We start from the raw sequence: 71,080 nt of genomic DNA on the forward strand, positions 1-71,080 counted from the left end.
TGTTGCGTCTCTGTGGGGTGGTGTTGCGTCTCTGTGGGGAGGTGTTGTGTCTCTGTGGGGTGGTGTTGCGTGTCTGTGGGGTGGTGTTGCGTCTCTGTGGGGTGGTGTTGTGTCTCTGTGGGGTGGTGTTGTGTCTCTGTGGGGTGGTGTTGTGTCTGTGGGAGGTGTTGTGTCTCTGTGGGGAGGTGTTGTGTCTCTGTGGGGACATGTTGTGTCTCTGTGGGGACATGTTGTGTCTCTGTGGGGAGGTGTTGTGTCTCTGTGGGGAGGTGTTGTGTCTCTGTGGGGTGGTGTTGTGTCTGTGGGGAGGTGTTGTGTCTCTGTGGGGAGGTGTTGTGTCTCTGTGGGGTGGTGTTGTGTCTCTGTGGAGAGGTGTTGTGTCTGTCTCTGTGGGAGGTGTTGTGTCTCTGTGGGGAGGTGTTGTGTCTCTGTGGGGTGGTGTTGTGTCTCTGTGGGGAGGTGGTGTCTCTGTGGGGAGGTGTTGTCTCTGTGTTGTGTCTCTGTGGGGTGGTGTTGTGTCTCTGTGGGGTGGTGTTGTGTCTCTGTGGGGAGGTGTTGTGTCTCTGTGGGGTGGTGTTGTGTCTCTGTGGGGAGGTGGTGTCTCTGTGGGGAGGTGTTGTCTCTGTGTTGTGTCTCTGTGGGGTGGTGTTGCGTCTCTGTGGGGTGGTGTTGCGTCTCTGTGGGGAGGTGTTGTGTCTCTGTGGGGTGGTGTTGCGTGTCTGTGGGGTGGTGTTGCGTCTCTGTGGGGTGGTGTTGTGTCTCTGTGGGGTGGTGTTGTGTCTCTGTGGGGTGGTGTTGTGTCTGTGGGAGGTGTTGTGTCTCTGTGGGGAGGTGTTGTGTCTCTGTGGGGACATGTTGTGTCTCTGTGGGGACATGTTGTGTCTCTGTGGGGAGGTGTTGTGTCTCTGTGGGGAGGTGTTGTGTCTCTGTGGGGTGGTGTTGTGTCTGTGGGGAGGTGTTGTGTCTCTGTGGGGAGGTGTTGTGTCTCTGTGGGGTGGTGTTGTGTCTCTGTGGAGAGGTGTTGTGTCTGTCTCTGTGGGAGGTGTTGTGTCTCTGTGGGGATGTGTTGTGTCTCTGTGGGGTGGTGTTGTGTCTCTGTGGGGAGGTGCTGTGTCTTTGTGGGGAGGTGTTGCGTCTCTGTCGGGAGGTGTTGTGTCTCTGTGGGGTGGTGTTGTGTCTCTGTAGGGTGGTGTTGTGTCTCTGGGGGGTGGTGTTGTGTCTCTGTGGGGTGGTGTTGTGTCTCTGTGGGGAGGTGTTGTGTCTCTGGGGGGTGGTGTTGTGTCTCTGTGGGGTAGTGTTGTGTCTCTGTGGGGAGGTGTTGTGTCTCTGTGGGGAGGTGTTGTGTCTCTGTGGGGAGGTGTTGTGTCTCTGTGGGGAGGTGTTGTGTCTCTGTGGGGAGGTGTTGTGTCTCTGTGGGGTGGTGTTGTGTCTCTGTGGGGTGGTGTTGTGTCTCTGTGGGGAGGTGTTGTGTCTCTGTGGAGAGGTGTTGTGTCTCTGTGGGGTGGTGTTGTGTCTCTGGGGGGTGGTGTTGTGTCTGTGGGGAGGTGTTGTGTCTCTGTGGGGAGGTGTTGTGTCTCTGTGGAGGTGCTGTCTGTGGGGGTATGCTATGAAAGACTTAGCATAGCATGTTGTTACGAGCGCTATGGCTTGAAATTTCAGAAACGCATTGCTAAATAGGAAATGTGCGTGATCGTATTCTCCGATGCCTGTTACATATTTCGAGTTTGCATGTCTCTCGCTCTCTCTCCCTATGGTCGTGGATTTTTCTCCGGGTCCTCCAGTTTTTCCCTCATTTCGAACCAACGTGCATTCAAGGGTATTTGGCTACTGCTAGAAATTTCCACATGAGGATGAGCCACTTCGTTGAGCTATCACTTATGATGCCAGGTCGCTTCTAAAAAAGAGCAATATAGCAACTCAGTAGGGCCTTACTTTGTAAAATAAGAAATTCTTTAAATAGTTTTTCAATTTCAAGCCAGGCGAATAAATGAAATTGATGCATTGACACTATTTTTCACTGTCTGTTTTAAAACAAAGTCAGGGGAATGTCTTATTACGCGGTAGCTCCATGTTTGAGAGAGGCCAGATGTGTGACTCCACAAGTTTTGGAGTGCATCTCACTTTTTGGGAGTGCCTTCCCATCCAGAGAACGCGGTAATGAGCGTGCACACGACATCACTACAACACTCGCAGAGCATATCCCCAGCAGTAACCAAGTCAAAAGTGCTATAAGCTGAACATATTTTCCCTTTATTTCATCAATAAAAAAAGAGGGCATATTTTACAGTGAACGTTTTTCCCCAATGTTCCCCACATCATGCACAACGTTTGGTCAGGTTCGCAGCGCTGGCGACGGAAAAACGATAATCCCCTACTGCAGAGGCATGCTTGTGTATGAGACACAAAGATCCCCACCCCCCCCCATAGCCTCACTTTTGGTGCAAGTGGTGTTAAACGAGCAACTACAAAGGGTTGGCACTGTGGCACACGAGGGGGATGGGATGCCAGAACCACGCCCCAGCCACCTTTGTCTCCCCCCAGTGGAAATGTTTACTACACACCACCACACCGGGTACTCATTTGAGGCCGAGTCGACCTAGGGGGAAAGTCCCAGGACCGACTTAGATATTCGTCACCAATGTTGTGGCCGAGGGGGGAAAACGAACTCGGATGGCCGGGGTTCGTTAGCACAGCGTGGCGCTGACTGGCTGTGCCCTACTGGCTCCTCACACGCGACACACAAGCACACACGGTCACACATTCGTACGTTGCATTCGTGAACACAATCGATAACATTCCCACGGTAGTCGAGTTTTTTTTTGGGTTAGAGCACGTCCATATAAAATGCGTTGACCTAGGAGAGTCCCAGGTCGACACGATCTAAGACACACAAAAAGTCTTATGAATAATATTGGTCGCAAAAGCCTCCAATGTGTTAAAAACTAGCATTCTCACGAGAACGCAGGGAACGGTACGCGATAATACGGGGAACGACTCACAAAAGTGCTTAGTTCAAAACTCCCACTGCAACACGTGTGCCCCCCCTAACCCCTCTCCGCTGCCAGACGCAGAAGTGCATGCAGACGGCTCGCGCGAATCTGTGGTGCACCGGATGAACGGTTCAACCCAGGAGGCTGCTTTGTACCTAGGTATGCAGGAATGTCTAACTACTTTCGCACTGTACGTAGCCAACAGAGCCGTTATTTTTACGGAACCTTTGATCATGCGCGCAACTCCATTGCGATTAAGACGAGTAAAGGAGCATCAACCATCATCATGGGAGCTCCGCTCATCCTCGCAGCAGCAGCTTTTGGCTGGCGATCAAACACAGACGGTCACCGCATCGTGCACATATCATATGGGCTTCCGCGGCCGATATTAGGAAGCTATTAGAATAGCAAACTTATTTTATTTAGAACTTCTTACCTCCGATTACCATGGTTGGCTAAGTACAGTGTGAAAGTAAAAAATACATACATACGTGTTTGATGAAAACAAAATATGCGTTGTGAATGACATTTTTGACCTAGTTTTTTTTTTGTGAATTGACCAGAATAACCGCTGACAGCGGCGGGAAAATGGAGAAATTTTAATTCTGCAAATCTTAAGGGGTGCAGATGCAAAGCAATCCAAAGCTAATCAACTTTATCCAAGCACTGCTGTTACGAGCTATTGGAAACACTACATTGGGGCAAATATCTATTTTATACATTTGAAAAAATCATCATCATTGTAAGAATATAAATTTACTCCATTTAAGAGTATGATCCTACAATACACCAACTCGTTTAGAAAATGTTATCTTAAAAAAATAACGACCCAATTCCACGCAGTAAATATCCATCAAGTCCTTGAAACAGCACGTCGCATTTGCCGATGGCATATTCTTTGGAGCGCGTGCCGACACGCATTGAACCGCCACACGGGCAGGGCAAAGCGACGAACCCCACACCACAAGCCATAACGAGGATTATTTACACGTGTGGTGCCACGCTCACGGATATTTATATATTTCTTTATAAACGGGTAACAACCGAATCGTATCCAATCACCAATTCCGACAAGTTCTGACCATGTAGCACCGCAGAACAGAGGACGCCCGACGAACTTGCAACAACGGCCCCTCTCGGCGGCTCGATCTAGCGGCTGCGACGACCGCAGCCAGAGCCTCCGCGGGCCGATCGATGCGAGGGCACCCGCGCACGTTGTGTAAATTGCGAGGGCTCACTATCCCTGCTCATTCCAACGAGGATGGAATCATCGCACGGCCGCTCACGCCCACACACACACCTCCACTTCCATGCCGTGCTGCTGATGAGCTCTAAACGCAAGCCGAACGGACACCCAGGACGTGTGGAAAGTCATCGGGAGCATGGGAACATCTCACCTCCGTTACACACCTTGGGAACCCCCCCCTTCCCTTCACCCCTCGTCCTCCCCTGGCCCGAGGGGAAACCGTGGATCAGTACTTGATGGCCTTGGCCAGCCGATCCCAGAACCACTCCTTTGTGCTGATCTTGGTGTAGTCGGACATGGTAATGTGACGCAGGATTCCTGGGTAGGTCTTGGAAATCGCCTTGTACTTGACGGGAATGAGGCGCCGGCTTCGAGCGCCTGCGGAGGGAAAAACAAAAAAAACGGGCGAATTTTGTGAACCGCGGGAAGATGTAAGTCTCCACTCTGGGAGAGTTGTATTTTAATTGTGCAGGAATGTTGCGTGAATCCTCGTCATTCTTCTGCACCCTCCCGGTTCCTCCCCCTCCCCATTTGCTTCTCAGCAGGGCTAGAATATTGCTGCTCGTCACGACACTGGGTTGTGGTTTAGACAAATTTCAGCACCAGCGGCCACCGATAATCGCAATAAGAACCGAACCGACTGCGAAACACCAACAGATGACTTGAGGTATGCCCAGCCTAACATTCAGAAGAGCGTGGGTACACCCGTTTCATTCTGTCCATTACGACCACAGAGCGTGCAAGACCGTATTAAAGAGTCTCGAGGCCTTGACAAAACAAGCGATGGCGGATTAGCGTTCGAAAGCGATGGGAGCCGTCAACTAACCCGTTACCAGTGTTCCATCATCATCGTGCAATGCAATGCAATGTCCACATCACTGAACTCACCTGGAGCGATGCTGAGCGCGAGCTTGGTCTGGAAGTCGCACTCGCTGCTCTCAAGGAAATCATCGGAGATGATCACGACAATTTTGTTGCACCTGCAAGCAAGAGAGAGGAGCAACAGCAGCAGTGGCGCCGATGTTGAACATCACGAGCTTTCGACCCCCTGTGCCACTGGAGGGAACTAATGGGAGGGGGGGCATCGTAAGACCCGATTAAAACTAACTTTTTTACTAAACTATTTTTATTTGACCAGGTAAGGCCTGGCCACAAATGGTAGTTCAAACGAAGCGAGCTTGGATATCATCACATAGAAATTTATAGCGGCCAAATACTCGAAACGCGTGATGTAAAACGTGGAGGGAAAAAAAAACGGAGGACTCTGAGAAAAATCCACGCGACCACAGGGAGAGAGAGAGACACACAAACTACAAATATACAGCAGGCGTCAGGATCGGGTCCGAACCCACAACTTCCTGCATACCGAGTGAAGTGGTTAACATCTCCTAGAAACCGCGGGGGGAAGACGCTGCCTTGCGCTGCCGCTACAAACCACCACTACCCAGCCGTGGCGTTGCCCTTCCATCGCCTCGAATACTCGGAGTAGATTGTGCGCGATCCGAGCTGAACTCTGCCACTGATCATTTTCCTGCCGCGTCATAAAACAAAACCCATGTGGACGCGTGGCTTTGCGCCAGTCAGCGGTGCCGAGATGTTAACTCCCTCGTCTGGTATATAGGAGGTTGTGGGTTCAATCCTGACCCTGACGCCTGCTGTATATTTGGAGTTTGAGGTGTTTCTCTCTTTCCGTGGTCGCGTGGATGTGTCTCCAGGCACCTCCGATTTTTACTTCCACATTTAGAATCAACATGATGCGTTTTAAGAGTATTTTTCCTGTCAAAAATTTCCACACGATAAGCCACTTCGTTGAGCTATCATTTGTGATGGCCAGGTCGCTTCTGAAAAAGAGCTACCTAGCTGCTCAGTGGGCCTTACCTGGCACAAGAAAAAAAATGCATTTCTTTTATATTTTATAGCGTGCGTGGCCGTGGGGGGGACAGCGGAGTGAAACGCATGTCCAGTACGGGAGACACTGGCCGGCACCGTGGGAAAAATTTACCGATCCACCGTCTCATCCTCCCTAATGCCAACATACTGGTGATGTTGGGGGGGGGGGTCACTTGCGAAGTCTTCCCCACACGTCTCCATGTATAGCGCATCGATGACGGGGGAGGGGTGCAGCAGAAGTGTCTACTACTAGCAGTACTATTATTAGTACCGTATTTTCCCGCATATAACCCGCGGGGAATACCACTTTTTACAAACAAAACAAGACCCTGCGGGGTATATGGAGGTGCGGGCTATCCCAAAAATATTTTACACGTGTGACATGTCATAACTAGTTAAATTTTTTCATGGTAGGACTATCCACTAAGCAACACTTACCTTTGACTAAAGCACTGCTGAATAAACCACTCACACTAAAATTGCACATGTTATGACGTTTTAAATGGTTCGAATTGTTTGTACAATGAAACGACAATGTTTGAAGTGGGCGCACTTTGTTTACCGAAATACCTTCAGTGGCTGTAGGGGGGGTGCGAAAGTTTCAGCTGAGGCTATGGATTGCACAGTGGGAAGGGCCTTAACAAGCATCTGCCAGACGCGGAATCATAATTGCTGAGTCCCTTAGCCTGCTGCTATTGGCTGAGCACTATACAGTCGCGACCATGAGCTATGTTTCAAACTTCCAATGGCTTTGTTGCCAGGAGGCAAGTGCGTTACCGTAGTGCTGCTATTGTCTGCGCAGTGCGCAATCTACCAGTGATAAAACTGTACCGGTCCAGTAGCTGTAATATGATGAGGTCGAATGCTGGTAAGCCTAACAGTACGCTTACTTACTTGTCCACCAGTTATGTGTTACTTATGTATTGGATATTTACTTTTGTTACTTATTTACTGTTTTAAGTTCTCTCGGGTTAGTTTGTTTTCTTTGTGCACGTTATGATTTTAATGTTAACAATTGATAGTGGAATGTATTACAAATGTAAACTTTTTATTAATGAGGGAATTAAGCTGCGGTAACGACATTAAAGATATGAATGCATGCGGGGTATATGGAGGTGCGGGCTATCTGAAATTTGTTTTATACAAAACGCTATTTTTGCGGAGTATATGCGTCTGCGGGCTATATGCGGAAAAATATGGTAGTAGGTAAGATTTCTAGTAGTAGGTACTCTACCATGCTATGATTCACCATCCCAGTAGTAGTACTTGTACCTACTAGTAATACTACTATGACTAGTAGGAGGTACTGTGCCACGTCATGATCCACCATCCCATCTTTAGTAGTAGGTACTACGACTACTAGCATCGTCCGTACTACTAGTAGTAGCACCTACCATCTCACCTCTTTTCTTCGATTCAGGTACTTTAGATTTACATTCTGGTTTTCAGGAAGCAAGCCTGGGCGTGAACCAGGCTGTGCCTGCATGAGATGATTGCACTGAAGCTGCAGACGTGTGGGTCTGGCAGCTGTGTGCATGTTGAACTCCTTTTGCACAGTACATAGCCAACCGTGCTAAGAGGAGGTGCGGGGGAAGAACAACAAACTAACCAACAAAAATCAGTTAAAAAAATGAGTTTTCAATCGAGATGATGATTTAAAAGTGCATAGCTCTGGGTAATTCCTAATATCAGAAGGGAGAACATTCCAGATGGCCACAGAAGTGCATCTGAAAGCACGCGATGAAGTGACCACCGTCTTTGTTCGATGGTTAGCCAAAAGCGGCTGCTGCTGCTGCTGCCGCAGCAAGTATGACCGGAGTTCGCGTGATGGTTTATGCTCCTTGACAAGATGAGTAGCAAGGTATCTTGGTTCATTGGTGGCAAGAACTTTGTGTGTACAATGAGCGTGACATTACAACATATTCGTTTGGCAACTGGAAGCCAACGCAGCTCAGCAAGCACGAGGGCGGACACGACGCGTAGCCAGAGAAGTTTGTACACGCTGCCGAGAGAGCAAGCGAGTGAGCAAGCGAGGAGCGAACGGTACCGGTTCTCGATGAGCTCGCTGGAGATGGTGTAGACGCACTGGCCCGGCAGCACGTCGCGGTCCATCACGCACAACTTGAGGGAGTAGGAGCTGCGCTCCAGGTGTTGAATCATCTCCTTGACGAAATCGATGTCGGCGTAGCAGTAGCAGACGAAGGCGTCGAACTTCTCCACGTACACTGAAGGCACAGAGGGCGGCGAGGCGTTGTCTCATTTGTTTTTTCATACCGGCCAGATGCTCAACACCGATGCTCACAGTTGTGTGTGTGTGTATGTATGCTGAACTTTTTTCGCACCGTACGTAGCCAACCGTGCTAATCGGAGGTGCGGTGTATGTATATTGATCTTTTTTCGCACCGTACGTAGCCAACCGTACTAATCGGAGGTGCAGTACTAATCGTAGGTGAATATTTATATAGAAATCGCAACTCCTGAATAAGCCACAGAGAAACTCCACTTATCCGATTCGATGAGAGGGAGCTCAGGAAGGGGGGGATCTATAAGCCGCGTGTATCTAGACAAAAATACTCCTCCTTTTGTCTCTCCCAGTGACAAAAAAAAGGTAAACAGACAAGAGAGGTTGCTCCCCCTGGCTCACTCATCAGCTCCGAGGTGTAAGCGGAACAGAGCGGTGCGCTTCCGTGAGACCACGGGGCCAGGAGACTCGAGCGTGCGCGTGCGCGACGGCTCAAACAGTCCCCGTGAAAATTGCTGCCACGTCCAAGGTCCCTCCTCGTAATCGCACAAATAAAGCAAAAGCTATAATGGTAGGTTTTTACCCTTTTAACTGGTACAAAACTGACACCTTTATTCAAGGCATCATGTTTGCAATGACCACAACACAAGTAGTCAATAAAGCAAACAAAAAGAAGCAACTCTGATAAGGATAATAATATGCACTGTCCTTGAAGTTGATTGGCCCACACCCGAGACGGCTTTCTTTAGAGCCTAGTCCCCCAGTTTTGTACCAGTTAAAAGGGTAAAAACCTACCATTATATTTTGCCACTGGTAAAAGAGATCTCATAGTGTAAAAGCAAAAGCTGTGTGGGAAGTTTGCAACGAATAAATCAGGTGGCGTAGCATGGCGTGGCCTGGTGCCCCACATATAGTTCCAGAACGGGACGTTCCGAACGGGAACAGAGGCGGACGTCGGTGCGAGTTCCGAACAGGAACTACATGTAAAATGTACATGGATCAGAGGAGCTGCACAGTATCGCCGTCTATCTCTTTACGAAAGAGCAACTGGTCGAGGTAAGCAGCGACATGTTAACGCCCTCGCCTGGTACGCAGGAGGTCGTGGGTTTGACCTCAACCCTGACACCTACTGTATATTTGGAGTTTGCGTGTCTCTCCCCGTGGTCGTGTGGCTTTTTCTCCGGGTCCTCCGATTTTTCCCTCCCCATTTTGAATCGACATCAAGCATTATCGAGCATTTGGCTGATATAAATTTCCATACGATAAGCTGCTTTATCGGGATATGTTATGTGCCAGGTCGCTCCTGAAAAAGAGCTAGAGCTCAGTGGGTTTTACCTGGTAAAATAAAATAGTTTAGTTTTAGTTTAGCACACATTGCAGTGATGGCACCATCACAACACTGACCTTCGGGAACGTCGAGCATCGTCACACAGTCAGGAGGCTCAAAGGGCCTCGGTTCAGAGCGGGGAGGAGGACGACCACTCTTCTTCTCCGCAAGGAAACGCACGCAGTCCTGTTCTGTGAATGTGCACACACGTAAAAGATTAGGATCTCCAGTAGGCCCTCTAGTGGCATTGGGACAAAGGCTATTGGCAAGTACTTACAACATCAAGATCCTCGACATAGCCTTAACAGACTGTTGGGGACATTGCTGTTAACGAGTAGCACCTATGAAGGCTGGCACGGTACACGAGGGGGTGGGTGGCCAAAACCACGCCCGGCCACCCTTGTCTCCCTTGTGCCAATATTTACTACACACTGCACCAGGTACTCATTTGAAGAAAGCACCTACATGCACTCACACACACACAACATGCACCTTTCCACATACACGTTTCTGATATTTTGGGGAGAACCAACAATTGATCGTTCTGGCCTTGAGGTGGTGAAAATGAGAAAGGAGCTCATGGAACAATAACTACGCGAGTACACCACTGATCCAACAGGCACCACCGGAAAAGCCTGGGTTAGAATTCTTCGTCTGAGACAACGCCTGGCCGAGCGACAAAAAGCCCACTTGTGTTGACGGGGCTTTGACGTCACTCAGTGCAGCCCCAAACTGTGAGAGCAGAGCGAGAGTCGGGAAGCAAATCGAGCCGCTGCGCGGCATCAGATGGCCGCCATGGTGGCTAGGAGATGTTAACTACCTCGCCTGGTATACAGGAGGCATGGGTTCGATCCCAACCCTGACGCCTGCTGTATATTTGGAATTTGCTTGTTTTTCCCTGTGCCTCTCTGAGTTTGCATGTTCTCTCTCCCTGTGGTTGCATGGATTTTTCTCAGGGGATCCTCCATTTGTTTTCCCTCCACGTTTACAAACATGCCTTTAGGAGTATTTGGCCGCTTCTAAATTTCCACACAACGATAATCCACTTCGATGAGCTGTTATTTGTGATGGCCAGGTTGACTTCTGAAGAGCTACTTAGCAGCTCAGTGGGGCCTTACACTTGATATAATTTTATTTTTATTTTAGTTAACCGAGGAAATCACCGATGGCCGCCTGCAGGTCAGTGATGACGTCATGGCGCTCAAGCTTGAGCAGCGCGTCCAGCAGGGCGCCGACCGTGCTGTTGTCACGGGACGTGCAGTCGTCCAGCAGTTTCCACGTCGGGTCGGGACAGCGGTCCATGTTCCTGATGTGCAGGTAGTCGAAGCCCAACTCCTCGGCCAGGCGCTCCCAGTTAGCGCTGCCCAGCAGCACGGGGTTGAGGAAGAGCGCCAGCTGCTTGCGCACCGTTGTGTTGAGGGCCCGCAGGGGCACCTCGTGAAAGTTAACGGCGCTGGAGCGTGGCTTAGCGCACGCCATGGTGTCCCCGGTACCTCCGCCCTCGTTCAGTTCGACAGGTGTCGGACTGCAGAGTGAGGGGGGAAAGTTGGTGAGCCACTGGGAGCAGACGCACACAGCACACGGTACACCACAAAGACAAAGGTTCCTCCCACCCCCACCCATTAAGAGACTTTAGGGGGCACAAGTGCTGTTGGCGAGTAGCACCTATGAAGGCCAGCAAGGCACACAAAGGGTTGGGTGGCTAGCTACACGCCCAACCGCTTTGTCTCCCCAGTGGCGAGATTTACTACACACCGCACCGGGTACTCATTTGAGGCCGAGTTCGACCTAGGAGAGGCCCAGTACCAGTTCAGATAATCGTCACTGGTGTTGGCCATGAGCGAGAGTTGAAACCGGGTCACCGGCTTCGTAGCACGGCGTGCCGACCGCGACGCCACCGTTCCCCAGCACACGACGCACACACATAGCCATGCACATATAGTTACACACGTGTACGTACAACACACACACAACTTAAAAACTGGGATTATAAATCTATTATTGGTTGGGCACACCGAATGCACAAAACGCTGATTAGTGCCACAAGCTGCAAGTGGCCGACACCTCAGCTAACCAATCACAGGGAAACTACTTCCTAAAATATTTTGAGGCTTCAAAGTGCGATCAAAACTATTTTAAAACTAAACAAATGTTTTATCTTACCAGATAAGGCCCACTGAGCTATGTAGCCATTTTTCAGAAACGATCTGGCCATCACAAATGATAGCTCAACGAAGTGGCGACTTATCCCGTGGAAATTTATAGCAGCCAAATACTGTAAACGCACATTGATCCCGAATGCGGAAGGGAAAAACCAGAGGACCCGGAGAAATATCCACGTGACCACAAGGAGAAAGAACATGCAAACTCCAAATATATAGCAGGCATTGTCAGGGTCAGGATCGAACCCACGACCTCCTGTATACCAAGCAAGGTAATTAACATCTTCTAGCTAACATGGCAACCTAATTAGGAGTCAACCTCACCACCTTGTCCCATGAGGCCATACTGGGGCTGAGGGGTTTCTCCATACCCGTAGAACTCATAGCAATGCTCAGCAAGTCAGTACGATCCCAACTTGGGGGGTAGAGTTCAGATTGGCACCAGTAAAATTCCTGCCTCTTTCGATTGCTGTTCGCAGCAACCCCAAAAATGCCGTTGCTGGCATCATCGTCCTCTATTACCTCTATCTCAAGAACGTAGACCGTCTCCATCTGGTCCGACATCAATTATCGCAATTTACAATGGAGGCCACAGGCTGCGCCATGGAGCTTTTATCGGTAAACAAGCTACTGTATTTACCGGGTAATTATTCGCGCTACCTTTACCCTACCGGGTAATTCTTCTGAGCCACCTTTACTCTACCCTTTACCTTACCCCTTGGCATGTCGAAACCTTTACCCTTTACCTTTACCCTTTTACCCGGTAAAAAAGGTAATTTACCTTACCTTGCCGAGGCATATCTGGAGGCTGTCAAGATGGCCTTTAATAAACTGTTGGGCAAGTTCTGTTGGCAAGTAGCACCTATGAAGGCCGGCACGGCACACGAAGGGGGTGGCCAACACCACGCCCGGCCGCCTTTGTCTCCCCAAGTGGCGATGTTTACTACACACTGCACCGGGTACCCGTTTGGGGCTGAATTCGACCTAGGGGAGGCCTTGTACCAATTCGCACCGTACGTAGCCAACCGTGCTGACAAAGGCACATATAGTAAAACCTTGGATTGCGAGCATAATTCGTTCCGGAAACGTGTTTGTAATCCAAAACACTCGTATATCAGTTGTGATCACATGATGCTCGGCAGACAAAGCGTATACGTACTACTCGTATTGCAAGACCTCGCTCGTTTATCAAATTAATCTATATTTTAAAAATGTGCTCGTCTTGCAAAACACTCGAAGATCAAGTTACTCGCAATCCAAGGTTTTATACACATTCAGTAACAAACGTATAAATATACACGCATCCACCTATTACAGTACAGTATATACGCAGGAAATCCATCATAATAAAAATGTTGAAATGTTTGGTCAATTAATGTAATGTTTTTCGTGCACAAACGCCGACTCTATTACACTGCGATTAGCACTGTGGGCTACGTACGGTGCGAAAGAAGTTCAACATACATACACTGTAACTAACTTACAAAGAATAAGTCACGCAGAATTACACACCCGAAGGCGAACACAGATTAACATGACAGACAAGTAGCACTCGGAAAAGGACAAAGATCCCCCGTACAGCCTTAGCTGTTAGCGAGTAGCACCTATGAAGGACGGTACGACACGGGGTGCGTGGCCAACACCACGCCCGGCCGCCTTTGTCTCCCCAGTGGCGATGGTCACACCGCACCAGGTACTCATTTAAGACCGAGTCGACCTGGAGGAGGCCCAGACCCGGTTAATTTACTCAAATACAAAGATACCCCGCTGATTATCCTTAATAGACTGTTGTGGAAAGTTGCTATTAGCGAGGAGCAAGTAGCAGCACCTCCCGCAGGCCAGAACGGCACGCGACAGCGCGGGCGCGTGGCCAGCACCACGCACGGCCGCCTTTCGTCTCCCCGAGTGGCAACGTTTCGCACACCGCACCAGTGACTCATTTGAGGCCGAGCCGACCTTGGAGAGGCCCCGGGCACCCGTCCGTCCACGCGCGCACCGCCAGCCGCCAACACGGGCGGATCAGCGCGGTAATGGCGCCTTGGGCCCTGCCGTTTGGACTCTCACCGGCCTAGTGGGTGGGCCCCATCACACCGTACCTGGGAGATAAATTACCTTAGTAAGGTGGGGAGGGGGGCAAGGGAGTGTTATCCCAGTAGAGCAGAGCCAGTGGGAGCCCAGTGGGAGCTCGGTGGGAGCCGCAATGAGCCGCAGCTTCCAACGCCGTCTGGTCGCGATCGCTGCCTGGACCCACGACTCTTCCGGGGAGCTCCTGGCTCTGACGTCATATGCAAATGAGAATGGGGAGGTTCCCCCCTCCCCCGCCCCCCTACCCCTCCCCCGGCCCCCCCGCCTCCGACCCCCGCGTGGTGAAGTATGGACACAAGTCCATAATAAAGTATTCTTTGGTTCTTTCGGTAAAGTCACGTAGATAGATATTTTCTATTTTATTTTCTATCTACGTGACTTTACCGAAAGAGCCAAATAATATTAATTCCTGCAGTCACGACAGTTTTAAGTCAAAATCCATTATTCTGGCCAATTTAATAAGGTTTTGTCACTTAAATGAAACGTGCACAATTTGTGACTACCTCAGCAAACACACACACACTGTTTGTGCGTGTGTGTGTGTGTTGGAGAGTAAAACCCACGCAGACGTTTACAATTCGAGTACCGGAGCGTGACGTTTCGCCGCTGGTGATTACAAGAGGCTCCCACGAGCCTCGCGCCTTCAAATGGACGCAGACGACGAGGGCTTTAAAACGCGTGGGGATCCCTACAGGCAACGTTGTCGCAGGGTGGATGGGACTGCTGCATGAGTCACAAGCAGGCTGAGTCACTCGTCAAAGTACTCAAATGGTTCAATGATGTGTGAGTTTACTTTCCAACACGCCGGTGTGCTCAAGTAGTAACTAAATGGCACGTTTAGTTTACGTGACAAACCTTTACTAACTCGACTTTTGCTCATCCAAGGACGGGTGTATTGCAGTAAATCTGAAACTTGCAAGCGAAAAGCAGACCGCAACGTGATATGCATTGCATCAATTCGTGTGCAGTTTGTAAGGCCGCGGTGACACAGACCTATTGCATGTGAAGGTGATACTGGTAGGAACGAAGTGAACCAGCCTACAATAGAATATATCGTCCGTCCGTCCGATGTCCGATTAGGTGTAGCAACATCGCCCCCTACTGCAAACACTTGGCAGGACCCTACAAAAACCTTTAGACTCAGTGAGGCTTTCCTGGCTAAACAAGTGTAACATTCCCTTATAATTCCCTGAGATAGTTTTTAATTAAAACATTTAAACTAAAAATTAACTCACAGCGGCCTAAAGCCTACAGCTAGGCCTAAAGCCTAGAACTAGGCCTCAAACTCTCCCTTCGTATCGTACCCCCGCCATTTCATTTTATTATAGCCATTCATTTGTTCGTTCATACCAGCCCACCCCGCAGGGACCTGTTAATCCCTTGTTCATCCCGACGTCCTTTTTACTTCGATTTCTCAACAGCAGCGTGACGGAGACCACGTGACGTGAGGGTTCTGCCTTTGTAGTGAGGGCTGTGAGTTGACGCTGAGGAGGGGGGAGGAGTTGCCTCGCCCCCCCATGTGGAGTGACGTCACCCGCTAATTAGGAAGTCACCTATTAATGATTATTAATGTGGGGGGCTGTTCGATGTGGAGTGACGTCACCTGCTCATGATATTAAATGAGTGGTGGGGGGGTGTCCATTTGGAGGACGTCACCTGCTCATGATTATTAATGAAGGGGGTCTGGTCTATGTGGAGGGACGTCACGAGCGTTAAGGACAGATTGGGTGGTTATAGTATGTATTGGGCTGTGTCGGGTGGTGGTGAGTTAACGACACATTTATATTTACGCGATCTAACCCAAAAACAAACCTTTATTAAATCTTGACTTAAAGCTTTCGTGACTGCAGGAATTCATATTCTTTGGGTCTTTCGGTAAAGTCACGTAGATATGTTCAAAGAAAATAACAAAAAACGACGTTTCGATCGCAACACAAGCGCTTACATTTGTAGCGATGCTCTACTATTCTATTCTTGCTAAGGAGATACACGCGAATGTCGAGGTCTGCTGAGAGAGTCCGTGTGGCTTGCTATATGCATGTATATGTATGCTGAACTTCTTTCGCACCCTACGTATATTATCGTGCTAATTGGAGGTGCGGGTGAAGGACAACAAACTAAACACAATAAGCAGTTCTAAAGAAATTATTTCATCTTGATTATTTAAGTGCATAGCTCCAGTGGCTTCCTAATATCAGAAGGAAGAGCGTTCCAGACGGCCGTGGAAGCGCATCTGATGGTGCTGGTTGTAATTACCGGCGAAAACGTCACGGTACTGGAATTGTAAATGTTTTGCGTTTACTGTCCAACACACCGGTTAGTACTGAGCCAGTAACTTATAGACACGTTCTGTTAACGTGACAACACTTGCTAATTGGGCTGTGTCAGGGTAGTGGTGGCGGGTTTTAACGTCACGTTTACATCCACACGATGTACGGTACTCCAAAAACACTCTGAGATGGAGATTTCTCGCGGACGCCCTCCCACGACTGCGTGTTCACGCGGGGGACGTTGTAGAGGCCTCGGTTGAATGGCGGATTGTCGTGGGCAAGACAACTCTGAATGTTATACTGGTAGGCAGAGGCGTAGCTAGGATATTTTGCGCCCGGGGACGAACTATAAAATTGGCGCCCCCCCCCCCCCCCCCCGTTTATTCACATTTTCCTATTACATCGAATAAGGAATAACAATTTAAATTGTAATTAAACTATTCTTTGGTTCTTTTCGGTTAAGTCACGTCTAAAAATAAAATAATAAATTAAAATAACATATTACGACGTTTCGATTGCAACACAAGCAATCATCATCAGGTATAAAAGAAATAGCAACAAAAATCTAACTAGAAAACTATAGACAGTCATACAAGCAGACAGACATCACAACGGTACACAGAGAGAGGACACAAATCGGCACAAAGAGAGGGGTCGTTTCTGTGACGGTCCCTTAAATATAGAGAGGGGGGGCGGGGACGGAGAGAGGGAGGGGGCAGAGAGAATTAGCATATCAATGAGTGTATGGCAACGTACTGCTGTTGCAAGTAAGATGACAATGTGGAACGGGCACGCAAAATTGAAAACGGGCACGCAAAATTGAAAATTAGGAGACAGGCACACGAAAATTAAATAACCTAGCAAAATATCGAAATGTGATGTAATACAACACAGAGAGTCGGTTAACGAAAGCTCCTAAATTAAGATTGTAATGAAACATTGTATTTAAAGAAGCAAATTTATAGAAATTATATTACATGGCTCACTCAGTCACTGTCGTAGACTGGTTGACATAGTCTTCAAAAGATACATTTTTATTGATTTCACTGTCGCGAACTGGTCAATCACGTAATCAAAATCAGTTTTTTCTAATGTTTCTCTTTCAACGCTAAGAAGAGCAAGATCACTGAGACGATCTTGTCCCATTGAAGCACGCAAATACGACAAAATAAGTTTCAATTTGCTGAACGACCGCTCACAACTTGCAATTGAAACTGCTATTGTTAATACAATTTGCAGTGAAATTCGCAAATTCGGAAATACGTCGTCTCCGTAAAACACAATAAAACCAAGAAGATCCAAAGGAGTTTCTTGTAGAACTTCATTCCGGTTACTGAGCAGCATTTTGGAATCTCCAATTTCTGTGAAAAGTTCGTGGCCATTGATGTCGGTGTCATAGAAATTTCCAAAATCTGTGCAATTTCGACGAATTGCATCGACATCTGTGTCGGATAGAAGAGTTTTGACGTCCAGCAGAAATCCAAATTTTGTGTTCAGGTCTTTTAGTCGTAAAAACCGTGTTGATATCTCCTGTTGAACTCGATAAAATACGCTCATCATAACGCGCACAATTTCTTCTTCTGCTGAAAGTCCTGCATCTCTTGCCAGTTCTCCTGGCATCTTCCGACGTCGCCTAATTCTTCTGTCCACATCGATCCCCCAGGCTGTGCATCTTGTTTTGGCGTTTTCTACAGCAACTTGGCTCAAATCATCACGAAGCTTGACAAATTCATGCTCCAAAGATTCAAGATCAGTTGCTGCTTCCTTGAAATTCATAGTAGGATCCTGTAAGCGCTTTTGAACACGATCAATTTTTCCAAGAATGACATTCCAGAAATGTAATAAAACTATGAAGTTAAAATGTAATACGCATAGCTGTGTAGTGAGTTACACCTGTAACTGTTCTGCATCACTTCTGGTTTCAGGCATCATAGTTACGTCCTCCGATAATTTGTCTAGCAGCCCTACTAGTTCATCCAGTCCTTCATAGATAGCTTTAACAGCTTCTGATCGTGCACTCCAGCGTGTTTCACCCTCCCGCTTTACTGTGATGGGCACAGCTTTTTTTAACTCTTCCCAACGAATTGTTGAACGAGAGAGAAACAAATATATACTTTCAACTGTTCCAAAAAATGTGACGACAAGTGGATCCTGTTTAGCTGAGTGTACTCCTGCTAAGTTTAAGCTGTGGTTGTCACAGTTGACAAACAATGCTCTGTGATTTTTGTCACACATTCGTTGTTGAAGGCCGGATATATGCCCAGTCATCACAGCAGCATTGTCATAACATTGTGCCCGACAGTCGGCTAGAGGTATGTTGTCAGATTTCAGTCTCTCGACGATGACTCTTTCTAGGCTTGCTGCATCTTTTGCATGTATCTCGATATAACCTAAAAATGATTCTTTGATAGTTACTTTTTTAGTTTGAAAATCCACATCCACAAATCTTATGACCTGAGAAAGCTGTTCCCGATGTCCTTGATTAGGAGTTGAGTCAAGTAAGATACCGTAGTACTTGTTTTTCCTGATATCACTCAACAATTGGTTCTTTACAGTCGACGCAAGTATGTGGATAAATTCATTCTGGATTTCCGGTGACAAATAAGAAACTGATCCCGGATTTTCTCCTGCGTGCTGTACGTGTTTTGCTAACAATGGGTCATACTGAGCAACGAGTTTGATCAGCGCGAGAAAGTTTCCAACATTTTTATCCTCATCCGCATTCAAATTTTCCGCGTACCAAAATGTAATTACATGACATGTAGGCTGTGTGTGGCGGGATATATACACTTTTAGGTTGAGGTGTAGATTTGTGCACTAGTTTCAGGCTGCCGCGCCCGCCGCAATAAGTTATAATGTAACGTTGTAAGCCTCATTTTGGCGCCCCTTTACCTTGGCGCCCGGGGACATATGTACCCCCCTGCCCCCCCTAGCTACGCCTCTGCTGGTAGGAACTTCCTGATTACACCAGCCCACAGGGGATTATTGTGTCCGTCCGTCCGTCGTGCATCCAAAAATGGCAGGGGTGGGGCTGGGTGGGGAGGGGCTGGGTGGGGAGGGTGGGGAGGGGCTGGGTGGGGAGGGTGGGGAGGGACTGGGTGGGGAGGGTGGGGCTGGTTGGGGGGTGGGAGGGGTGAGGAGGGTGGGGAGGGGCTGGGTGGGGAGGGTGGGGAGGGGCTGGGTGGGGTTTTTGGGGATGGGCTGGGTGGGGAGGGTGGGGAGGGGCTGGGTGGGGAGGGTGGGCTGGGTGGGGGGTGGGAGGGGTGGGGCTGGGTGGGGAGGGGCTGGTCACCCCGTGGTGCCCTTATAAAACTCAACGTTTAACCTACTCACGCCGGCTTTTGCCCGCCCTCACAGTCGGCCATATTTGCGGAATACACCACGCCGCCGTTGACCCTGGCCATTGACCGAGCAACCCAACGTTCCTACCAGCTCCCTCAGCAGGAATGTGTTCCCGTTGATTACAGATGTTGATTCCATTGGTTTCCATGCAACAGGTCCACCCATACTCTGCGATGTACCAATGTACTATAAATTTGCTTGTAGCACAAACGAGTTAATCGAATTACAATGTTTGTTTATGTTATCGAAGGGGTGTGTATTCCTTAACAGCTGCTCGTTTAAAAATTGTTAATCGGAATAAAAAAAATCTTGCATTTGTATTATCATCAGGGTCGGTGGTGTAACGTGCGTCTCTAACTCACATCCACTGTCGTCTCTCTGACCTCTCCATCGTTTACGTAAGAAAGAAGAGTCGTTGCCCGAAACGTCGGGTGTAATATATTTGTACCTGTTAAAGGCACACTGCTCTTGACACGGAACGTGCTCGCTGCTTTTGCGTCACTGCAAATGCATCACTAGCAGCATTGAGTCACTGCCAATGCATCAGCAGCTGCATGGGCCAATGCAGCAGCATGGGTCACTGCGTGGTGTATGTCGAGAGAGTTGGTTGCAAACCTTAAGCCACGGAACATTCGTGCTGGGTACAACCACATTGGCAAATCAGATTTGTAACTTTGATCCTCGCCCATGTATCATCGATGGTTCACTTTTAATGTTCCATTGTATTGTGTTGTTGTCTTGGTGTGGTCTGGAACTGTTGTAGTTTTTTTCTGCCTTGCCCCAAGCTTGCATTTAGTGTTGGAAAAATCTGCAGAAATGTATGTACTTTAATATGCAATGTGTACTTCCAGTATTTACTTAATTTATGTTGATTTCGAGTGATGTAGGATTTCGCGACCAATATCATCCATAATATAGGTTTTTTTGGGGTTAGATCGCGTAAATATAAATGTGTCGTTAAACCCGCCACCATCCGATACAGCGAAACGTCGTACTCGGATTGTAAATGTTGTGGATTTGCGCTCCAACATAAGTAACGAATTGGCACGTTCTGTTTACGTGACAAACCTTACTAATTGGCTGTGTCAGGTGGGGCGAGTTTAACGACACGTTCATATTCACGCGATCTTACCCCCAAAAATTATGGATTATAGCGGCTTGCTCACCTTTTTGCACTCTGATCGTTATTTTCGTGTGTAATTATTTGTTGCTGTAACGCGCCGACCCCCGTGAACGAGTACTTCGCAGCTCATCGGATTTCTCCCTCCTACTGCCGCAGACTAAATTACAAAAAATGTTAAGACCTTACCGATTCTGATTGATTACACGGTACGCAGTTTAATCGCGTAGTGCCACAATCGTAAGCCGGCTTCCGCGCGCCGCTATTACGAATCGCGCTTTGACGGCGGCCCTTGCGCGGTCCGTAGCGCGGCGCGCACGTGGTTGTGTGGCGCTGCCGTGGTGGTTCGTGGTGTTTGGTGGTGGTTCGTAGTAGTTCGTGGTGGTGGTGGTTCGTGGGAATTTTTTGAGTTGCATCTTAGACAGTTAAATTGTTGAGCTTCGCATCCGCGGTCCCGATGGCGGTGTCCGCGCCGCAGAAACGCTTCTACAGGCAGCGCGCTCACTCCAACCCGATGGCCGATCACACATTTGAGTAGTAAGTGCCCGGCGTCGCCGGAGGCTTTCTTCGTTTTTCCTGGTTCCTAGCCGCGGCGCTACAACCCACCCTCGCTTTATCCAGCCCCTAGTTTGCGGCCTTTATTTTGTCGTAAATAATACGATTGAGTTTGAATAACTGCTGGATGGAAAATAATGTCTACGTACAAAATATATAAGGCGAATGTGAAATGTACGCGTGTGTGTTTAGAAGCACGTGGACTGGTGGTGTGATGGGCGACGAAATGTTAACTACGTCGCCTGGTATACAGGAGGTCGTGGGTTCGATCCCTACTTTGACACCTGTAAACAATATTTGGAGTTTGCGTTTCTCTCTCCCCGTGGTCGCGTGGATTTTTCTCCAAGTGTTTTGCTGCGATACATGTCATCATGATAAGCCACTTCGTTAGAGCTGTCATTTGTTGCCAGGTTGCTTCTGAAAAAGAGCTACATAGCTCAGTGGGGCCTTTGCTGTTAAAATAAAAAAAGTTTAGTTTACGTGAGAAGTGGGGCGGTGGTGTAGCGATCCGAGTTCGATTGCCTCTTACGACCAACGACCAGTGACGATTATCTGAACCAGTCCTCTGGGTCTTCTCCCCTAGATCGACTCGGCCTGTAATGAGTACCTCTGGCAATGTGTAAACATCGCCACTAGGGGGAGAAAGGCAGTTGGTCGTGGAGCTGGCCACCAAACCCCCTGAATAGGTTCTCGCTTACAGGTCTTGCCCCAACAGCTTGGTCAAGGCTACAGGGGAGGGGGTCTTTGTCTTGTTTTAAGGGTCCACTGCGTGGACTGAGCCAATGCCATACAGTATTCTGTCACCAAACTTCTGAGCCCCATTATTACATGATCTCGGCTGCATAAGACTATTTAGTGTCGGGTTATTGACACTAAACCTGCAGGTTATGACACTGCAGTTTCTCCAGGCTGATAGAAATGGAACATCCCAACCCAAAAGGACAAGTTTTAAACAGCGGGGACCCACTACCAAATTGGGACCTTTGGCTTAGAAACTCATTCGTGTGGTTGGGTGATAGAGGATGGCACTTGAACTCATTGGCAGTACTACACCGGTGGTACACGGTATATAAATACAACAAATAATTTTCGCAAGAAATATTAATTTTCCAGCGATTCACAACCCCGGTCATAAATATTGCGGGGTGGTGGTGGTGACGTGTCAAATCAGTTATGATGTCAAAGTAATCGGAAGACGAATGTTATAACGAGCGGGTGAACACGAAGCTTCACGGTCTGTTGCTGTATAGCAGCACCCAGCCCTAATGATAATTGACTGCACCTTGTTCAAAAGACAGATTTGACTCATGCCCTAGACTTGGTCAGACGGTTCCTCGATTCATTTCCAGAATAATTTCTTAGCGGACGATGGCATCAAAGGATTATGAATCGTGGTGTCACCACACGTTCCAATTGGACAGTAGCTGCTGAATCTAAGACAACTTCTGATGGAGAGTCTGCAGCTCACTCAAGGGCAACAGTGACATCGTCAGACTGTTTTATGAGGACCGGTGTGTGTTGTTATGCTGCACTAGTGTACTGCCAATACGTCCATTTGTTCAACCCACACAGTGTACCCCTCATACACATCCTCACTCTTGCAAAAGAGACAGTCCAGATCTCTTGACTTCTCACCTGGTTAAACTAAACAAACTGACTCTGCTTCCCTTTACATCGCCAGTCCACGTACGTTTCATATATAGCTGTCATACTCTTCTCTCCATGGTTCGAATAAAGTTTAATGGAGTGCACCTATTCGCAGTAAACACCATGTTTAATGCTATCCAACTCAGGTAAAACTCTTTGGTTCTATCAGTAAAGTCAAGTAGAAAGAAAATAAATTAAATAATAGAATACGATGTTTCGATTGCAACACAAGCAATCGTCATCAGGTTGAACTAAATTTGAGAGAGAGACAAAACACAGACACGGAGACACATAGACAGACATACAAGCAAAGAGAGACAACACAGAGACACAGAGAGAGACACAACATAGATGCACAGAGACCCAATGCCTCTGTGTCGAGGCCTTAAATAGAGAGAGAGGGGGCACGGGGCAGAGAGAGAGGTGGGTCTGCTGAAGCAGAGAAATTAGCATGTGAATGAGAGAGCTGTGTGGAAATCCACCCCGCGGCGGCCGGAGGAGAGAAAGACCCAACAAGCCTGGTAAATTTTAGAGATAGTTGTGTGGAAACCACCCCGAAGCGGCCGTGGGAGAGAAAGAGCGAATGGACCTATGAGAGCCTGGTAAATTTTAGAGAGAGAGAAATAGGCAGTTTGAGAAAACAAACTTAGCAGACATTTTTTTTTGGGCAATGTAATGCAATGCAACACAGAGAGTCGGCTAACACACAGTTAACACATAGCCTGGTTGATTACATTCTCCAAAGATTGCTAATTTAGAGAGAGGGGGGGGGGCAGAGAGAGAGGTGGGTCTGCTGGAGCAGATAAATTAGCATGTTAATGAGAGAGCTGTGTGGAAATCCACCCTGCGGCGGATGGGGAGCGAAAGACCCAACGAGCCTTGTAAATTTTAGAGAGAGTTGTGTGGAAATCAGGTAAAACTATTTAATGCCGTAGAAAGCTCAGCCTGTCTATAACCGGGGGTGGGCACCATGATAACCAGCAACAGCGATCCGATATGAGCACAGCTTCAGTATTGGGTTGTGTTGCGGTCAGGGATTTTAGCTGAGGGGAAAGCCAGCCAAATTGCCGTCTCCCGCCCTGACGCATCTATTAATCCCATAAGTGATAACTTAATTCCGTTAATTACAAATTTAGTGAAAAAAATATAATTTAATGTATCATCGCAGCATAAGTATGACATATAGCATCCTGCATGCCTGGTTCGAGCGCTACTGCTATTATTAAATTATGTTACATCATGATCAATCCCGACCCTGACGCCTGTATATTTGGGGCTTGAACTCAATGGACAATGAACTTAATGGATCTGAAGTCTTGATTTTCTTCCCCAGCCCCGTGAACCCTGAGGCGATGGACTGGTCAGTTCATTACCCAGAATTCTTCACATTGCCAAAGGTAGCAGCCAAGGAAGAGCACGGAGGCATGCCAGCTGCCGTAGTGGAGGCAGAGAAGCAGCCACAGCCCCAGGTGGAATTTGCAGACATTGGATGTGGCTACGGTGGACTGCTGGGTAAGATGCTATTTCTCACCATACCTCGCCTCACTACTCACGCCTTGCACCGAAGCTCACGGTAGAATCATACGCAGCAGCGTAACTCAAAATCTGCTTCGGACACCGAGGTCTCGAACTGTTACAGCCTCACGTCAATATACACTACACTATACACAACACGATACACTACACTACTATACACGACACTATACTGTTACAGCCTCACGTCGGTTCGCTGTTGTCACCCGTTCGGTGTGGAACTCTCTATATCCCTTTGCACATCCGCAACATCAAACGTACACTGACTTTCAAGAAACATCGAAAGGCCTCTATCTGTTTGGTCAGACTTTCGAGCAGCTTTGAGCTTAGCTCTGCCCCTCTTGAGTTGTTTACTTGTTTGCAAAATATTGCACGTTATTCATGTCAATATTATTTGATTAAGCGTAGACTTCAGAAAACACAGGACCTGTTTAGCTGTGCAAGTTTAATTGGGGCGCTATGGTGGCAAGATGTTAACGCCTCGCCTGGTATGCAGGAGGCCATGGGTTCGATCCTGACCCTGATGCCTGTATCTTTGGAGTTTTGCAAGGTCTCCCCGTGGTTGGTGTTTCCCTCCACAGTTAGAATCAACGTGCATTTAGAGTATTTGGCTGCTGTACATTTCCACATTCTAAGCCACTTGGTTGAGCTATCATTTGTGATAACTAGGTCACTTCTGAAAAATAACTATATAGCTGTGGGCCTTACTGGGTAAATTAAAGTATATAGTTTAGTATATAATTAAAAGTGTATAGTTTAATACTTTTGTAGTGACATCGCTGGATGTCATCATGTTGTGGGTGCAGTACCGGCCCGAGAGGGGCACGGTGTGCGTGGAGTGACATTGCTGGATGGCACCATACTGTAAGTGCAGTGCCGGCCCTAGAGGGCACGGTGTGTGTGTGTGCCGACCTAAGGGGAAGGTCGGGTAAGGCCATGACACTGGTTGACCCGGGAGGACACGTGACCGGTTTGAATGACAGGGGGGCCCCCAAGAGGGGGTTAGGACGGTCACGTGATTCGAACCCAGGTTCTTCCTGACGGTTCTGGAAGGGGGGACGTGGCCAACGGCGGAGCCGGCCACGCCAAAGAGAATATAAGCCGAGTCCCGAGAGGGATCTTGGTTGTCCGTCCCAAGGAACAAACCCTTCGTTTACGATCTCCATTCTGCGAGTCTTCCAGCACGTGGACCCAGGCAGTATGTTGTTGGTTCCGGGTCTGGAGTTAATAGTTACTCGGTAACCAGTGTAGTTCGTCAGGGTGGTTACCACCCTAGGTCGTTGTCTTGTTAAAGGTGAAGTCACCCCGTTGTGTTGGAACTAAATAAATGCGCTGCCTCCAAGTCTAAGAGTGCGACTCGGTTGAACCCACTACACTTTTAACTATGTTGCTAACCTGTCTTAACCTGTCTTGACCTTCGATTTATGCTCATTGATATGATTGTACAGGTCAGGTTTTATTCATTGGGCCGTGTTTGGTGGAGCAGTTAATCGAAGCTTTCTTGTTGGCTTATGGCCAGAGTTTTGCTGATCTGGACGTATATATATTTATCTTTCGCACCATACGTAGTCAATCATGCTAATTGGAAGTTGCGGGGGAGGAACAACAAACACAAAAAGCAGTTCTAAAGAAATTCGTTTTCAAATTATATTTAAAGTGCATCGATATGTCTGTACGTGCACGTGCATTCCCAGTGGAGTTGTCTCAGCTCTTCCCGCGCACGCTCATCCTGGGCATGGAGATCCGTGTGAAGGTGTCGGACTACGTGCGCGACCGCATCACTGCCCTGCGCACCGCCCAGCCCGGCCGCTATGGCAACATCGCCTGCATCCGCACCAACGCGATGAAGTACCTGCCAAACTTCTTCCGCAAGGGACAGGTGATGGAAGTGCCTTACTGCTACTATTGCTTGACTGGCCATCGAACATAGACGGTCACCGCATCGCGCGCTTCCAAATTCGCTTCCGCGGCTGTCTGGACTGCTCTTCCTTCCGATTTTAGGAATCCACTGGAAAACTAATTTCTTTCCAACTGGCAATTTGTGTTTAGTTTGTCCTTCCCCCGCACCTCCAATTAGCAGAGTTGGCTATGTACAGTGCGAAAGAAGTTCAACGTACATACAAACATGAAAAGTTCAACGTACATACATGATAAGTTTAACCTTCATACATATGTAGTGACTAACTCGGAGACACTAAGAGTTGGAGGCACTTCTTTATTAACAAGCACCATCGGGGTTAACACTTTTATGATAAGTCCATCTATGATCAGCGACCGTTACTCAGTCAGGACAGTTGGTAGGCTGCCTGACTGATGACGCCCCGAGATGGTGAAGACGGAGACGACGACAAGAAGGATGGTGATGACGACGAGAAGAATGGTGAAGACTTCAGCAGCACGACGGGGATCCCACTCCATATGACAGCCCTGAGGTCCCCTACAGGGGCCCCTCTTATATTGTCAGCGTGGCCTGGCTCTGCCCCCCACCATGCCCCTTTCTGGAGCCTACCAACAGTTCTTGGTGTACCCCTTCTGTGACCTTTCCCCGTGATCCCCCTCTGGAGTATAACCTGGCCTGCTGATGTCAGGGCTGCTGTAAGCCACAGATCCCCTTCCCTGCCAGCAGGCAGCGCTATGCTGCTACATTACTATTCTATGCCACTACACATACATTAGAAATTCAATATACATACGTGAGAAGTTCAACGTACATACCGAACCGTACCCAACTACGTCACCACATTTCTCTGGTTCTCTTATCATTACACTGGCTACTGGTCTTGAAACGAGTATAGTTTAAGAACCTACTTTTTAAAGCCTTGCATGGGCTGGCACTAACCACCATATATTCATGAGCTAATCCATCCGTGCACCCCCTCATGGTTTTTAAGATCTGCAAACTCTGCCCTTCTGTGCATACCTTGATCCCGGCTGTGTTTCTGGGGTGAGTGGGCATTTGTTGTGTCTGCGCCTCGGTTGTGGAATTCCCTACCGTTGGAAATTCATTTAACCGCGTTTAAAAACACATTTTCTTAAGTTCGTTTATTCTATTTAGCTCTACCTCCCCTCTTGACCTATCCTTAACCTTAATCTTACAAGGCGCCTTGAGACATTAGTGGAAGGCGCCTTACAATTAAATGTAAATTATTATTACATACATGATAAGTTCAACATACATACATGAGAAGTTCAAAGTACATAGATAAAGGCCACGATGTGGTGGGGCAGTTTTATGGCAGTTGTCACCCGACAAAGCATTTACTGTAAGCAATTATGACTCCGGTGCGGGTGTAGTTTCCTCCTTCCTTGTGGTGTGTGGTGCACACACTCAGTCGGAGACGAGGTATTTGCAGGAAGCACCATCTCTATTATCTCGTTCACACCACCAACTCCGGCCTCCTCTCTCACGACCATGCTGCCATACAGCCCGGCCCAGACACGACCCTGTCCGCGTTTCACCGACGGTGTCGACCGAGACAGCCAACTACTCTCCGGCCACGCGATGATCGGGCGAAGGTGGCGGCGACGACGACAGCGACGACGAGACGAGTCCACTCCCAGAACCGGCAGCCCGGAGCTCTCGCTCTCCGCTGCTTTTATTCTCCTCGGCTCGGCTTGGCTCCGCCCTAGCTGCGCCTCCCTTCTCGAACCCATCAGAGGGTTCCAGGGGACTCCCTATGAGGTCTACCGTGACCCTTGATCCAGTTCCTCTGCCCTGCCGGCACGCACAGCCGTGTATATGCTGGACGGCGGGTGCGCTGAGTGTTATCGCGGTTGTTGCTGCTGGACAGCAGTCGGCGCTGTGTCACTATTTTGGCAAATTAAACAGGTTGTGAGCAACATGGGACCTCCTTTGCCAGTACCAAAATATGAGAATAGGTTTTCCGCTTTTTTTCTGGCAATAAAACAGGTGTTAACCACACTACTTGTGACCAGAATGCAGACAAAAAGCATACTCTGATAATATGTGCATTGTCTATGAAACTGATTGGTCCACACCAGAGACACCGGTTTTTCAAAATTTCCAGAAAATCACAAAATCATTATTTAAAATAACCTGTTTTTGCACATTCTTGGATGACATGTTTTTAGGTGTTTGGTTTCTGTTTTTTGTGTTTTAAATTAGTTAACTATGTGAAATTGACATAAATAAACATACAAATAGATGAAAATATTCTACTTTAGAACATTATAGTATTTACTATAGCGTACTTACCACTAGATTCTCGAAGATTCCGCATGGGGTGATGTATATACGTGCAGTTTTTTTCATAGTTTAAGTTGTATGTCGTGTGTAATGTACTGCATATAATAACGACATTGAAATTAAGCAGACCTACTTTTTTTGTCATGCACATAGTGCCGATCGCTGGACTGGTTACAGCCTTTCAGGCGGTTTCGCCGTTTTCGCCGGATCGGCCCAGGACCACCAGATAATATTGGAAGCCTGATAATCCCGTGCCGGATAATCGATGATCAACTGCATTCTAAAAGCTCTTGCAATCAAACATTGGTGGGAGTGATGATTGCCCTAAAATTGTCCTCGTGATTTGACGGCTCGCTGCGGATGACAAAGGATTCCACGTATAATCCCAGCCTGTGAAACATTTGAGACAAGACTTATATTGTTACTTAGCGAAGTGGCACGTTGGTTAGTGTATTAACCTGCGTCTGCTCTCTGCTCTCTGCACCCCTCACCCCCCCTGACAGTTGAGCAAGATGTTCTTCCTGTTCCCGGACCCCCACTTCAAGAAGACCAAGCACAAGTGGCGAATCATCAGCCCGACACTGCTCGCTGAATACGCATACATCTTGCGACCTGGGGTAATACTAAAAAAAAAAAAGTAAATTATTTAACACAATGTCAAAATGTTTATTTATTTTGGAGGAATCCGATGAGCTATAAAGTAATGTTTCCAAAGATGTTCATTTAAGGGTCCACTGATATGTATAGCTGTTTTCTAGAAGCAACCTGGTGACATATGATAGCTGAACTAAGTGGCTTATCATCACGTGGAAATTCATAGCTGCCAAATTACTCTTAAATACCTCCTCCATCATACCATGTCCAAGTGTTTACATGTGTGCGTAAGTATAGTGCAAAATAAGTTCAACATACGTATATACAGTAAAACCTTGGATTGCGAGTAACTTGGTCTGCGAGTGTTTTGCAAGACGAGAATTTTTTTTGGATAAATTTTTACTTGATTAACGAGCGAGGTCTTGCAATACGAGTAGTACGTACAGTATACGCTTTGTCTGCCGAGCGTCACGTGATCACAACTGAGCCGATGGTTCTTCTCTCTCGCTGCGGGATTGTGGGTAATCATCTCCCATGCTCAGTCTCAGTCGGTGTGCCTCACTCGTATAGTCAACATTCGTGCGAGCGTATACTGTTTACTATAGTGTTGTGACCGCGTGTGTGTGTGTGTGCGTGAAGCATTTTTTTATTTTGTGTCCCAAGTGTAGTGACTGTTGTTTAGTAACTGTACTGCAACAATAGCCCCCTCCTCCTCTCCTTTCTCTCGTCTCCCTCACACCTGCCAAGATTAAAATTGAATTAATACATTTGATTACTTTCTATTTTATTTAAATAATAAAAATATAAAAAGGTATTTTGTATTAATCATTTTTATATGAATATTTTTTTTTTGGTTGTGGAACGAATCATCTGAGTTTCCATTATTTCTTATGGGGAAATTCGCATTGATATACGAGTACTTTGGATTACAAGCACGTTTCCGGAACAAAGGTTTTACTGTACATACGTGTTTGTCTCTGTTGCGATGAGAAAGAATATATTTCAGAAGAATAGGCTGTTAGTAGTACACAGCAGCTACAATACAGTTTGGACATATACGTTTATATTGTGCCCCATTGCACACAATGGTGTGTGTGTGTGCGGGTTTTGCCCCCCAGGGTCTGGTCTACACCATCACGGATGTGCACGAGGTCCACCGGTGGATGCTCAAGCATTTTGAGGAACACCCACTCTTCCATCACGTTCCCCTCGATGAGTTGGTGAGCGAGCGCTGTTAGGGTCTCCTCGGGTGTCCGTTCTTTATCCGCACGCGTTTGTGCACTTGTCTGCGTGTTTATGTGTGCATGTTTGTACATTCAATGTTTGGAATACTGTCCACTACAGTAGTACATTATGGTAGTGTAAAGTAGCTTGTGGTTAAATTTTGACTTAAAGCTTTCATGACTGCAGGAATTCATATTCTTTGGGTCTTTCGGTAAAGTCACGTAGATAGGTTCAAAGAAAATAACCAAAAACTACGACGTTTCGATCGCAACACAAGCGGTGGTCATTAGGAAAAGGGGGTTAGCCTCTAAAGGCAAACTGTTTATAAAGGTTTAAAATGGGCATAGCCAGTGTCAGCAGCATGGGCGGGGTAGCTTATGTTAATGTAAGGGATTCAAAATGGTGTGCCCCAGCATGTGGGGCGGTGTAAGAGGTGATGGTAGTAGTGGGCAGTGATGGTCCTGGTGGTGGGCTTCCACCAATTAAAGGGCTGCCAGGTCTAAAATTGAAACATTACAGCCAGTTATGGCTTAAACTGGTTGATAACGTCCTTTCAGTGATCACTGAGTTTGTACCCATCTTCTTGGTTGAGAAGATGGGATGTCTGTATATATGGATGGCTTCATGAACGAATCTTTGTTGATAGCCAGTGGGTTCACAAAGTACCTTTGTCTTCGAGAAATATATTTCGTGTGAGCCCACCGCATTAAAACAATGATCAGCCATGGCTGAGGTATCGGTCCTACCGTGTTTTAGATCTGCCTTATGTTCACGAACACGGTCCGAGACATGTCGCTTAGTTTCCCCAAATCTAACTATTGCCGCAGACACAGCTTAGTTAGTAGACGCCGGGGTATTGCATGTCAGGGATCACATCCATCACAGATGGGATCAGATCACAAATTGTATGTACCGTGTTAAATTGAACCTGGATCTTGTATTTGCTCATGATTTTGGAGATCTTTTTGGTGACCCCCTGCTATGTATGGCACGGTGATGGTTTTGATTGGGTCATTCAATGGTTCTTTCCCAACGGTTGGGGTGATAGCATTACGGATTGTGTAGTCTGAATATCCATTCATCTTGAGAGCTTGGTGTACGTGTTCCAGTTCACTGGCTAGGTGATGACGGTCGGAAATACATTGAGCTCTGTGGTGTAGAGTTTTGATGTGGGAATTCTTCTGGGATGGATGGTGGTGGGAGTCAGGTTTTAAGTAGGCATCCGATGGGTTGCTTTCCTGTAGACAGAGTGCCCCATTGAGCCATCTGGTCTCTTCGAATTAAACATCCAAGAATGGTAGCTTGCCATCCTTTTCCACCTTCATGGTGAATTTGATGGCTGGGTGTATGGAATTGATGTGGTTGAGGAATTAGTTCAGAGCTGGCAGGCCATGTGGCGAGATGACGAACGTGTCATCTACGTACCTTTTCCACAGGAACGGACATAGAGTGGATGCCTGGATGGCGTCTGTCTCAAATTTTTCCAAGAAAACATTGGCTATAACCGGAGATAAGTGAGAACCCATTGGGGTACCTTAAACTTGTTTGTAGAAAGTTCCAATCCATGTAAAGTAAGTATTGGTGAGGCAGTGTCTAACCAGGGCCGGTACATCAGCATTCAGTCCTTGTTGGACCAAATCTTCAATGATTGCAATGGTGTCAGGCACAGGAACTTTGGTAAACAAAGAGACTACATCAAAACTAACGAGCAAATTACCTGGAGATAGTGAGATGTCCTTAATTAACGACACCAAGTGAACCGAGTTAAGTACAGCTGAGGCGGTCTTACCAGTGAATGGTTGTAAGGTCTCAGAAATCGGGCCAGTTTGTAGGTGGGTGAGTCAATGGTGGAGACGATAGGATGGAGTGGTGTACCTTCTTTATGGATTTTTTGTAAGCCATACAATCTGGGTGGTCTAGCAGCAGAGGGTTTTAAGGAAAACCGCTTGGTTGGTTGGTTCGATTTAAAGATGTCGAATCAGTGATGATATTGTTGGTTTTTGTAACGTGGCTGTTAGTGGGATCTCTTTTAATTTTTGTATCGCTATCTTCATTAAATAGATCCTGAATTTTGTTATTGTATGTGGTTTTGCCCATGCTGACCGTGGCGTTGCCCTTGTCGGCTGAGAGGATGATGATGTCATCCCTCTTTTTTTATTGAGAAAGCTCAAAACGCTCATCCTTACTGATGTTGCTGATAGGTGTCTTAGCATTTTTGAGGATTGCAGCGATTTTCGATCTTGCCACGTTTACAATGATATCATCCACTGGGATGTGTTAAGGGGTGACTGCGAAATTCAACTCTTTAGCTAGAACCGATTTTGGGCTGTCGGAAATTAGACTGTTACTTTGATTGATAACAATCTTGTCAATGTCTAACTTTTTAACATGTGGATCTGGCTTCTTCTTGGAATGGAAGTTGAACTCGGAAATCAGGTTATCTTTGCATTTAGCTGACATTGAGGCGGCTGAAGAGGCTGTCATGTTATCTACATGTTCCCAATCAGATGTAGACATTTTTTCCATCAATGTTAAGTGTGATTTAAAGAGAGTCGTCCAAAATGGAGGACGCTGGCTGCACTGTTCACGCAGTGCAACTTATCAGCCGCCCTGGGTCCATTTCCTGCCAGCGGCGTCCTCACAAGGCACCTCTTCCACCTCTATCAGTGAGTGGGAGCTTGGCAAGCTTCAGCATCGCAAGTGGGAGCTCGACGTATTCCATTCACTGCTCAACACCACCAGCGAGTGGGAACGTGATGCAGACTGTCCACTGCTCAACATGGGAGAGTGGGTTTGCCTGCTGCCCAGCACCACCAGTGAATGGGAGCTCGACGAGATTCGTCCACCCTGCTGCTTCACCTGCGAGCTGGAGCATAGCCCGTGGTCAGCTACTCCACTTGACCTCGTGTTCTTCTGCCCGCTCCATTGTACGCGCCACGTACGTGGTCGTGTACGTGCTCAACGAGTGTTCACGTAGGCGTGTACGCACCCGCCACGTGCGTGGAAGCGCGTGCTGACGGCGTGTATCTTGGACACCACTACCTGGACTTGCTTCTCCGGGCAGCACAGCCGCTGATCGGAGTCCACCCGAATCGTGCCCCCCCCCCAACACCACCACCCATACAGCATGGGCTGATATAATAGGGCTTCGACATGCACCATCTCTTCATCACCTGCACCTGGAATCCGCACTTCTGAGAACGCTCTCCGGCCTCGGGCTTCTTCGCAGTCAATGTCAGAGACTGTATCGGCACCATGGTTGCAGAGGTGGTAGGGGCCGCTGTTCACAGGTCAACCTTCAACCAGCTATTTCCTCTGATCTCTCGACGCCGTGCCTCTTCGGATCTTCTTCCAAAGATTGCTAAATTTGAGAGAACGTAATCAACCAGGTAGGGTGTTGAATGTTGTGTTAGCCGACTCTCTGTGTTGTATTGCATTATATTTCTAAGTTTACTAGGTTTGTTTTCTCATTCATTCTTACCTGATGACGGTTGCTTGTGTTGCAATAGAAACGTCGTATTCTATTATTATTTAATTTATTTTCTTTCTACGTGACTTTACCGAAAGAACCAAAGAGAGTTATCCTTGCCTCACGTTCCTCCTACATTGAAGAACGCATCAAAACAGCTACCAGAAAACCACACATCCTTTGGAAAACCCTAAAAGATCTTCTACATCCTGGTAGCAATATGGTCCCTCACCTTAGTGATCCCCTGGCCTCACTGAAACTTGCCACCTCTTTCAAAACTTACTTCACCAACAAGCTGATCACCATCGCAAACTCCTGCATGTCTTCCCTCATATCGCACCATCGTACCCCGCTCCCATTTTCTGAAATTATAAGCACTCACCCAGACACCTTTCTAACCATGTTCAAGCCGGTGTCTTCAACAGACATTTTCCCTTTGATTCAATCACTTCACATGAAGTCATCTCCACTCGACGTCCTCCCAGGTTCCTTGTTCAAGCAATGTGCTCCGGAACTCTCCATCATGATCAGGAACATCACAAATGCTTAATTCGCTATGATGTGTTTTCTATCCAACCTCAAATCTGGCCTGGTTTCCTCCCCGTTAAAGAAATCAAGTCTCGACCCTGATGACCCGTCTACCTATCGTCCCATCACTAATCTCTCGAACCTCTCTAAACTCCTCGAAAGACTCGCCCTCGCCCAGCTAAAACCCCACATCACCTCCTCCCCAAATTTCTGCTCCTTCCAGTCAGCTTACCCTCAAAACTACTCCATAGAAACAGCACTCACCAGAGTGCTCGATGACTTTTTAATGATGATTGACTCCGGCTCCATCGTTGCTCTTGTAAGTTTGGACATTTCATCAGCCTTTGACACCGTCAACCACTCGCTCCTTACTTCCCTCCTGAAATCTGACTTCAGTATATGTGGCTCAGCACTCAAGTGGATACTGTCGTACCTTTCTGATCAGCAATCCTCAGTCAGGGTGGGCTCGTCCACATCTGAAACAAAAGCCTTATGTGGCATCCCCCAGGGCTCCGTCCTCGGTCCCCTGCTGTTCACAGCCTACACTTCCCCGATTGGCTGCCTCGTCACAAGCTTCGGTGTCAAGCACCACTCATATGCGGATGACACTATTCTGTTCACCGCCATCAATTCTACCAATCCGTTTGGATTTGAGAGGCTCTCGGAATGCACCATTGCCCTACAACAGTGGTTCTCCGCACACAACCTTGCCCTTAATCCGTCAAAGTCAGTGGCCATCATGTTAGGTACCAGGCAACGTCTCAACTCATCCGCGCTCCCAACACACATACACATCTTTGGTCACAGCATCAGGTTCACCGATCACTTCAGCTACCTCGGTGTAATTCTAGATTCAACTTTATCCTTCGACCGTCAAACAAATCATATCATCAGTTCATGTAACTTTCACCTGAAGGCTCTCAGACACCTACGTCCTCTCATCTTCACTGAAACTGCCAACACATTGGCATGTTGCATAGTTGGGTCTCGCCTCGACTATTGCAACTCTGTCCTCGTCCGGTCCTCCTCTGGCAACCTCAAAAAACTTCAAAGACTACAAAATAACCTGGCACGCATTGCCATTGGCCGCACTCATCCCCGTCTCGACTCATTCGCTTGTCTCCATGCCCTCCACTGGCTACCCATTGCCAGCAGGGTCACATACTAGACCGCCTGCCTCTGCCACCATGCCTTCACATCTGCCTGCCTCCCGTACCTCTCTTCATTATTGACGACCTGCAGCACAGCACACGGCAGATGCCTTCGCAGTGCGACTCACGACCTCCTCTTGGAACGAAGATCCAGGATGGTCACTTCGATGCACCGCTTATCGGTGGCTGCCCCAACAGTCTGGAACGCAATCCCTCTGCACATTCGCAGCATCACCTCAATCATCTCCTTCAAGAGACACTTAAAAACTCACCTCTACAACCATGCTTTCGAGTGACTGAGCTTGGCTCCGCACCTCTGAGTTGCGGCCGTTACGTCCGCAAATTTGCGTGCGTTATGAATTGCATTATTGTAATAAAACTATCTAGTTCAAATCGGAGCAATCTTATTCTCTCTGGGATCAGGGCCAAGCCTGCCCTGAACAAGATCCGTTTAGCATTAGGAGATGTGACAGCAGTCAGTGTAAAGGAGATGTGACAGCAATCAGTGTAAAGGAGATGTGACAGCAGCAGATGTCAGTGTAAAGGAGATGTGACAGTAGTCAGTGTAAAGGAGATGTGACAGCAGCAGATGTCAATGTAAAGGCGATTGGTATTACCTTAGTGTCGCGGCATCTCTTCAGAAAAGTGAGTGACTCGATCAGATGAGCCTTCTTGTCTCGAAGTTTGTTAAAAGATCTTATAGTTGTGTGGAAACACTCCCCCGTAGAGGCGGTTAAATATTGACTTAAAGCTTTTGTGACTGCAGGAATTCATATTATTTGGGTATTTCGGTAAAGTCTTTCGGTAAAGTCAAGTCTAGTATTGAGTGTCCAGGCAGTCCTCGACTTACAAACACCTCCACTTATGAACACCCGCACTTACTAACACCCCGGCGTACGAACACCTGCACTTAGGAACACCCGTACTTATGAACACCCGCACTTACGAACTGGCTTCCATTAAATATTTTTTTTACATTGACTTAAAACACGAACTGGCACTTGCAAACTGTACCATGGAAATATTTTGTTCGGTGGAGCGATCCTCCGTGAGATGTGGTGAGTCGGCCTCACGCTGGGAGTGAATGTTTGTCTTTGTGCACATATGCACATGTGTGTGTGAAAGTGAATGCGTAGGGAGTGGTAGTGCAGCGGTTAGCGTGCTGTGCTACCAACCTGGCGACCAGAGTTCGATTCTTGCTCACGATCAACACCAGTGATGATTATCTGAACCTGTCATGGGCCTCGTCTAAGTCTAAGTCGACTCAGTCTCTGGTGCTGTGTGTAAACATCACCACTGTGGAGACAAATGTGGCCGGTCGTGGTGCTGGGCACCCACCCCCTCGTGTGCCGTGCCGGCCTTCATAGTCGCTCGCTAATAGCACTTGCCCCAACAGACTGTTAAGGCTATACGGGGGTTCTGTGTGTGTTATGTGTGCGTGTTTTTAATGTGTGGGCAGAAGGCCTCCAGACCCCTTTACTAGGTGCCAATCACAGACACACACACGTGTAGTGTTCAACATCTAGTAGGGGGGGGGGGTGTTTTAAAATCGACTTTGCTGAGAGAGTGCGTTCTCTCCGATTTCTGATTTAAATTGGACCACATTATTTACCATTGATTGGCAGGCTATCCGTGACTGTACGCAATTACGTCCTGTGATTTTTCACTGAATTCAAAACTCTCTGACTCTTTTAAGAGCTCAAACATGTTTGTAGTTAACATAATTTGTCACAGGTCGACTCTCGATTATCTACATGCAGTTTATCCGATTTGCGTATTAACCAGCACCAATTAATAACTCGTGGGTTTTCCCTTGAGCCCAAATTAATATTCTTAAAACAGTTATACATTGTTATTCTTGGAAATGTTTATTACAAGCCACGTGCTTAAACCGAACAAATTTGTGCTCTGGTTAATCGAAAATCCACGCGATCGCCCCTACAGTACAGTAGTTGCATATCTTTACAACAGTGGGTGTAGTTTGATTGATGTTGATTGGCATGGCTCTGCTGCTGTCTACTAAGTAGGCCGAGTCTTCTGCACGGGAACAGGAAAGTGTTATCACTGAGCATGCACATCGATCGGTCGATCGTTAGTATTCGTTTTGTTCATTAACCAACTAAATTTTCTGAACTTAAACATAATTTATACCCATATTCGTGATTTTGGCATAGAGATCAATGTAAAATGTATATTTTTGGATCATCCGCGATTTTGAATTATCTGCGGCTGTCCTCCCCCGTCATTAGCGCAGTATAATCGAGAGTTTTCTGTAGGCACGAATTGCCACGTTTGGTTTACGTGACAAATCCTTAATAATAGGGCTGTGTCGGGCGGTGATGGCGGGTTTAACGACAAGTTCATATTTACGCGACCTCTTATGGCATGGTACAAAGTTGGGTAAAAATGTGCCAGAAGGCCCCGAGATAGGTGATTGATTGCAATGTCTTTATCGTGTTGAGCGCGCGGTTCTTGGGTGACAGTGCACAGAGAGAGTCCAATGTGATGCCGAGGATTTCCGAAGACAGTTATTTGAGAGAGACCGGCGCGGTAGAGATGTTACCTGGCTCAATTTAAGTGATGGGAGACACAAAATCTACCGGCCCGGAAGGAAGACTTAGCAAGGGGAGAAACCATGAGCGCACTTTTCTCAGCGCAGTTCTTGGAAGCACTGGCTGGTCAGAATTCTCTGGGAGAGGAGAGTATAGAATGAGGCGGGGGGGGTAGAAGGAATGACCATGGAGTTAATGTTGACAGGCCTGGGAAGTTCGTTTTCTTCATTTTAAGTTTATTTAATACGTTATTTACTGTATGTACTGTGTGTATTTGTGTGTGTAGACTAGGCTACTCCACCTGTCTTTGTGTGCATGTGTAGTGACTGACTCAGAGACACTAAGAGTAGGAGGCACTCTGTTTATTAACATGGCCTGACAGTAACATTTAGCAACTACGGTTCCCAGTCAGGACAGCTGGTAGACTGCCTGACTGGCGACGCGGAGACGGTGAAGACGGCGACGACGGCGAAGACTCCAGCAGCACGACGGGATCCCACTCCAGACAACAGCCAAGAGGTCCCCTCCCGGGGCCCCTCGTACTGTCAGCGTGGCCTGGCTCCGCCCCTAGCCACGCCCCCTTCTGGAACCTACTAGCGGGTTCTCGATGTGCCCCTTGCGTAACCTTTCCCCTAGATGCCTCTCTGGTCTATCACGTGGCCTGCTGTCAGTCAGGGCTGCTTTAAGCTGCAGATCCCCTTCCCTGCCAGCAGCCAGCGTGATGCTGCTCCGTGACCGATTCTATGTCACTACACATGTATGTGTGAGAGTATGTGAAGTTTAGGGCTAGCCTAATTCACGGTAAACCAACATTCGGAAGGGACTGCTTTCTGTTAACAATATAAAAATGTTTTGTGGTATTCATAAACAATTGGATACAGTATGTGTTCCATTAGTTTCATTATGGGTATTGTTAAGGTAGATATTCGATGAAAGAATGATAGGAAGTGCAGAGCGTATGAACAGTGATACGATGCAGGTAGCGATAAAAAACAGACGACAGCGCGAAACAGCAGAGAGAAAATGGTAAGGGAGGCACAATTATTTCCGGCTATGGGATTCTATCTTGATTTCGGGGGAAAATTTTTCAGTTTCAGATATATGGAAAATTCGGGTTACGGATCCTTCTCGGGAACCTAACCCTTCCGTAACCCGGGAACTGCCTGTACAGGCGACCCCCTACGACCTAATTGGTTCCTAGATGACGGTCGCAAGTCAAGCCGTCATAAGTCGAATCCTTATTTCCCATATGCGCAATGTTATAAATTGATCACGAAAATAAATAAAAAAATAACCCTAACAGACATTTATTGTAACTTAACATAACTTTTACAAACATTTATTAAGTATAAACAAACACATTTGAAAATTCGGAAGTACTTCTCTGCATGTGCATCTCATTTTTTATTCTCAGACAGTGAAAGACGAAAACAATTTGGAGAACATTTACAAAAAAGCGAAGCGCGTTGCGAAAGAGATACTGCGTTCGCTCTAGATGCAGCCGCAAACTGTCGGGTTATACTGTACATACGCAAACGGCAGAAGAGCAAAGCAGCGCCATCAGGCGACGAGTCTGCGCATGCCATGCGTAGACTCGTTGCCAATCAACTCGGCGTCGGTGGCAGTCGTTAGGCGGTCGTAGATACGAGTTTTGGTCGTTACTGTTGGGGGTCTTACGATAAGAAAGGTCGTAAGTCGGGAGTCACCTGTTTTATGATTAGTTGTTAATCATATTTTAAAAAAATTACACTTATGCAAACATAGTCGCCATCAATATGTTGCGTGGGGAATATTAATAGAGTGTGTGGTCACATGGAAGAGACGACAGCAAGTCATGGATGCTAACGCTTGGTCGCCATCTGGCACATTAATGTTTGCCGTGCAGCGCAAAAAAAACTACTGGGTCTTAAAGGTAGTACGTTACGGCGAGGTACCACATTACGTAAAGAGGGACTGGGTATCGGTGAGTTGAGTACGTTGTAGAGAGAGTACGTAAAGTGGGAGGGCATAAACCTGGGGGTTACTGCAGTTATTAAAGAATTCTAGAATCGCTCCGATCAGCACGTTTGGCTACATATGATGAGAAAGAATTTCAACATACACACTGCACATCGACTAACACTTCCCATAGACTAACACTGCCCATAGACTGAGCATTGCCCATAAACTAACACTACTCATACACTCAACACTGCCCATAGATTAACACCGCTCATAGTTTAACACGTAGGCACAACAGAGTAGTTTCACACGGTATAACTTTGCCAAAAAGTCAAAACGACTCCTGCCCAAAAGTGCAGCGTAACATGCCAACCGCCACGCGTTGCGTAATAAATCGTTGTGTCACACCCGACGTGATTATCACGTGTCCCCTCCGTACTGTATTGGCCATTACCTCGTTGATTCGTTTCACCATTGCCTCCCCCGAGTCGTCTGCATTGCTGTACTTAGCTGGCACCACTTAACGCAAGTTTTCAATCGAACCATTGTTGTTGTTGCTGATGCGGTGCGACCGTTAACTTGGCCCCGTTTGGTCTCGCTTGTAATTTTTTTCATTAGCTTTGGAGCGAAACTAAACTCAACTTGTGCTGCGCCATCCTTGTCTGTTCGATTGCGGCCAGGAGGACGACGTCATCGTGAGCCAGCTGGGAGAGTGCACCGAGGAGGGGAAGAAGGTGACACGCAACGGAGGAGAAAAATTCACGGCCGTCTTCCGGCGCATCGCAGAGACTCAGCCTTCGGGCTCCTGACCTTGCTGGGCTCTTGTTGACCTTGCCGGGCTCCTCTTGACCTTGCCGGGCTCCTCTTGACCTTGACAGGCGACCCTTGGCCTTGCCTGGCGTTGCCGTTTAACCCGGTGAACTTATTACACAATCCACAGTCGTTGCCTTGCTGATAAGAGACCGGCAGTGTTGATACTGATTGACATTCAATATTTGGTTCGTTGTCCACGTTAATTCTGAACGAAACGTTCCACACACAATAAGTGCACAGTGCAATGTGGGTAAAACAGCTACAGGGCGACTTTAACTTGTGCAAATCTGCACGGGCATGACTTTTGAACTTGGCTTTTGAACATGGCTGCTGATTTCAGACACGAGTTAGCTGTCGTTAGTCATTGAATCTAGAACACCTCACACCAGGAATGTAATTCTAGTTTTAAGACGGATACCTGGTGCACTGCAAGTATTTGAACGTTTCTTTTGTACCTATACTTAATTTTTCGTACAATTGTCAACGTCTCCGTGTATCATGGTTTACATGGTTGTGTTATGTTGCCTTGGTGCAGGGGACAGGTTGCCAAATGTTTTAATTAATGGGATCGAAGTTCTGTTTGGATCATGTCTCTCTTGGCCTTATTCATATATATTTCGTGTACATTTACAAAGCGTGTCTTAATTTAATAAGGAGTAAAGGCGTTTTTTTTTTTAACTGTGAACGTACATTTATTGTGGCTGCTGTGGGAATCTGTGTGCTCAGCCAGTCCATACCCAAGCAGCTTGTGTTTGGCCGGATAGAGGGGGGCTGAACGGGCACGACGTGGGCTGGAGCAGAGATGGACTGATGCGGTACGGGAGGATGTGGAGCTGAGTGGTGTGAAAATCGACCTTTATGGAGTAGGCTCGTGAAGGATGCTACTGGGCAGTTGGAGGCAGTCGCCCTCCAACAACAATGGAGGGCAGAGGAGCAACGGAGCCAGTAATCTCAATAGGCCAACCCATGGCACCTGGGTCTGTCCCGTGACCTGTCGGGGAGCCTTCCACACTTCACGTGGCCTCAAAGTGCACCTGGCTTGACACAGGCGCCGTGGTGACGTCACTGTCAGTTTGTGGCGAATGGCGGGTATTAGTGTGGTGCGGGATTATTTCATTGGAAAACGTCCTTGACTTTGGCAACGCTTAACTGCTTGATCCCCACTGTGGCACTTTGACAATTTTTTAACATTGCATCTCTTTTTTGTATAAACACTCCCCCCCCCCGTTTATTCCTAGTCGGGACAAACATCGACAATGTAGGGCCACGGGACCTTGGGCAATTCTTGGCTCCGGCTCTGGTTTTCCAATCGCCCTCTGAAATGAATAAAGAAGCGTGGGGGGATACGTTTCGGAGGTACTCGTGAGTAGCACATTTTTTGCGGATAATGATATTACCCCAACGAGTTATCTGCAGCAACGGCTTTTGGCTGCTAACCGTCGAACAAAGACGGTCACCACATCGCGCGCTTTGAGATGTGCTGCTGCGGCCGTCTGGAATGACAAACTCATTTCTTTAGAACTGATTTTTGTTTTAGTTGTCCTTCCCATGCACCTCTGATTAGCATAGTTGGCTAGGTAGGATGCGTTAGAAGTTCAACATACACACATGTTCCTACTCCCATGACAACAGGCTGTCATCAGTTGAACAGGCCATGCCTTGCCGATGTTTCATCAAGTAAAGCCGAGCATTTGTTAAATGTGACGCGTTTATTTCAGCGGCTCCCAATTTGCCGACTGACAAAGAGGTGAATTGACTGCCACTTTGTGGGTCACTCTCGCATCTGCATACTCGCAGATGATCGGTGAGCGTAGAACTGAGCGACCACGTCCGGGTGACTCAGAGTGCGATTGGGGGGAAGAATTTGCCACCACATAGCCATAGGTCTGGAGAGACTGGGGCTTGAAGAATGTAGTGACTCGCACACAACCCACGATCTGGTGGTGGCTAGGAGATGTTAACTACATCGCCTGGTATGTAGGAGCTGCTGGGTTCGATCCCGACCATGACGCCTGCTGTATACAGTATTTGGAGTTTGCATGTCTCTCTCCCCGTGGTCGCGTGGATTTTTCTCCGAGTCCAGTTTTTCCCTCCACATTTAGAATCAACATCACGTGTTTGGAGTATTTGGCTGCTATAAATTTTCACATAAACCACTTCGTTGAGCTATCATTTGTGGCCAGGTCGCTTGAGGGGTGTGTCGATCCTATTATGCGAAAGTATATAATTCTTCTTGGTTCTTTTGGTAAAGTCCCGTAGAAGTGAAATAATAAAATAATAAAAATAAAACATAATAAAATAATTCTCACGACGTATATAATTCATAGAGGCCGCTGGCTACTGGAGTTCCATTGTCCTCGGTAGTTGTATCAGAATGAGAATCTTTATTTTATCTGAATCTTAGCCTGGAGAAATCCGATGAGCTCCGAAGCTCTTTGTTCACATGTCCATTAGTTTTTCACAGATGTCCAGTATCAATATTTGGGTTTGTGCTCGAGGGTCCCTCCACCGTGAATTAAATAAAACAATTCTTTGTTTACAATGCGAATGGTAAGTTATGAAGCATTTATAGGATGAAAAATGCAAAGTTACGAAGGCTGGGAACGCATCCTCGTTGAACTAACGTTATAAGTTATTCGACATACGAAGTTTCGATATACGAAGCTGCAGGGACGACGCAGCTAATGTCGTGTGTCCATGTTACGCGTCTGGTTTGTTGTAAATGTGGAGTTATCTTAACTTGAAATATCTGGTGATGCTGCTACGTTGGCAGTAGTACAACTACAAGCCAACATGTGTCGTGTCAAGAACAGCATGAAAAAATTATAGGTTTTACCCTTTCTGGCAATAAAACAGGTGTTCAGATGTTCATTCACCAAATTGAAACATTTTGCAAGGAATCAGGTTTGCTCTTGATTTGAAGATTTCCTGACTGCAGGAATCCATACTCTTTGGTTCTTTCGGTAAAGTCTCGTAGATATAAAATAAATCCCGACTTTTCGATCGCAACACAAGCGGTCGTCCTCAGGCGGAAAAATATAATCCAGTAATGTAACTGATCTCGCCAACTTTTCCCCACGCACCGCTTCACATTTCCCACCACCTTCTTGGTTCTTTCGGTAAAGTCACGTAGAAGGGAAATAATAAAAGAATAAAAATAAAACATAAAATAATTCTCACGACATTTCGGCCACAACGCAAGCAGCCGTCCTCAGGTGAAGACCAGGTCTGTCGGGGAGACAGCGTCTGAATGAAACACCACCACGCTTGGAGCGTATATTTAAGCTGGGTTGGAAGGGGAAGAGCGCCTTGACAAAGTACTAAACTCTACTGACCTGGTATCGACAATCAAGGGAATTTCCCTGTCCCCAGACGACCTGCTTGTCAGTTTTGATGTGGTTTCCTTATTCACCAAAGTTCCTGTATCTGACACCATCACAATCATTGAAGACTTGGTTCATCAAGAACTGAATACTGGGGTACCCCCCCTGGTGAGACATTGCTTAACCAATACATACTTCACCTGGAATGGAACTTTCTACAAACAAACTGAGGGCACCCCAATGGGCCCCCCCCTATCTTCGGTTGTAGCCAACGTGTTCATGGAGAAATTTTAGACTGACGCCATCCAGACTGCCACTCTACGCCCAACCTTATGGAAGAGGTACGTAGATGACACTTTTGTCATCTGGCCACATGGCCGGCCTGCTCTAGACCAATTCCTCGACCACATCAATTCCATACACCCAGCCATCAGATTCACCATGGAAGTCGAAAAAGATGGCAAGCTACCCTTTTTGGATGTCCTAATTAAAAGGAGACCTGATGGTTCAATGAGCCACTCTGTCTACAGGAAAGCCACCCATATGGATGCTTACCTAAAACCGGATTCCCACCACCATCCAACCCAGAAGAATTCCCTCATCAAGACTATACCATAGAGCCCAATGCATCTCCGACCAGGAACACATTGCCAGTGAACTCAAACACGTACGCCAAGCTCTTAAGGCTAATGGTTACTCCGACTACACAATCCGCAAAGCCATCACTTCAACCATCAAGAAGGATCCTGTTGAGGAGCCTTTCAAAACCATCACCTTACCCTACATTGCTGGGGTCACAAAAAAGATCTCCAAAATCCTGATTAAACACAAGATCCAGGTCCGATTCAACACAGTACATAAAATCCATGATCTGGTCCCGTCTGTAGAAGATGTGGTTCCAGACATACAGTACCCTGGCGTCTACAAACTAAGTTGCCTCTGTGGTAGCAGTTACATTGGAGAAACCAAACGACGTCTCGGACCGCATCCGTGAACATAAAGCAGACCTGAAACACGGTAGGACAAACACCTCAGCCGTGGCAGATCACTGTTACAATTCAGTGGGCTCACATGACATTGACTTCTCCAAGACAGAGGTTCTCTGCAAGCCATCTGGCTACCATGAGAGATTCGTTCATGAGGCGATCCACATACAAACACAGAGACAATTTCAACCGAGAATATGGATTCTGGCTCAGCAATCATTGGAAGGACGTAATAAACCATTTCGGATCTTAACTGATTGTGTTCACGTTTACGGTGACTTTCAGACCGCAGTCCACTCACTGGCATTGACTATATATCTTGTATTCTCCGCAGGGAATGGATTCTTTGCTCCGCTGCAAGTCTCCTATTACCATTCTCCCATTGACATATTTCGTTGCTTCCTCTTAGTATCTTTCACGCGACGGTCAATGGTATAGTGTATAGCAGATTGTATAATAATAAATAGTATAAATTTGTAATGTTTAATACAATGTATAAGGTAATATATAGTATCGTAATTGTACAGTGAATATACAGCAGTGTGATATACAGTAGGGTGGATAGAATAATACATAGTGTAATATTACACTATGTATTATTCTAAGGTATAGGGTGGTGTATAGTAATACAGTATATAATTTAATATTGCGTTTGTCTATGGCAGTATATAGTACGGGGTAGACCCGTGTGATGTAAGGGGAAAAAGTTTAGCTGGAAGCATATTATATTTTTTGCGACATAGAATTGTAATGTATTACTGTTAGTAGCTCAGCTTATTGGAGAGTATATTTAGTATACTGATAATACTATGTAGTTTATACTTTAATTTTTTACGTGGTGGTTTAGTTACTGCAGCTACATACTATTAACATTTCTTCCCTTTATTAATGCTACTCCTATCCCCGCCCTTTGACGCTTCTAATCCTGCATAATGCACGGGCGTAATATGACTTTGAAACCCCCCACCCACCTCCTACGCATTTCACAAGTAGTACTAATCCCATATCTGCATTTCCCATAAATATGCTAAATTCCTCTTGATATGCAAATTATTTTGTCAAGGCGCTCTTCCCCCTCCAACCCAGCTTAAATATACGCTCCAAGCGTTGGTGTGTTTCATTCAAACGCTGTCTCCCCGACAGACCTGGTCTTCACCTGAGGACGGCTGCTTGCGTTGTGGCCGAAACGTCGTGAGAATTATTTTATTGTTTTATTTTTATTATTTTATTATTACCATTCTACGTGACTTTACCGAAAGAACCAAGAAGATGAATCCCTGCAGTCACGAAAGCTTTAAATCGAAATTTCCCACCACGTCTGTGGCTGGCAAAGTCCTCGCGCCCTATTGGTCGCCGCCGACCGCCCCGCCCCCCTCTGGAATCTATCGGCCAATAGGAAAGCGAACTTGTCGTGAAGCTGACCCCGCCCCAATCGGCGACCAATGGAGATCGCGGCCGCCGAAAGGGGCGTGGCGCTTATGCAGTTCCAGTGCTGGATTATATTTTTTACGCCTGAGGAGGACCGCTTGTGTTGCGATCGAAACGTCGGGATTTATTTATTTTATACCTACGTGACTTTACCGAAAGAATCAGGTTCGCATTAGCCACAGTGCTTGTGGTGTGTGGTTAACGCAGACATGATTGCTTGCAAATTGTTTGTATTTGGCGTTTGAACATCTCAACACCTTTTGATTTAAAGCTTTCGTGACTGCAAGGCTTCATATTCTTGGTTCTTTCGGTAAAGTCACGTAGAAGGGAAATAATAAAATAATATAAATATAAAACAATACAAATTCTCACGTTTCGACTGCAACACAAGCAATCATCAGGTGTGAAATCCACAGCAAGAAAAACCGCCACTTTTTTCAAATTTTCTTGCTGTGGATTTCACACCTGATGATGATTGCTTGTGTTGCAGTCGAAACGTGAGAATTTTTATTGTTTTATATTTATATTATTTCCCTTCTACGTGACTTTACCGAAAGAACCAAGAATATCTTAACACCTGCTTTGTTGCCGGAAAGGGTAGAACTTATTTTTGTATACTTTGATTTGTGGCAAAAAGGTCCCATGTAACAAATACCCGGTATGTGGCCTTATGAGAAAAATTAATAGGCGACGTTTCAGGCAATTACCCATCTTCATAGCACATACATAACCTACCACGAATGTGAGATATTAATGCGCTATGAGGAAGGGCCATTGCCCGAAACGTCGCCTATTATGATGTTTATGTTAAGGCCACTGTGAAATTAGCGAATTTTGCCCCCGCTTGCCGGGTTCGTTCCTCTTGAGAATCGATTCTCGGATTGCTCGGATCTCCCGAAAGCGCTGTAGAATCGATCGAATCGATGCGTGGGTGACTTGGGGGCGGAACCCGCTGGCTGAACCAAGCCTTCGAAAACCTCGCGGTGGGAGGGGAGGGGCCAAAATCTCGCGAGAGCTCGCGCGAGAAATGCGGAAGCAACCCCCGCAAATAATTTTATTTCGCAGTCTGCATAAGCCGCGATCTCCATTGGTCGCCGGTTCGGGCGGGGTCAGCTTCACGACAAGTTCGCTTTCCTATTGGCCGATAGATTTCAGAGGGGGGGCGGGGCGGTTGGCGGCGACCAATAGGGCGCGAGGACTTTGCGAGCCACGGACAATCTGTGCTGGGAAATGTGAAGCAGGTGCGTGGGGAAAAGTTGGCGAATTGATTCGGGAAGTGGAGTTGAGAGTGAGGCGCAAACAACAGCAGCAGCAGTAAACAAACACTGTACTTCAACACTTGGCACAGCCACGTAACAGCAAGCAGTCGGTTGGGACGGTGCCAAGCTAGGTGCACCTTCGCGCTCTCGCCATCAAAGGAACTCTTCCCCCGGCGCTGGTGACGGCAGCGAACTCGGCGACTCGAGACGACGCTGCCCCCGTGTAGCCCACGCGGGCTGCCGGGGGGCCAAGTGCGGTGAGCGAGTTCAAGGGTAGAGTTGGTGGTGAGTGGGTAGAGTGCATATTGAGTGGGTAGCAGGGAAGAGTTGGTGGTGAGTGGGTAGAGTGGATAGTGAGTGGGTAGCAGGGAAGAGTTGGTGGTGAGTGAGTAGAGTGGATAGTGAGTGGGTAGAGTGGATATTGAGTGGGTAGCAGGGAAGAGTTGGTGGTGAGTGGGTAGAGTGGATAGTGAGTGGGTAGAGTGGATATTGAGTGGGTAGCAGGGAAGAGTTGGTGGTGAGTGGGTAGAGTGAGTCGAGTGGATAGTGAGTGGGTAGCAGGGAAGAGTTGGCGGTGAGTGGATATTGAGTGGGTAGCAGGGAAGAGTTGGTGGTGAGTGGATATTGAGTGGGTAGCAGGGAAGAGTTGGCGGTGAGTGGATATTGAGTGGGTAGCAGGGAAGAGTTGGTGGTGAGTGGATATTGAGTGGGTAGCAGGGAAGAGTTGGTGGTGAGTGGATAGTGAGTGGGTAGAGTGAGTAGAGTGGATATTGAGTGGGTAGCAGGGAAGAGTTGGTGGTGAGTGGGTAGAGTGAGTAGAGTGGATAGTGAGTGGGTAGCAGGGAAGAGTTGGTGGTGAGTGGGTAGAGTGGATAGTGAGTGGGTAGCAGGGAAGAGTTGGTGGTGAGTGGGTAGAGTCAGTCGAGTGGATAGTGAGTGGGTAGCAGGGAAGAGTTGGCGGTGAGTGGGTAGCAGGGAAGAGTTGGTGGTGAGTGGGTAGAGTGAGTCGAGTGGATATTGAGTGGGTAGCAGGGAAGAGTTGGTGGTGAGTGGGTAGAGTGGATAGTGAGTGGGTAGCAGGGAAGAGTTGGTGGTGAGTGGGTAGAGTCAGTCGAGTGGATAGTGAGTGGGTAGCAGGGAAGAGTTGGCGGCGAGTGGGTAGCAGGGAAGAGTTGGTGGTGAGTGGGTAGAGTGGATAGTGAGTGGGTAGAGTGAGTAGAGTGGATATTGAGTGGGTAGCAGGGAAGAGTTGGTGGTGAGTGAGTAGAGTGGATAGTGAGTGGGTAGCAGGGAAGAGTTGGTGGTGAGTGGGTAGAGTGAGTCGAGTGGGTAGCAGGGAAGAGTTGGCGGTGAGTGGATATTGAGTGGGTAGCAGGGAAGAGTTGGTGGTGAGTGGATATTGAGTGGGTAGCAGGGAAGAGTTGGCGGTGAGTGGATATTGAGTGGGTAGTAGGGAAGAGTTGGTGGTGAGTGGATATTGAGTGGGTAGCAGGGAAGAGTTGGTGGTGAGTGGATAGTGAGTGGGTAGAGTGAGTAGAGTGGATATTGAGTGGGTAGCAGGAAAGAGTTGGTGGTGAGTGGGTAGAGTGAGTAGAGTGGATAGTGAGTGGGTAGCAGGGAAGAGTTGGTGGTGAGTGGGTAGAGTGGATAGTGAGTGGGTAGCAGGGAAGAGTTGGTGGTGAGTGGGTAGAGTCAGTCGAGTGGATAGTGAGTGGGTAGCAGGGAAGAGTTGGCGGTGAGTGGGTAGCAGGGAAGTTGGTGGTGAGTGGGTAGAGTGAGTCGAGTGGATATTGAGTGGGTAGCAGGGAAGAGTTGGTGGTGAGTGGGTAGAGTGGATAGTGAGTGGGTAGCAGGGAAGAGTTGGTGGTGAGTGGGTAGAGTCAGTCGAGTGGATAGTGAGTGGGTAGCAGGGAAGAGTTGGCGGTGAGTGGGTAGAGTGGATAATGAGTGGGTAGCAGGGAAGAGTTGGTGGTGAGTGAGGAGTTGGTACAGAGAGTTGAGTGGGTTCCAGAGTGGGTAGTGAGTGGGTTTAGTTTAACACCCCTCCAGAATCAGAAGCGTGTTTTTGCACAGCTGTCCAGTACAAATTTAAGGCTGAGTCGACCTCGGGGAGGTCCAGGACCAGGTACCGGCGTTGTCGGCCGTGACCGGGATTCGCGAATATTCGCGGAAGAACACCACACACACAACAAGACAAAGATCCCCTGTGTAGCCTTAACAGACTGTTTGGGCCAGTGCTGTTAGCGAGCACCTTTGAGGGCCGCCACTGCACACGAGGAGGGTCGGTGGCCAACACCACGCCCGGTCGCCTTTGTCTCCCTAGCGGCGATGTTCACACATCGCACCAGGTACTCATTTGAGGCTGGGTCGGATTAGGTGAGGCCCAGGACCGGTGCAGATAATCATCGTCACCGGTGTTGGCCGTGAGCGGGAATCCAACTCGGGTCGCTGGGTTCGTAACGCCGCGCGCTGACCACTGCGCCACCGTTCTCCACACACACAGTTACACACACACAGTTACACACACAGACACCCACACAGTCACACACACATAGCCACACACACACAGTTACACACACACAGTTACACACACAGACACCCACACAGCCACACACACACATTCACACAGTTACACACACAGTCACATACAGACACCCACACACAGTCACACACAGTCACACACACACAGTTACACACATTTACACACATTCACACAGTTACACACACGTATACAGGCATCCAACACACACACACGCACACTGTACGCCCATTTTACGACCAAGTCACAGACAAGCCAGAGTCGTGGCACTGTGTGGCCATGGAACTAAAACTATTGAACCATTTAGTGAACCCATAGAAACTCACAGAGATACCTCGTGACACACAGATACATGAAATGCAGTGGTACGACTGTGTGGCCATGCAACCCAAGATGAACAAGCGACACGACACTAACTTCTCAGCGTGGCTAGCAACAGCAGGATATCTCAAGATTCGCATTTAGCTCGTGAACATATTTTACATTACTCAAGCATAAAATATCTCCGATGCTTCGTAACATTATTTGACCTTGTTTTTTGGTTTTAACGAGATGTGTCAAACTGCCTGGATAGTAACCTCGTGTTGTTGACGTCGATTGGCCAGGAGATGGCAGCACAGTTGTGGGTTTGTGTTGAGTCTGTGCGGCAGCTCTTGAGTGTCCACGCGGTGAGGTTTTTATTTTATATTTCCTTTCACACGAAGCACCACTTATTGCAATTGACCAGAAATTCCCATCCTCTAGGACCCTTCTAAAACAAAGTCTTAGAGACGACTTGCTGAGGCTTTCCTCAAATTTGGTAATTTTTCACCGGATAAAGGGCATCATATTTAACGATTGCAAACACACAAAGCCAAAACAAAGATTCCCTTATTGCCTTCACAGACTGTTGGGGCAAGTGCTGTTAGCGAGCCGCACCGATGAAAAACACACACCCGTACAGTCGTGGTCAACCAGACAGCAGGGCACATGGGTGTTTGAAATGCGACTTGGCTGAGAGTGCGTTCTGCCCGATTTGTATGGGTGAAGTTGGACCAAATTTGACAGTAAATCTCGCAGACCTATCCACGAGCTCGGCTCAAAGAGACGCTGGGCGAATTGTTGGGAGTGCCTGACGCCGTGAAAGTGAAAGGACCATCTTCATATATAAGTTTTATATATTCACCTGTTTCGGTTTAACTTGGCCTTGTTAGGGTTTCGGCCTTCCGAAAATTATCCGAAGTGTGAGTTCTGTACGCAATGGCGTCCTGTGATTTTTGTAGTTAACATAATTTGACGCACGGTAGACTCGATTATCCGCGTGCGGTTTAGCTGATGAACTGTGCACCTGAGATTTTGACATGAATAAATAACTCGTGGATTTTCCCTTAAGCCCAAATTAATCATCTAAAAACACTTATACACATTATTCTTGGAAATGTTTATTACAAGTCATGTGCTTAAACCGAACAAATATGTGCTTCGGTTAATCCGAAATCCACGTGATCGGCCCTACAGTACAGTAGTTGCCATATTTTTACAACAGTGAGCAGAGTTTGATGTTGATTGGCGTGGCTCTTCTGCTGTCCACTTAGTGGGCCACGTGTTAACACTGAGCACGCGCATCGACCGTGGGTATTCGTTCTAAATCGAAGAGTAACAATCGAAATCGTCAGTTGTGCTTCATTTTGAGTAATTTATCCGATAATTTTGTGAGTTTTAATTTACTAAACTGTGCGATTGCAGATAAACTTATAGATAATGTATGCTTATATCAGTGGTTTTTGGAATGGAGATCCGCGGAAAATGTATATTTTAGGATTATCCGCGAATTTGAATTATCCACGGTCGCCCTCCCCATCATTAGCGCGGATAATCGAGATTCTGCTGTATCTAAAGTTTGTGGTATCACAGAAAAGTCTTATCCATACCTGTTTCGACTCGACTAAAGTCTGCCAAAGAAATTACCTGCAGTTACTTTGTCGACTTCATTTAAGGCCACGCCAATGCTGATGCCATCCATTGAAATGCAAACCCGTGTCGGGGTATTTTGCTTATCTAAACATATTCCATTCTAACTCACACACACACATCCTGGGGAAGATGAATGAAACGTCAAGTTTGATCGAAGACCCCCTGTGTATTTTGTGCGTCGTGTTCTCGCTCTCTGATGCCAACTCAGCTCACCCTTGTGCCACACCGTTCCTCTTCCGTGAGTGCTATTCATTTTCTGTTGTGGTGCTGACAGACAAACGTCACTGATCGTTTTTTTTTATGACGAGCACAGTGCGATTCTAATCCCGCACCTCCGATTAGCACGGTTGGCTACGTACAGTGCGAAAGAAGTTCAACACACTTACACAACATACACAGACAAACATATCAACAACAACAACCGCCATTCGCCACTAAGTGGCGGTGACGTCACCACGACGCTTGTGCCAGGCCAAGTGCACCTTGAGGCCACGTGAAGTGTCGAACGCCCGCTGGCAGGAGGTCACGGGGCAGACCCAGGTGTCACGGGTCGACTGACCGAGATGACCAAGATGATTGGCTGATGCACCACCTGTGCCCCCTACTGTACCAACTTGCTGTGCTTTAGCCACCCGGCGCTCCGCTCGTTGTTGTGAGCGTCGCTCCTCCGCCCTCTGTTGTTGTTGGAGGGCGACTGCCTCCAACTGCCCAGTAGCGTCCTTCACGAGCCTCCTCCACAGAGGCCGATCTTGACACCGCTGGTACCAGTCATCGGCAAGTCCACTCAGCTCCACGTTCTCCTGTACCACATCACTCCATCTCTTCTCTAGCCCGTGCCGCGCCCGTTTAGCCCCCTCGATCCGGCCGAACAAAAGCTGTTTAGGCATGCGGTGGCTGGGCATGCGGGCTACATGACCCAGCCAACGCAGCCTTGCCTGCCGGAGGAGCTCACCGATGGGGGCTTTGCCCAGATCTTTCAATGATTTGTGAGCTCCTCACACAATCCAGCCTGGTTAAACCCAGGATGGATCATAGACAGGCCAGCCTAAATGTTTCCAACCGGCGAAGATGCTCCATTAGGGGGTCCACGTTTCGCAAGCGTAGAGAAGGGAGGGAATGACATATACAAACAGACACACACGCGTACGAAGCTGTAACATTTTGCCGCATTTCCCCGTGCCATCGCTGTGCTCTGCGTCGACAGCGAAAGCGGCGCACGGCAGCAGCGGCAGTAGCGGCGGCAGCAGCGCTCGACCAGCGCCCCCCTGGGGGGCCCCACCACCGCCGTCGCGATGAACGTCGGCGTGGCGCACAGCGAGGTGAACCCCAACACGCGCGTCATGAACAGCCGCGGCATGTGGCTCTCGTACGTGCTGGCCGTGCTCCTGCTGCACGTCGTGCTGCTCTCCATCCCCTTCGTCAGCGTCCCAGTCGTGTGGACGCTCACCAACGTCATCCACAACGTGGTGAGGAGGTCCGCGGACCGCTGATGATTACGGGCCGGCTGATTGAGAACTTATTTATTTACCACTGCTTTTTATGTCCGGATAGAGGTTTTTTGATGGGTTAGATCGCGTGAATATAAATGGTGTCGTCAAACCCGCAACCACACCCGATGCAGCCCAATTAGCAAGGTTTGTTACGTAAACAAAACGTGACAATTAGTGATTAGTTCCACACTAACCAATTGTTTGTTGGAGAGTAAACCCACACAATATTTACAATTCGAGTACCGTGATGTTTCGCCGGTAAATACAACTCGGCCTCATCAGGTGTGAAGACCACTTTGTTGAGTTGACATTTTCTTTTTGTGTTTATTTTGTCATCCTTCACTGCCTGTCCGCCTGCCCGTACCTCCGATGAGCGCGGTTGGCTGCGTACGATGCAAAATAAGTTCAGTGTATAGTCCATTATGGGAAAATCGCGTTATAATTAATAATATATATAATATAGGGGGTAAAGCACAGTCCGCAATAATGCTTGAGATGTGTATGCAGCCTGAACAAAGACTGACATGCGTGGGTAGCATATAGAAGCATCCAGCAGCATCCCAATTCCTTGTGAGACGATGCTATGTCGAGGCAGCTGTACAAGCATTATTCCTACTCGCGCGATAAAGTTCCGTTCACTCCATGCATTATATCCAATTCGTGTTATAAAAAAATGTGTTCCCCAATCTTGATTTGAAGCTTTCGTGACTGCAGGAATCCATACTTTTTGGTTCTTTTGGTAAAGTCACGTAGGTAGAAAAAGAAAATTAAAATAAACATAATATATTAAATTAATCCAGCAGTGGACCTGCTGGATGAATTTTTCTGCATGAGGATGACCTCTTGTGTTGCGATCGAAACGTCGTGATATATTATTTTTTTAATTAGATTTTTCTACTTACGTGACTTTTTCTGAATGAACCAAAGAGAATATGTTCCCCAATAAATTAATCGTATTATACTGGTAGGAACCTCCTGGTTACACCAGCCCACAGGGGATTATTGTGTCCGTCCGTCGTGCATCCAACAATGGGAGGGGTGGGGCTGGGTGGAGAGGGGAGGGTGGGGAGGGGCTGGGTGTGGAGGGTGGGGAGGGGCTGGGATGGGAGGGTGGGGAGGGGCTGGGTGGGGAGGGGCTGGTCACCCCGTGGTGCCCTGATCTACGTTTAACCTACTCAAGCCAGCTTGTGCCCGCCCTCACAGTCGGCCATATTTGCGGAACACCACGCCGCCATTGACCGAGCAACCCAACGTTCTTACCAGCTCCCTCCGCAGGAATGTGATAAATATAAAATTAAAACACCCGGCATTATAGGAGAACAGTTTGTACATACGTACGTGTGAAACGCAATGAAGTTTGGGTTTAGGTAGAATGTAAAATGTAGCTGCCATTCAGATGAATGAGGATGCATCGGAGACTAAACTTTGAAGCATGCAAGAGGTAAACAGAGCTGGGAACTCGTTACACTTGGCAGGCCGAGGTGGAGAGACCTGTGCTGTGACACGGTGTCCACTGGAGTGGCGCATGTGGGGTCTGCAGGAGAACAGGGTGCCACGGTGGCTATTAGATGTTAACTACCTCGCCTGGTAGCAGGAAGTCATGAGTTTTATCCAAAACCTGACGCCTGCTGTTGTTTATTTGGAGTTTGCGTGTCTCTCTCCCCGTGGTCACATGGATTTTTATCCGCATCCTCCGGTTTTTCTTTATCACATTTAGAATTTAGCCACTTCGTTGAGCTATCATTTATGATAGCCAAGTCGCTTCTGAAAAGAGCTATATAGTTCAGTGGGCCTTACCTGGAAAAATTTAAATTGTTTCCAGTTTTTTTTCCATAGTTTTAAGAGAATGCGTCGCAAAGCAAGTGCTTTGAGTTTTAAAGTTTAACCCATATGCTGCGTTTCTTTGGGCGGAAACTAGACCAACTCAGATTCTAAAGCAGACTTTCCAAACCAAGTTTGAGTTGCGACAGGTGGCTGAATCAACCTGCGGATTAACTTTTTGCGAGTGAGCCGTTGAATATGGCACGAAGAATTGAAGGCATCTCGCATGAGTGGTTTTAGAAGCTGGGTTGCAGTTTATACACGCTTGTGATCCAGTGCGGGTCTGTGGATCGAGCAGATTTACTAAACTTCCACCAAAGCTGATGGAGCTGTGGCTTGGAGGCGGCAGCAGTGCAGCGGGTAGATGTGTGGTGGCGTAGCGGTTAGCACGCTGCGCTACGAACCCGAGTTCGATTCCCGCTCACGGCCAACATCAGTGATGATAATCTGAATCGGTCCTGTGCCTCCCCTAGGTCGACTCAGCCTCAAATTAGTACCTGGTGCGGTGTGCAAACATTGCTACTGGTGAGACAAAGGCGGCTGGGTGTGGTGCTGGCCACCCACCCCTTCGTGTGCCATGGCAGCCTTCATAGGTGCTCACTAACAGCACTTGCCCCAACAGTCTGTTATAAGCTATAGGGGAGATCTCTTTGTCTTTTGTGGTGGCCAAAAACCGTGTTCCAAAGATGTCTTTAACAGACACCTCATGAGAGTCCAATATTAATGTGGAACACATGGGAGGAAATATCAGCCAACCGTAAGCAGTGAAGTGTCTGTCGCCGACTCGTTCAAGAGGGTTGAAGAAGAAAGGGCAAAAGCCCTATCATCATCAACACCAGCAGCAGCAATGCCACAACACAAATCTCATTCAGTAGATGAGCAGCGACTCCTTTCCCACAGTGCGGCTGATGCTTCTGCTCAAGGGCTGGGCCGCTGCTGGCTCTTCTGCGCAGTCATCATCATTTGCGATGGACAGCCGAAGAAAAAGAGAGAACCCGTCTTTGTAATTCTCTCATGTGGGTTTTCTGCAGCTGCTTAAATTCCCTGCTCCCCTGAGAAAACTATTCTGGAACAAGCAATTCAGCCCATATTCCCATGCAAGGATCTTCCCCTTTCGCAGGAGTCTTGAATCTCTGAGGATGAACAAATTGCAGTCCATTCCCCTATCATGTGTGTTGTTTTCATAACGCGAATTGGATATGCAGTGAGGGAAAAAAGTATTTGATCCCCTGCTGATTTTGTACGTTTGCTCACTGACAAAGAAATTATCAGTCTATAATTTTAATGGTAGGTTTATTTGAACAGTGCGAGACAGAATAACAACAAAAAATCCAGAGAAACGCATGTCAAAAATGTTATAAATTGATTTGCATTTTAATGAGGGAAATAAGTATTTGACCCCTCTGCAAGACATGACAGTATTTGGTGGCAAAACCATTATTTGCAATCATAGAGGTCAGACGTTTCTTGTAATTGGCCACCAGCTTTGCACACATCTCAGGAGGGATTTTGTACCACTCCTCTTTGCAAATCTTCTCCAAATCATTAAGGTTTCGAGGCTGACGTTGGGCAACTCGAACCTTCAGCTCCCTCCACAAATTTTCTATGGGATTAATGTCTGGAGACTGGCTAGGCCACTCCAGGACCTTAATGTGCTTTCTTGAGCAGGGGGACGTTGCAGGCGCTGCAGGATTTCAGTCCTTCACGGCGTAGTGTGTTACCAACTGTTTTCTTGGTGACTATGGTCCCAGCTACCTTGAGATCATTGACAAGATCCTCCCGTGTAGTTCTGGGATGATTCCTCACCGTTCTCATGATCATTGCAACTCCACGAGGTGAGATCTTGCATGGACCCCCAGGCCGAGGGAGATTGACAGTTCTTTTGTGTTTCTTCCATTTGCGAATAATCGCACCAACTGTTGTCGCCTTCTCACCAAGCTGCCTGGCGATGGTCTTGTAGCCCATTCCAGCCTTGTGTATGTCTACAATCTTGTCCCTGACATCCTTGGAGAGCTCTTTGGTCTCGGCCATGGTGGAGAGTTTGGAATCTGATTTATTGATTTCTTCTGAGAGTGTGCTCCTAATCTCAGCTCGTTACCTGTATAAAAGACACCTGGGAGCCAGAAATCTTTCTGATTGAGAGGGGGTCAAATACTTATTTCCCTCATAAAAATGCAAATCAATTTATAACATTTTTGACATGCGTTTTTCTGGATTTTTGTTGTTGTTATTCTGTCTCTCACTGTTCAAATAAACCTACCATTAAAATTATAGACTGATCATTTCTTTGTCAGTGGGCAAACGTACAAAATCAGCAGGGGATCAAATACTTTTTTCCCTCACTGTATAACGCGATTAATGTATTGGGGAACACATTTTTGCATAACGTGGATGCGAATTGGATCTATAACGCGATCGAGCGAATGGAACGAAGTCACGCGATTAGGAATAAGTAGTCATACGGCTGCCTCGGCGTGGCATCACACAAGGCATTGGGATGCTGCTGGATAGTTCTAAACGCTACCCACACACCTCAGTCTTTGTTCAGGCCTGCATTGTGCATCTCTCGCATTATTGCGGACCGTGCTTTACATCAGTTATCATAACTGGATTTTTGTTTCCATAACGCGGTGTTCTTCAGGAGTGTAGCTACTACCGTGGCGTTATAGAAGAACTGACCATACGTTTGTGAAGGTGCACACCTGTTCACGACAATGACAATGATGGAGTGGCTGTGTGCTTGTCACGTTGCAGGGAATGTATTTGTTCCTCCACACACTGAAAGGCACCCCCTTTGAGACTCCGGACCAGGGCCGGGCACGCCTCCTCACCTACTGGGAGCAGATGGACCATGGCTTTCAGTACACTGCCTCCAGGAAGTTCCTCACCATCAGCCCTATTGTCCTGTGAGTTTTTGAGCCCCCCAGAGAGTTTTGTACAATCACACGCAGGCCTCTTAAGAGGCCATCACTTCGCTATGTAACCTTATTGGGTGTACAGTAGTAGTCCCTCGATTAACAGTGACATCAGTTGAAGGTTTTTCGGTTAACGTTTTGCCTCCCATAGGATCCCATGGTTACGACTGACGTTAACGTTGTGACTTATGTTAACCTGTTTACATTGTGCACGCGGGGGGGCAATATCGGCCAAACCGAGCGCTCGTAAGTTAGGCTGAGCCACGACCTCAGCCAATCAGTGACGCCCATCTATGAGCGTTTAGACCTCGCCTGGCTTTGTTTACATTACGGTTTCTGTTTTGGTAGTGGAAAAACGGCTCTCTTGCAGACTTGGTGATGTTTGCTTATTTTTCAACTTATAAATGAATTCAACTTAACAATTATTTCGATTAACAGTAGTTTTGATGGAACGTATTACAAAAATATTAACGGAGGGACTGCTAGAGTCTAAAACATCAACTGTCGCTCAGAGATTTCATATAATCACACACAGGCCGGTTAGAGGCTATCGGTTAACCATGTAACCATATTAGTTCTAGTATAAACATTCACACAATTACCCTCTTGCGTAAACTACATAAACTGCATTCAACGTTACGTGTTGCCTCTGTTCTTGCTATGGTCCAGAACGGTCTCTTCATATTTACAAACTCCACCCAATCTGCATGATGTAAAAAAGCTAACGCTTGTTAAAATCTCTAAAACGGGGGTTTAAAGTTGGGCTCTGCCTTCTTCTCACCTGATGGGAATCGCCGCCGAGTTGTGGTGGTGGTGCACTCCACCTTTGAAAGTATCAACTATTTACACTAAATATTTGTTTTTATTTTACCATGTAAGGCGGCCCACTAAGCTGCTATATAGCTATATTTCAGAAGTGACCTGGGTATCGCAAAATTATAGCTCCACGAAGCCGCTTATCATCATCATGTGGAAATTTATAGCAGCAGCCAAATACTCTAAACATGCGTGACTTTGCTTCTAAATGTGGAGGGGGAAATAAACGGAGGACCCGGAGAAAAATCCACGTGTTAAAGTCAGGGCACGTTCTCAAACTTGCAATTCGATGTAGATTTCTGCAATTCGATGTTTTAATTTTTTGTATTTGTTACCGGGCTGCTCGCCACCTCGGAAGTGATACCGGTTCCCACGATGCCGTGCAGCTGGGGTAATTAAAATTCAAAACCTCCACGCGAATGACATTTTTTTTGTTTTTGCCGTTGGGGGGCGGGGGTGTGCGGCTCGTCCGATTGTGTTTGCAGGTACTTCCTGGCGAGCTTCTACACAAAATACGAGGTGGCTCACTTTGCGGTGAACACCGTCTCCCTGCTCAGCGTCCTCATCCCCAAGCTGCCCCAGCTGCACGGAGTGCGCTTCTTGGGCATCAACAAGTACTGAAGGGGGGACGCGGAGGCGTGCCCCAGCTGGTTTGGCACGCGTACCCCTCGTCTGCTTTTCCGCCACCAAGTGTTGCTGGGCATTGTCGCTCATCAGTGGTGGGGTACGGGGTGGGGTGGTGCGGACACAATACGTGCGCGCGCCGATACGTTCGCTGTGCGTCTCGTGTTGTTCTTTGCTCGTCCACACTTGCCCCGGTGTCCCCTGCCCGTCTTCCCCCTGGAGACTGATTTTGCCCCTTTGTTGCGAGCATCTACATGTCTCTTTTGTGTCCTCGTCAGGGGTTTTATTTGTGTGTGTGTGTGAATTTGTACACGCATCCTTCCGCGTGCGTGTGTTCGCGTGCGTGCACGTGCGTGTTCGCGGGCTTTATTCGTTTTGCGGCGGGGTAAAAATTTGCCGCCCGCTTCGGGTCTCCGCCCATGTAAGGGAAATGCGCGCCATATGGCCATATGACTTTGCGCGGAGCGCCCCTACACCACGCTGCCCATGTGTGCACGGTTGCGGGCGTTGGATGTTGCATTCGGGAGAGCCCGGGGGGCTGGGGTGGGGGGGTGTAATGGCTAGCTAGCACGCACGTAGCAATGCGTGTCCTCTGGCTCGGGTGCGAGGCTCTCGGAGCGCCCCCTTGTTGGCGCTGCAGATTTTCGAAACCTGTCTGGACAGGGCCCCCCACTCCGCCCCCCCCCCCAGCCTGCTCACCTTGCCAGGGGGGGTTCACTTTCACGTGGCTCTCGCTTCGTGCGATCGTGCAAGGGGGCGGTGGGGAGCTGGGCAAGACGTTCAGTTTTGTGTGAGCAAGGGCCCCCGCTATGGGAGTTTGTAAGCAGTGGCTCAGGAGAGTCCGGTGACGAATGTCAACCGCTGTAAACTTTTGACGAAATGTATCATATGTGGCGGTATATGTACCGGTGCATCGTAACATAACCGGTTGCTCTTAAAACAGTTCTGACATCAAATTTTAACGAACATTTCCGTCTTCCAGCCGCTTCGGCATCACGTGAACTGATGTTGATGCACCACCACCACCCCGTAGGATTTTCTGATCGGGGTTCACGAAGTGCAGGGAAAAGAAAAAAGTAATTGCGATTTTATTTATTTATGGCACAGCTCTGGTGTAGTACCGCCCTATATGTTCAAATGCGGCTTTAATATCGATGCGTCGAGCTATCAAAATAAATGACAACAATAAATGCAGATTTTATTCAGAAACCCAAATTTTTGCCGCGATCGATTTCCTGGCCAAGTTGTGAAAGGATGCATATGAAAGGTTGACTTGACCTCAGACGAGAAGCTTGAGCTTGAACCCGGGAGCTGAGTAAAGCAGCGTTAGCACCCCTGGCACAGTCCTGAGCCTCCTGTACCCCTGGCACAGTCGCCTCTACAGCTGGGTGCTGTTGACAATGCGGGTGCATTGGTTAATTGAACATTGTATTTTGACTTAAAACTTTCGTGACTGCAGGAATTCATATTCTTTGGTTCTTTTGGTAAAGTCACGTTGATATAAAAATAATAATAAAAAATAAAGTAAATAAAAATATTCACTTTTTTATTATTTTTCTTGTATCTACGTGACTTTACTGAAAGAACTAAAGAATATCATCACATTGTAGATTTAAATTATCTATTGTGAATGTTTGGCTCATGAAAAAATATGATCATTGTAATAAAAGTGCCCCTTAAATAAAAAAACCCCATAACTTCAACGAGTGAACAATGTCATATGCTGCACTTACACACGTAATGCTTGATGGTTACACTTGAATATCACGTTTGACATGCAACAGTGTTTGTGCTTCCGCAAAATTTTAATTGCCCTTTGATTCGCGCGATGCTGCTGCTTGGCCCGGTGAGCGTGAATGCAGTTGCCAGTAAAGCCCTGCCTTGCACCAGATTTACGTCTTGCCCAAACGTGTCACGGTTTTCTCCATTGTGCCGGTAGGCATTGGCAAATCGTGTTTTTATTGCCAAAAAAATGCGCGTTATATGTACGTTGAACTTCTTTTACACCGTACGTAACCAACCGTGACAATTGGAGGTGCGAGGGAGAAGGATATCGGTGCAACAAACTGGCGGCGTGAATCGAATTTTACGCGAGATCGCGGGCAGGTGCCAGCGCTAAGTACGACGATAGCACCAGTACCCGCTTCGTGCAGTCGCCAAGAAGCTCCGCCTGCTTCTTTTCATCTAAGTCTCAGGGTAACGTGATTCATCCACTTCACAATTCGGTGGGCGGACGAAACAACAAATGCGTGGCACTACGGACGTGTTGGCGGACGCTTCGATATTAGGACAGCCACTGGAGATATCCACTTTTAAATAATCTAGATTGAAAACTCATTTCTTCAGAACTGCTTCTTGTGTTTGGTTTGTTATCCCCCCCCTCCCGCACCTCCAATTTGCATGGTTGGCTAGGTACTTTGCAAAAGAAGTTCAACATGCGTACATACATCACACTTGTGATTGGCACGGTTGGCTACGTACGGTGCGAAAGAAGTTCAACATTTGTATGTGCGTACGTACAGAGCGCCGTCGCGTAAAATAAACGTTTCGCTCCGGGTCGGGACTGGTGTGATACAGTCACCCTGTTCGCCGAGGCTTCCGGTGATTAACATCAGGGACCATTGGGGCTCATGAGGAATGGAACAGGTTGAATTGGACCACGACATTAAATGATTACAATTCTTTTTTTTGTACTCGGAAATGTTGCTTTGATTACTTGTGGGACACATTACGTACAGCAATCGAAGCTCTCAGGTTTATCTTGTAAATGGGAAAAATGGAAAAATAAGCGTCGGTGGGGATTACCGGCTGCGTTGTTGCGTGACGGTTGTTCCAGATTGAAAACGAATTCGCTCTGCTCTCTTTGCGTGACTGCAAATGCACTGCGGAAAGAATAAAACGCGCCCAGAGTTCCGTTTTGTACGTGGACCAAAAAAAAAGAAACAAAAACCCCCCCGCATCGTCATAAGTTGATTCAAATCAATTTGAGTTTTTATGCTGCTTGACAAATGAAGTGAAGTGTAAAATCTTTTCCCCATGTTTGTATTCACCGCGTTGCCTCGCAAAGCGACTGACGCGAAACTCACGGTGGACATCCTGAGAATCCAACTTTGTTATCGAAACGGTCGTAGTAATTTATTTACACCGAATTCTGTATTTTTTTATTTTATTTCTGCTTAAATCCTGTGCTTACTACCAATGTAGAAATTGTCACAAAAAGCAAAATTTTTACTCCTGTGCCCAAGTACCTGGATCGATGTCCAAATGCCTTACTGTTATCGATATTGTTTATGGTGAATACTTTTCTGGTTCATGGCTTACTTTAAATAAACGTTGCATAAACTGGGTTGTGTGTTTGTCCTAAATGCCCTTGACTCGTGAACGCGAGTCCTGGATTGGTGGCTGGCTTGCTGGCTTTGCTGACCCCGTGCCTGTACTGGACATCTGTGGGGAAACAAAAAAAGATCTTCATTGCTCATCAGATTCCTCCTGCAGTCAAAACATTACGATTCCCAATGAGAGCTGCGTTCACCTGCGTTCACCTGCGTTCACCTGCGTTCACCTGCGTTCACCTGCGTTCACCTGCGTTCACCTGCGTTCACCTGCGTTCACCTGCGTTCACCTGCGTTCCACAGTGCAGCCTTATGTCCCTACTGCGTTCACCTGCGTTCCGCAGCGCAGCCGTGTGTCCCCGCTGCATTGAGACGCTTACGAAGCCTTAGAGATGTCTCTCAGGCTTAAGGGGGTGGGTGCCCTGCCCTTGCACGGTGCTTGCGCTACCTACAGCTGCGAGTATTGCTTTTTTGTAATTGGGTGCAATTGTGAACAATATCCATATCAGTCTTTACTACATCTCATCGGCATAATCATTGGTTCACTACAGCTCAAAGACTCAATCCCTACAAAGCGTGGGGTGAAGTTGGGAGATGTCCCATGTGTGAGCTTGGCATTTGAAGGCCTGAACACCAGAATCGGTGATTTCGCCTACAATGTGTTCATCAGGGAGGCAATTATGTATCCGGACAGCAGAGTGAAGCAGAAGGGAGCTTCTGTCCAGGGAGCAATGTTCTGGCAACTGGGGGAACAAGGGCGTGACTTGGAAGGTTCGTGAATAATCGGGTGGTACGGCGTCTTTCATATGGGGGTGGTAGCATGGCCTGAAGGTCTGTGGGGAGGCAATGGTTGGTGTGCGTTTTGTACCAGGGATTGTGACAGCAGCAGCTTGTCGACGGTGATGACGAGTTGTGTGCTGGCCGTGGGCTTCATCAACACCAATTATTTTCAGTGCCTTCTTCTGGATGTTGTCGACAAGGTTTAGGTGAGTTGGTCGGGCGTTCATATAGCACTCCATGACACTGGGGACACGAGTTTTGTAGACTGGCTCGGCCCCCTGTGTCAAGTTTTGTTGGCCACCTTTCTCAGTGCACCCAGTCTCTGTCCTGCTCTGAAGGAGATGTTGGTGAGATGTTTTGACCAATGTCGACTTGCTGTCAATGTTAGCACCGAGGATCTCGAGCATGTTGGTTGATGCTTAGCTGACAGAATCAGAATATATTAATGTATACAGCAGGAGGAATCCGATGAGCTATAAAGCTCTTTTTCACAGATGTCCATTAGAGGGCGGGTAAGAACTTTACAACAACAAAAGGTACAAAAACACGATAGTGCAAAGTACAAGAAAGGTAAACCACCCAAACATATCTTCCATTTGTCTGGCCAGATGTCACATTCCTGGTTCAGGCTCACTGCCGCCGTGTAGCTTTTTGCAAGTGATCTTATTGGAGTGTCGAGGGTTGAGACGTCAGTGTAGATGTACAGCTGGGTTCTCGCAGGCATCGACCAGGTCGTAAATGAAGATGGAGAAGAGATATGGACCGCGGAGTGGGATTTTACGAGCCTCCACCAATTCTTACTAGTTAAGGTCTTATCAGTAAGCTCCTTCTTGAGCTTCATGTTGTAGTTCCTTCTAGCCTGATTCTCAGCCTGGTTGTAGGAGTGTCTTGCTTGGGCAAATTTCAGCTTGTTGACGGCAGTGTTGGTTTTTTTTTAGCTGGCAGAAGAGGCGTTGCTTTTTCCTGTAGCTCTCCTGCACTTCTCGTCAAACCCGTCCATGCCTTATCTCCGGGATTTTTGTGACTTTTTTGCTGGAGATGTATAGCAGCTCCATAGTATTACAGATGAGGTTAGTGACCTCGCCTCTTGACCACTCTGTAACGACGATTAAGCCGCTTATTCCCCAATCGTCGGCTTTGTTGTATTACCACACTTTCATCTTGTTGGGCTTGTCTGTGTACGCAGGGACAGCCGAGCTTTACAAAGACTGGGTTATGGTCTGAGGTACCCAGGTGGGCAAGCGTAGTAGATATGACAGGAAGGTCAGTCATGACGAGGTCCAGGATTTGGTCACCTCTTGTTGTAAATTCAACAATCTGTTGGGAGGCCCAAGCAGTGTGAAAACTGTAGAGCTCGGCGGCCAGGAGAGTTGTGTTGTTCGGCTACCAGCCCAGTCTTCATGATGGAAATTGAGGTCTCCCACCTGCATGATGGAATGTCCATCGAAGTCTGTCATTCTTGACAGGGTTTGTGTCCGGGTAGTCAAATATGTCATTGTTAGCAACAGGTGGTCTGTACGTGACTCTGATGAGTAGCTTCTGGGAACGTGATGTGAATGTGCCACATAAGTCCAATGTCTGTTGGATCTCTTTGGGAGTCATGATAGATGGCAGTTCCTTGTACGCTGTAAACTGCAATGGCCCCTTCGGATGAGGCAGCTCTATCTCTTCAGCAGCACATGGTGTAACCGGGCATTGCAATGTAGTCAGCTCCGTCTTAAACAGATGGATCCAGGCATGTTTATACCACGATGACAACGGTGGGTTCCTTCTCCTTGCACAAGAGTGCGAGTTCTCCGATGTTGGATCTCAGGCCACGGGTGTTGAACCTCAATGATTCGCAGTTCCTTGTCTCGTAGTCGGTGGCCAGGCGCATGCCGTGTCCGTTTTGGTCCGTCACTTTCGAGGCTTTGCTTTGTTTCTTGTGGAAATTGAGAGGAGGGTGTAAGGGTTGCTGGCCATTGATCCAGGGCACACTTGAGCAGTGTGGTGGTGGTGTAGCGCTATACCATGACCTGCAGACTCATAACAGAGCATGCTGAGGCGTGAACCACTGAAGGGTGGACTGACCAGCGTTTTTGTTATACCCCCACGACCCCATAGCCTGATCCCAGTACAAACGTGCCACCCACAAGTGACAACATCTACGAGTACTGGGAAACGGTGTCTGAGCTGCGTAGCTGGCCGGCGCGGTAATCTCGGGACGTAGGTGTGTAATCTTGCGAACGGCAATTTTTCCGCCCACATAAATGGTGGCCATGACAAGGCAAATGTTCCAGCTCGTGCAGAAATGAAGTGAAGATTCTATCGGCACGTGCTACAGTAAGCCCCTGTGGGTGCACGTCCAAGCACTGGGTTGAGAAATAACTAGCGGGAAGCCTGTTTTATGACTGGAGTCATGCTAGACACAACTCGTCAACCTCACCATAGGGGCTGTCCATAAATGACGTCACGCACCTATTGGGGGGGGGGGGGGTCAGACATTTGTGACAATGTGTGACGAGGGGGGGGGGGGTGAGAAATGTGACGTCACATCAAAATGCGCAACTTTAACATGTTCTACTTAATTAAATAGGATTTTAAATAAATGTTTTCTCCTACAACATCAGAGTGCAGCGCCACATTACATACGCACTACAATGACAATAGTTTCAAGCGATTTGAAGCATGTTTTAACTTTGGGGGGGGGGCAGAGCTTTGTGACGTCATATTTGAGGGGGGGGGGGGTCTGACTTTTTGTGATGCCGTGGGACGAGGGGGGGGGTCATGAATCGTCCAAATTCGCGTGACGTCATTTATTGGCGCCCCATATACGATACACCAGCAGCCCCCAACACTCACCAGTTTATACGGTGGCGAGATGTTAACTACCTCGCCTGGTATAGATGAGGTCGTTGGTTTGATCCTGACCCTGACGCCTGCTGTATATTTGGAATTTGCGTTTCTCTCTCTCTCTCCCCGTGGTCGCGTGGATTTTTCTCCGAACCCTCCGGTTTCCCCATCCATATTTAGAATCAACGTCACGCGTTAGAGTTATATGGCTGCTATAACTTCCCACGTGATGATGATAAGCCACTTCGTTTGAGCTATCATTTGTGATGGCCAGGTCGCTTCTGAAAAGAGCTATAGAGCTCCAGTGGGCCTTACCATGGTTAAAAAAAAATTGGTTAAAATAGATTTTTGGGCCAGATCGCGCGCGAGTTAAACCTCCACCACATGACACAGCCAATTCACAACGCTGTCCTTAGATCTGCTCCGACCTGTTATTACCTCAAAGCGATACAAAAAAAACTCTGCGACGTGTGCCTAATTGCCTATTAATAGCTCCAAAGATTGTGCATGCGATTTGGATCAAAACCCGTTTAATGCAACTGCTGAACCCAAAAGTCTTTGTTTGGAACCACCAAAGTTCCATCTCTTGCATGTCCACTCTGCCATATCTGTCCTCAGCAGCCTGTCAAGGATATACAAGGGGGCGGGGGGGATCATTTTCTTTTGGTGGATTCCTTGATAGTGCGGATTGCTTCGGCGATGAGGTTGTTCCAGAGTTGTTGGTGCTCGCAGATGGGAAAGATTTGTCCAAGCCCCGTGGTGAGGCAGGGCCCACCCCAGGCCCTCCTACCCACCCTCGCGCCACCCCAACCGCCGGGCCTGGCCTAGATAAGGAACTTTTGTTTATCTGGACCAAAAAAACCCCCCCACTAATTGTCGCAGATTTATCCGAAGATATGGAGTCATGGAGAGCCTCGTCACGATTATGGCGTCACAACCACGCGGTTGGCTACATACGGTGCGAAAGAAGTTCAACATACAATTGCACATATATACTCAACCATTAACATCAATATACATCATTGTTGGCACTGCATGTTGAGAATTAGAATTAACTTGGTAATATGTATAATGGTTACAGTCATTATTATTGTGCTTGTTTATCCGGAAAAGCCTCAAAGCGATTCGATTTAGCGTGCAAACTATGAATGTTATCTAAATGCAATCAATTTAAGCCTGAAGATACAACATTAAATGCTTAAACTGTACTTAGAAATCTGCAGAACAATGTTTCTAAATGTGGAGGGAAAAAAACGGAGGATAAGGAGAAAAATCCATATACAGGCATCAGGGTCGGGATCGAACCCACAACTTCCCGTATACCATGCGAGGTAGTTAACATCCCCTAGCCACCGTGGCGAGATGGTGGTATGAACAAGCTAAATATGTTCTTCACTCTCGGCCCATGGACTCCTTTCGAAACGTTCTGTTTCAGCAAGAGGCACGGGCAGGGAGCCAGGTCGTGTTTCAACTGCCTGGTTTATCCCAACCACCCCTCTGTCGACTCGTTGCCCTACGTGCGCCGAAAAGTTAGTGGTTCACTCTGTGCTTATCTTAATTTCAGATGGGAAAATATAAACATTGAGTGGATATACATATACGTACTGTATAGTAATACAACTTGGATTTATGTATTGTGTACATGCAAATGCATTTAAAGATGCTGCACATGAACAGTGTGACATAGCCATCCTAGGGAAAAAAGCCATGCATTCGTTATTTAGAGATCACCAGCCATGCATTCATTATATAGACATCACCTGCCATGAACTCGTTATATGGAGATCACCAGCTATGTATTAATTATAAAGAGATCACACAGCCATGCATTCGGTATATGGATATCACCAGGCATGCATTCGTTGTATAGAGATCACCAGCCATGCATTCGGTATATGGAGATCACCAGGCATGCATTCTTTATATAGATATCACTAGCCATGTACTCATTATATAAATATCGCACAGCCATGCGTTCGGTATTTGGAGATGACAGGACATTCATTCGGTATATAGTGATCGCTAGCCATGCATTCGTTACATAGAGATCACCAGCCATGTATTCGTTATATGGAGACCACTAGGCATGTACTCGTTATGTAGAGATCACCAGCCATACATTCGTTATATACAGATCAACAACAATGTATTCGTTATATAGAGATCACGAGGCATGTACTCGTTATATCGAGAACATGAGCCATGCATTAGTTATATGGAAATCATTGGCCATGTATTTTTTAAATAGAGATCACTAGCCATGTACTCGATATATAGAGATCGCTAGCCATGCATTCGTTATGTAAAGATCACCAGCCAAGTATTATTTTTTATAGATAACACAGCCATGCATTCAGTATATAGAGATGACAGGCCATTCATTCGTTATATAGAGATCATCAGCCATGTATTCATGATATAGACATCACCAGCCATCTACTCGTTATATACTGTAAAGATCAAGAGTCAGTCATTCGTTATATATAGATCACTAGGCATGTACTCGTTATATAGAGAACATGAGCCATGCATTAGTTATATAGAGATCACTAGCCATATATTCGTTATATAGAGATCACCAAGAATGTACTCGTTACATAGAGATCACCAGCCATGTATTCGTTATATAGAGATCACTAGCCATGTATTTGTTATATAGAGGTCACCAAGAATGTACTCGTTATATAGAGATCATCAGCCATGTATTCCGTATATAGATATCACTAGCTATGTGTTCGTTAGGTAGTGACATCGGGGATGTCTCTGAATGGTGCCGGCCCGGGAGAGCCGTGGCGTAAGATGTACTTATGTCGCGGACAGCACCGTGTGTTGCTGTGTGAGGCCGGCTCTAGCATAGCACAGCGTGCGATGCACCATCATCGCATACACCCCGTAGGTGGATGTAGTTCCAGCCCTAGCGGGGCTTGGTGAGCGCTGGGATAGCGCGGACACCACACATGGCGTGTAGTGCGGGTTCCCACAAGGGGGAGCAGGAGAGTGTCAGCCCAGGGACAGGGTTGCCCTGGGCCATGGCACTCTGGTTGACCCCGTAGGCACGTGATCCTGAGTGTTCACAGAGAGGGCTCAAGGTGGGGGCTAGGGGGTGATTACATGTCCGGGGAGAGGGATCGAGAGAGAAGGTACTATTTTACTCTACCGAGTGTTAACATCCCCAGCGTTTAACAGTACTCTCCTGTTTCGTATTTAATTAATTTACCCACCCAGCGGCATAACAAAAGGCGGCTTGAGCCTTGCTGGCTTATCTACATATGCCATCTACATTACAAAGGCTCAGTTCCAGCAGCAGCACTGACCATCTCACAACTCCTCCTCTCCCGCGGCCCTTCCTGGCTCCTCCCCCCTTAACCAGTATATAAGGTCGTACCTCTTAGGACTTCTCTCCACTTGATACAGATTTTTTGCTGTGACAGTTTCACCTGAAGACGGAAGCTTGTGTTGCCTCCGAAACGTCGTGATTTTATTGTTTTTATTTTTTATTAAAGCTTCAAATCTAGAAAGAACAATACATAGTGTATAGTAATACAGTATATAATTTAATGTTGGGTTTGTCTATGGCAGTATATAGTAAGGGGTAGACCCGTGTGATGTAAGAGAAAAAAGTTTAGCTGGAAGCATATTATATTTTTTTGCGACATAGAATTGTAATGTATTACTTACTGTTAATAGCTCAGCTTATTGGAGAGTATATTTAGTATACTGATGATGTTTATACTGCAGCTACATACTATTAACATTCCTTCCCTTTATTAATGCTACCTCTATCCCCTCTCTTTGATGCTGCTAATCCTGCATAATGCACGGGCATAATATTACTTTGAAACCCCCCGCCCACCTCCTACGCATTTCACAAGTAGTGACTAATCCCATATCTGCATTTCCCATAAATATGCTAAATTCCTCTTGATATGCAAATTATTTTGTTCAAGGCGCTCTTCCCCCTCCAACCCAGCTGAAATATACGCTCCAAGCCTGGTGGTGTTTCATTCAGATGCTGTCTTCCCGACAGACCTGTTCTTCACCTGAGGACGGCTGCTTGCATTGTGGCCGAAACGTCGTGAGAATTATTTTATTAT

At 47.3% G+C, this 71,080-nt stretch overlaps 3 protein-coding genes across 5 annotated transcripts; 2 read left to right on the plus strand and 1 right to left on the minus strand.

Annotated features, from left to right (window-relative positions):
- Positions 1-3,381: 3,381 nt before the first annotated feature.
- Positions 3,382-14,135, minus strand: MYD88 (MYD88 innate immune signal transduction adaptor). The gene is made up of 6 exons (XM_078619331.1): positions 13,970-14,135; positions 10,859-11,220; positions 9,773-9,886; positions 8,174-8,351; positions 5,125-5,216; positions 3,382-4,614 (listed from the first exon to the last, which is right to left on the minus strand). The coding sequence occupies exons 2-6, from the start codon at positions 11,172-11,174 to the stop codon at positions 4,463-4,465; spliced, it is 852 nt and encodes a 283-aa protein (XP_078475457.1). The 5' UTR covers positions 11,175-11,220; positions 13,970-14,135; the 3' UTR covers positions 3,382-4,462.
- Positions 14,136-20,955: 6,820 nt separating this feature from the next.
- On the plus strand, positions 20,956-41,566 carry LOC144736721 (tRNA (guanine-N(7)-)-methyltransferase-like). 2 transcript variants are annotated; one of them, XM_078619349.1, is made up of 6 exons: positions 20,956-21,211; positions 24,210-24,388; positions 26,104-26,288; positions 29,120-29,233; positions 30,329-30,430; positions 40,756-41,566. In XM_078619349.1, exons 1-6 carry the CDS (start codon positions 21,132-21,134, stop codon positions 40,882-40,884), a joined length of 789 nt encoding a protein of 262 aa, XP_078475475.1. In that variant the 5' UTR covers positions 20,956-21,131; the 3' UTR covers positions 40,885-41,566. The 2 variants fall into 2 exon arrangements, with proteins under 2 accessions (XP_078475475.1, XP_078475476.1); XM_078619350.1 differs by lacking the exons at positions 29,120-29,233; positions 30,329-30,430; positions 40,756-41,566 and adding an exon at positions 27,836-28,123 and having other exon boundaries at positions 21,012-21,211.
- A 6,255-nt stretch (positions 41,567-47,821) lies between these two features.
- Positions 47,822-63,388, plus strand: LOC144736732 (ORM1-like protein 3). Of its 2 annotated transcripts, none has more exons than XM_078619371.1 (4): positions 47,822-48,169; positions 53,581-53,842; positions 58,442-58,593; positions 59,904-63,388. In XM_078619371.1, the coding sequence occupies exons 2-4, from the start codon at positions 53,669-53,671 to the stop codon at positions 60,037-60,039; spliced, it is 462 nt and encodes a 153-aa protein (XP_078475497.1). In that variant the 5' UTR covers positions 47,822-48,169; positions 53,581-53,668; the 3' UTR covers positions 60,040-63,388. The 2 variants fall into 2 exon arrangements, with proteins under 2 accessions (XP_078475497.1, XP_078475496.1); XM_078619370.1 differs by having other exon boundaries at positions 47,822-48,141.
- The last annotated feature ends 7,692 nt before the right edge of the window (positions 63,389-71,080 follow it).

This window comes from Lampetra planeri, chromosome 62 (genome assembly GCF_965212315.1).
Source record: "Lampetra planeri chromosome 62, kcLamPlan1.2.h2, whole genome shotgun sequence".
In the NCBI taxonomy this organism is placed as follows: domain Eukaryota; kingdom Metazoa; phylum Chordata; class Hyperoartia; order Petromyzontiformes; family Petromyzontidae; genus Lampetra; species Lampetra planeri.

What these genes read in the sequence shown, in the direction of transcription:
- MYD88 (XM_078619331.1), bottom strand. Translation starts at nt 11,174, where the DNA reads ATGGCGTGCGCTAAGCCACGCTCCAGCGCCGTTAACTTTCACGAGGTG. An exon ending in GATGCTCGACGTTCCCGAAG is followed by an intron (nt 8,352 to 9,772) that starts GTCAGTGTTGTG and finishes CTGTGCCTTCAG; the next exon opens with TGTACGTGGAGAAGTTCGAC. An exon ending in CGCGCTCAGCATCGCTCCAG is followed by an intron (nt 4,615 to 5,124) that starts GTGAGTTCAGTG and finishes TTCCCTCCGCAG; the next exon opens with GCGCTCGAAGCCGGCGCCTC.
- LOC144736721 (XM_078619349.1), top strand. Translation starts at nt 21,132, where the DNA reads ATGGCGGTGTCCGCGCCGCAGAAACGCTTCTACAGGCAGCGCGCTCAC. An exon ending in GCCGATCACACATTTGAGTA is followed by an intron (nt 21,212 to 24,209) that starts GTAAGTGCCCGG and finishes TTTCTTCCCCAG; the next exon opens with CCCCGTGAACCCTGAGGCGA. An exon ending in TGGCTACGGTGGACTGCTGG is followed by an intron (nt 24,389 to 26,103) that starts GTAAGATGCTAT and finishes GTGCATTCCCAG; the next exon opens with TGGAGTTGTCTCAGCTCTTC.
- LOC144736732 (XM_078619371.1), top strand. Translation starts at nt 53,669, where the DNA reads ATGAACGTCGGCGTGGCGCACAGCGAGGTGAACCCCAACACGCGCGTC. An exon ending in CCAACGTCATCCACAACGTG is followed by an intron (nt 53,843 to 58,441) that starts GTGAGGAGGTCC and finishes GTCACGTTGCAG; the next exon opens with GGAATGTATTTGTTCCTCCA. An exon ending in ACCATCAGCCCTATTGTCCT is followed by an intron (nt 58,594 to 59,903) that starts GTGAGTTTTTGA and finishes TTGTGTTTGCAG; the next exon opens with GTACTTCCTGGCGAGCTTCT.